Source organism: Vigna radiata, unplaced genomic scaffold (assembly GCF_000741045.1).
Source record: "Vigna radiata var. radiata cultivar VC1973A unplaced genomic scaffold, Vradiata_ver6 scaffold_239, whole genome shotgun sequence".
Lineage (NCBI taxonomy): Eukaryota > Viridiplantae > Streptophyta > Magnoliopsida > Fabales > Fabaceae > Vigna > Vigna radiata.
In genome coordinates, this window is record NW_014542169.1 from 126,802 (window position 1) to 198,890 (window position 72,089).

Consider the following 72,089-nt stretch of genomic DNA (forward strand, 5'->3'; position numbering starts at 1 on the left):
ACATACATGACAGAAATCAAAGAAACCTTTCTTCAATCTTCATTCATCTGGAATTAGATTGATACCAAGAGGAGGGGGATTTACCTTGGGGTTGAGGGAGTTCAGAAATGGGAGTGGCAACAACGTCTCTGTTTGGTCGCGGTGGGAGCAATGGTCTCCCGGGGTCAGGGTTAATGAAGGTAGAGGTTGGACCGCCGTACATGACGCAGCCTCCTCCAACGTGGACAACGACAGCGGCGACGATCGGCCTTATTGTAGCGGCGAAGACGTGACACGAAGGAGCATGGTGTTCCCCTCTCGCGCGAGGAAGAGAAGGAGGGAGAGATCGGAGCGGTCGCCAGTAACGACCTTGACGGCGATTAGCGACGCCAGCGACGCCCTGGCTCTCAGCTTGAGGTTCCGACTTGGCGGAGGCAGAAATGTGCGTGCAGTGGAGGCCAGCCCCTCTATGGGGATCTCGTTCAGAGAAGAGACTTTAAGTCTCGTTTGAGTGAAATGTTAGAATGGGTAGGGGAAATAGAAACCCTAAGTTCTGTTGCTGAGGATCCTTGGGCCATACCTGGTTACTTTCACTTTTTTTTTAAAAGAAAAAAAAATCAATTTCCCTAATTCTTTAAATTTTACGTGCTTTTTCAATTTAAATCCTAAATAAATAATTTAAGTCCACGTCTTAAAGTGGTTATGTGCCACGTGTTTTGAAAATGACACCTTCTCTTGCCAGCAAGCACCATTTTTAACGCCGTTTAGAGAAGTTAACAGAATGGACTTAATTGCTCTAATTTTTCAAAATCAGGGACCAAATTGATCAACTTAAAAATACAGGGACCTACTTGAAGAAAAATAGCAAAAATAGGGACCACCGAATCTATTAAACCTTTTCTTAATGATAATTGGAGAAGTGGAGTTGTCTTAGGACGAGCTTGTTATGTCTCTAATTGAAGCTGGGAAGTGCTTACTACTTTGAAACTTATTGTAGATCCTTCCACCCCCTATTACGAGGACAGATTTTGAGAAGGTACTCGCGAGACAAAGGCCTACAGTAAGTAAATCCGACCTTGATGTTCACGAGAGATTCACAAAGGAGTTTGGAGAGGACTTGTGCATAAAAAATGTTTTATGGAAGGAATACATATAAGAGAGAAGCAATTTCTATTGAATTTTATTGTAGAGAAGATAGGACTATTTATTAGTGTTCTTATGTGTAGCCTTGAAGCATGTTATTGAATTCTATATACTTGAGATTTTATAATAATCACTGTAAGTTTTTTTTATATATGTGTTGCTCCATTGGGGTTGGAAAGTGATGATGATGTTGCAACATGTGTTAAAGGGCAGCGACAGTAATAAGGGCATGTGGGAATATTTATTTGAGAGAAGTGTGATATAACAAGGGTGGGTGGGGATGGAGTGAGAGTGAGATTGAAGAGGGACTTGTTGGTATGAATATATGTGGTGGAAGCGTTGGGAGGAACGTGGGCGGTTGGGGAATCATTAAAATTAAGGTTATTTCCATCCTTGTTAATAGTTGGGTTGTAAGGTTATTTCTCTCTACGTTATAATAAGTAGATCAAATATTATAACATTAACATATTATAACGTACAAAAACTTTTACGTCATAATACCTTTCATCCTATTATAACGTACAAAAACTTCTACGTCATAATACCTTCCACCATATTATAACAGACTTTAAAAACTATGTTATAATATGTTCAAACTTACTATAACGTAAATTTCTATTACGTTATAAAATGTGCAGACTTACTATATTGTCCAGAACTATATCTCCAGTAACTACGTTATAAAAAGTCATTTTTGTACGTTATAAAAAGTCATTTTTCTACTAGTGTGAGTATTTTAACCACTCTCAATATCCCTAATCACTCCAATTAACCATTAGTATTTTAACCGAGTTTCACCTACTCCTGGTTGCACAGTATTCTTCACAACTCCTGGTATCCTTATCCTCAGACATTCCCGGTATCCTCCAGATACACTTGTCTAGTTAAGTTTCACCTACTCTTAGTTTCCACTAGACACATTGTCTAGCTACCGTTTAACTCCACCAAGTTAAACGTCAGAGTTTCACCAATTCCTGGTTTCCACTAGACACACTTGTCTAGCTACCCTTTAATTCCTCAAAGTTAAACATAAAATGTTTTAGTTCTCTTTAGAATTTACAATCAAATAATTGGTTACAAGTCCTTAGACGATAACTCTCGTAGAGAATATATATGTTTAATACAAATCAATCTAATAAACTCACTGAGATTTTTTCTCTCTTTTTCTTCTTACAACAGTCATCTTATATATCGATGAAGAATGAAAGTGTTTCTCCCCCACCATTCCTCTCTATGTGAGTTAAACAATCGGTAGAATAACAAAAGTCCTCATTTTCACACATATGTTATAGCATACACTACTCATCACAACGTATAAAGTTTCTCCTTGAAATTCTCTCAGCAACAATACCACACATAATCATAACAAAAGTCCTAATCTCCACACATATATTATCATACTTAAAATCGTACTAAAAGATTATATAAATCAATACCAAATAGAAAAAAGAATAAACAAAATAAGCATACAAATAGACGCCAAGAGGTGACACTCAGCATAAAACCTTTCACAAAAAGGTGGCGCCCAACAACATTTCTAACGCCCAACGCCAAAACCTTTCACAAAATGTGGTGCTCAAGGGCAGTCTTAGCGCTTAATGGTAGCCTCAATTCTCAATGACAGTCTTGGAGCATAGTGTCATTCTTCTACTGCTTAGTGTCTTGAAACTAAAGTTGCTCCAAACCTGTAGTGCAAGATGGTGCTCAATTGTGCCCATCACTTAGCGCCAAAGCATTCGCAAAATTGGGCGTTCAGCGATGAAAAGGGATGCTCAACAATTTTAAGCAAAGATAATTCCAGACTTGCACAATCAAGCTTATTCTCAATACCAAACTAATATTGTTTAACATTATATCATAGTACAACACACTCATATTTTTTATTTAAGTGAAATGAGACCTGATCAATTGCTCAAATTGGTATTCCTTTTCTAAAGCAACTGTTCAACACAATTTTTATACCTTTAACTTATACCAATTTGTACAATTGCTCACCTTTTCAGTTCTCTCAATCACAATAATCCAAACCACAAGCAAAAACTCAATTAATTAAGTTCTCAAACCATACCATTCAATTCAAACACAAACATCAATCAGATTCAATAACATACCAATAATAATCAAAATTTTCCAATTCACACACACTAAAGCAACTAAAACATTCTTGAATGCATATGTAGCTCAATCTGCTCTTAATAAACAACACAAACACGATCAAGACACAACATTAGGACCACTGATCAACATAGATTAGCAAAAAGAACACAAACACTACATGTGAGCCAAAAAGGGTCACATGTAGAAGAAGAACCAATTAACCAAAAAGGGATAGAAAACTTACCATATTGACAAAAATTGGTCAATTGATTTTGATGAGCACACCACCAAGAGAAATCCTACAATATTTGATCTTTAAAAGGATGAACTAATTGTAAGATATCTTAGAGATAATGAAGAGAATCCTAGAAAAGAGTTTATAGAGAAAGGGTTTATAGAGAGAAGACATGTTTTTACCATATGAAACTAGTTTATAAAAATTCTATTTATACTTTAGAATTTTAGTATTAAAATAATTGAGTCTCATAATTTTAAATATACACTATATCTATTTTTAAACTTAATTTTTTATACTCTTATACATAGTATTTTCCCCATGAAAAATCATATGCATGACATTTTAAAAACACATTTTTTTTGTTAAGAAACTAATTTACCCTCTTTTGATTTTGTTCAAACTCGATTATTCCATTACGTAATTCTAACAAGATAAAAGTTTTTATAAAAATAATTTAATTCTAAAAAAATTCTATTTATAATTATCTTTCTTTAAAAATAAAATATTCAAGTGTTAATTTTATAAAACCTATTTTGTACTCTTAATCAATGTCTAGGCTCTCACACCAAATAAGGGTTAAATATGGTTTTAGTCCTTCAACAATTAAGCGATTTTATTTTTCGTCCCTCTTTCAAACTTTGGTACACTTTGATCCTTGTCCGTAAGAAAACTATAATTTTTTGTCCTCCAAAAATAACTCCGTTAAAATTAGGCTAAGTTAGGTAACAGATTACCACGTCAATTTTTCTTTTTCTGAAACTAAGTCAATCTTTCCCTGCTTCTCTCCCTCCTTGTCCCTTTGTCTCCTTCCTTGCATCTGACGCTGAACATAAGGTGGTTCTTTCCATTCTCGTTCATCCCAAGGAGGTCGTGAGTTAGAAAAGGGAGATACCCTTTCTCCTTCCTCTTTTTCGGTTTGATTTGCTTGCAGGGGAAGCATTGTCCTTCATCTCATTTCTGGTCTTGGCTTGGGGTTTTACAGGAAACTCTCTTCTTCTTTCTAGATTCTTTTTGGTTCTGATTCTCTCGGCAAGGGAAAGCATAATATTTCTCTTTCTTTTTTTGTCTTTGGTTGTGATTTATGCAAGGAGGAGACAGTTTTTGTGTTATATGGCTTGGTGGCGATGAAGCGTTGGACCTGCAGTTTGTTATGCTTTCTTCTCGATAACGAGTGTTCTAATGTCTTCACGGCAAAGTGAAATCACATTTGGTTTGCGACTTTGGGTGTGGTTCCAATTGGATTTTTGTTCTTTCGCAAGTTTTGGACTCATGATGGGGCTAGGGTTGGAAATGGGAATTTTGGGGTTTTGATTCTGTGATTTAAGGTTGTAGTTGATTCATTTGATCTTCTTTACAGATTGATGGTCATGAATTAGGGATTTTGGGTTTCTAATTCTTGTTGTTTGGGCTCTATTTTTGGAAAGTTTCTTGTGTTCTTGATGATGCAATTTAGAAGGTTAGAATTCGAATGAATTTAGGATTTTAGAGTTCGAATGAATTTTGGATTTTTTATCCGTGTTTTGGATCTCTTCTTGTGGTTCGTTCCGGGTTCCTCGTGGTGGTTGCACGAGTTGAGTCAATGGTGGTGTCACTGGTACGTGCTGTCGGAGTGTTGCAGTGGCTGGCCTGGAGTCCCTGGATGTGGGTTAGCTTGGCAGATTGGGGTGGCCTTGTTGGGCTTGTGGTTTGGTTTGACTTAGTGTTAGAAAAAGAAAAACTGGCATGACAATCCGTTAGCCAACTCAGCCTAATTTTAACCGCGTTAGTTTTGTAAGACGAAAAATTATAGTTTCCTTAAAGACAAGGATCAAAGTGTACCAAAGTTTGAAAAAGAAACGAAAAATAAAATCGTTTAATAATTGAATGACTAAAAACATATTTAACGCCACCAAATAATTATATGAATTAAAAACTTTTATTTATATTAACCTCACTCAATTGTCAAACTTCACAATCAATAAACATAGTAAAACATAAAAAAAAAAAAAAAATATATATATATATATATATAATACAAACTTATTTTATGATTACATCTCATATAAACATTTTTAAAACTAACTTAATCAAGTAATGTATTCCATATAAAATAAAAAGGTATTGTTTGAATGATACTTTCTCACTTAAACACTATTTTTCAGTAAAACGCGTCGTATTAATGGTAATCACACTTGCAATCGGAGTCATAATAAGATAACAAAATTGTTTAAGAAAAACAGGAAAATCATCACCATAATTTATTATAAAAAATTACACCTAAATTCTTTAAACAAATAATGTTCTTTAAAATCAAATTTAAGTTGAAGAATTGATAAGTGTAGACAATACATTAACATCATTATAACACAATTATCTCTAATTAAATGTATAAAAGTAATATAATTGTTATTTATTTTATTTCAAAAAAGTAAAACAAAAATATATGTAAAAACTATTTAAAATTACTTACTTTTAGAATCCTAAAAGTATTTACGAAGTTATTTATTTAGGCGCGAAATTATTTATTTAAGTCCAATTGATCTGGATCCTACTTATTCCATGTACCAAATTCAAACATACTTTACCAGCCATGCATATGTCTCTTTATAGCACACATACTTTCAATTTTTTCAAATCTAATTAGCAATTCAAATAAAACATTAGCATGTTAATGCATTCACACAAGATCTCAAACTCAAAATTGTTGATCATTGCACCAACTTGATATAAATTGTCAACACTTGCATTAATTTATATCACACTTAACTAAATAAACTATTTATTTAATTGACATTATTACACTAAAAAATAGAGTTGTTTTGTAGAGGTTTTTATTTTAAGTTATGGGAGTTTTATCCTTTACAAATTATATGAATATTTTAAACCTCTACAGTTATATTCATCACACTTTGTAGAGGTTTTTTTCTAGAGAGTTTTATTTTATTTTTTATTAATGACTATTATTTTGTGAAGGTACCAAATATCCCTAATTTACAACGATTTTATTGCAATGATTTAAAATTGTTGGTGACTATTATTTTGTGATGTGAAACCTTCCTAATTTACAATGATTTTATTACAAGGATTTAAAATATTTATTTTTGTCACTTGTGTTACATGCATCATTTCTAATCTCCTAAATACAATAATTTGTTAGTAATTAAAAACTCATGTTCAAATGGAAATGTATGTTACCATATGAGATACTTATTTTTTTCTGTCAACAATGTTATTTGTAAACTTCTTCAAATCTATACAGAAGCTTAGAAGCTTAGTAAAATGTTTGAAACATTATGTACATATATTAAAAAGTTATAACTAAAAATTCGACAATATCTAAAAGAAACTCAATATTTTAAAAATTAATACATTTTACAAAATTTATAACAATTTCCTAATTTGTAGTCCTAGACTCTACATTTGTTGCCTTTCTTTAAGCTTCCAAGTCTTTTATTCTCCCCTCAAAGTATTCAATTGCATCATCAAGCATCGAAACTTTGTTATCCTAAAAGAATTGTACACTTTCAACAATGAGTGACAATCAAGAAAATATTTTTTATTTGTCCAATTGTTCTACTACTCAACAGGCATAAATCCACGTGCTTAAAATCAATAAAAGATAATGAATCATACAAGCAATAAATATAAAATACAACAATTCTCACATTTTTTTGAAAAAATAACAAGCCAATAAACAACACAAATGGAAGCAAAACATACCTACCTAATCTTTCAATGGCAATTACAACCTCTTCCAACTTGTACCCCATTTTCACCGAAGATTGTAATGATTATATGTCTAATTTCATGTCCTATAGAACTAATAAAAAAATCCAAGTTAATGACACTAAAAGGTAAAAATTAACAAGATGTAAAGTGAATCAAAACAAACAAGCTCTGAAAAATAAATATCAAAACATAAAACATAAAGCAAAGATACTTCATAAAATAAAATAGTAGTATTTGACAAATCATGCCAAGAGCTTCTTGCATTTTGTAAAGAACACGAAGAAAATGAAGATAGAAGCCAAAAAAAATAACAAAATTGACCTATATTGGAAGGACTTACAATCTTAATCTTATTACTCGAGAGCAAGTATCCATCAACGAACCACCTGTGTGACCAAGTTAAAGTTGACTTTTTCAAATTCAAGCAAAGAATCACGTGGTCTAAACTCTAAAGGGTGAAAACACAAATTTGCAAATATGTGTTAATATAAATGACAATTCAAAATCATGTTCATGAAATTGGTCAAAGAAGCTTAAATTTGTCTTTATGGTGATTTCGTCTTGTGTAGAATAATGATGATAATAAAATAACTTATAATTATCGTTTCAGTTTTTAGTTTGAAGTTTAATTTTACATTTCCATCAAAGAAAAAATAGATTTTCAATTTCTACGAAATCATTGATGCACACATTGTAAAATTAAAAGATTATACAAAGCACATAATTCACTTGCCAATATCAAGAACTTTCATCGTGAGCTTGTTATCCTTATTGGAAGAAGTCATGAATTAGAGAATCGAGTAATTCACTTCATGCAAGAGTGAATATAAGCAAAGGATTAGGATTTTTACTAGATTGGGAAAATTTCTTATCGACTTTACTTGTCAACGTCAAATGAGCTTCGACCAGACACTTATTCGTAATCGCCAACGAAAGTCAGTGAGCAAGAGAAGGAAGATGACAAATGGCGCGAGAAAAGAGAAATGCGAGAAGGAAAACTAAAAATGAAATAGAAGTGGGAAAGTGAAATCTTTTAACAACTCTTTTTAACAATTTTTTTACAACAGGACACATGTCACTATTTTATTGGTGTGTTTGAATTTATTCTAAAAAAATACTTGAAACAGATCAATCACAAACTGCCACGTATGCGTTATAAAAAAATTGTCAAAAAAGAATTGTTAAAAAAACTTTTTCCTATGCATTAACTTTTTAAAAAAAAATTAAACTCTCCACTGTTACTGTCACTTTTGGACAACCCACTGTACCATCTTAAATCATGTTAATTTATAGAAGTTTTTTTATAACGTACGCAAAATAACCCTTACTTGTATATTACTTTTAAATAACTAGTTTTATTTACTTCAATTATGGTGTTTAGAATTTAACGAAGACCAGGAAAAAAAACACAACAAACTATTTTTTTATTGCTACGAAAGGTTAAATCTAACCAAGGTAAAGTTAAAAAAACTCAAATTTCTTCCATGGAAATTTTAAATCCCGAGTCATACATACATAAAAAAAAATAAGAAAAAAGGGAGAAAGGAAAGAGAGTAACCAAAGCAAAATATCAATATAATTTCATTTATAATGAAATTTATTTAAAAATGTTACCGTATTTCTATTAATATTACTTATGATAACATTTATTTTATAAAATTTGTCCATAGTAACATTTTCAATAAAATTTTGTGAAACATCTCATAAATATTATCATATATTTACGTTAAGTCAAGACATAATTTATTTTCTTTTGTTGATTTATTCATGTTATCACTAATCTCTTAGAGATTGTCCAAGGTTTTTTTTTTCTTCAAAAAAAAATTCAAAATGAACTTTATATATCCAATATTTTAATATATTTGTCCTAACATCAATAATATATTTTTTAAATCATATCTCACAAATTGTATGGCATAACATTCTATTTTTTTTTATACCTTTAATATTAATTAATAATGAAAGTCTAAACTAGTTGAAGTGGAAAAAAACTTGTGGAAAAGACTTTTAAAATATATATGGGTATTACTTGAAAAAGATTCCCTAAAACCCAAAATAAATATAGGGTTTATTATACCCAATTATATGTTTTTTATTTCTTTCTCTAATACTTTGACAAATGAATAATTACCAATGCAATTTTTATGTCAAGTGAACCTTCTCCCACCATGTTTAAATCCACAAAATAAGATTGATCCATGACTTCTTTAACACCTTAGTCTTTGTTTATGAGAAATCATCTATCTTTTGTTAACTTGAGTAGATATTTCAATCCAATCTCCAATGAGGATATAAGGTAATAGTAGATACTATGCAACATTTAATGTGATTGAGTGGGACTCCATGAAGAATAAAGGGCTTCCATGATCACCATTTGGCTCCATATTTTAAATAATATTAAACAATATTTTTTTTTCTCAACCATATTTGGCCTTTGGTGTCCTAAGAGAAGATAGACACTTTTTTGAGTTCCTTTATAACAAAACTAATAATAAAAAAGAGGTATATATGTTGACCAATCTACAATACATGAAATTCCATCTTTTATTTTCCCTTTTTCTTTCTATGTATGTCATTACAATACATGACTCTCTTCATTGCAAATTTGACAATGGCAATTTATTAAAAACAGTGATCACTTTGTATGCATTCAAAATTTATCATGTTAAAATGTTTGTGAATGTATGATTAGTAATATTTATGTGCAACAGTTTGAAAGCAATATGACATTTTTATAATCGCCATCTACCATAAAAATATTAATATTTGTTTGAATATAGGTGGGCCTTGACGTGTGAGGAGAATATCCTTCCATTGGATAAATGAATTATTTAACACATTTTTCTGTACTCTCACCATTACTGGTGCTTGAAATAGTCTAGGTACTACTGGTAACACTAATTTTTTTTATCCTAAATTAATTATTATGTCATCTTTAATTATTAAATCAACTACATCCTTATTGTTAATAAAATCAAACCTTAAACAATTATTACCTATATTTTATTTCTTTTTTCAATTCTTGCTAATTGACGAGGGATATATTTTTTTCTTGTCATTAACTAATCACCTTACACATTTTTCTAGTGATTATTAACATATGCATTACACACATTTTTCTTGTATATTTCTTTTATCTTATCGGGACTTTGTATTTATTATAAGAACCTAGAAAATATTAGAATAGATGAGTGTATTAAAATAATAAGAAAAATAATTTTTTTTAAAAATAATCTTATAATATAAATAGAACTTTCTAAAGCTCGGTTTATTATCTAAAACACTTTTATCTCTCTAAAACACTATTTCACTATGTTTCTCTACCTTCTTTCGAGAGTTTCTCACAATTGAGCAATTTGTTCGACGATCAGGAAGTGCCTAGGCTATCCTAGCATAGAGGGCTACAATTTCTACCGATCAGTTTCTAGTTTCCAGTCGGTAAGTCGTTTTTCCCTTTTCTTCTGTGCGTTTTTGGACTGTGATCATGCAATGGTTTAGTTTGCATGTGTTTAGTAGTTTCTCTCTTCAAATCTCAACTCAATTTAGGTTCTAAGAGTTGTTTTCTATCACCAATCGGTGAGTTGTAGGTTTCTACCGAGTTTCCTTGCGGTGCAAGTTTCTATCGTGTTTCCTGTGGACTGTGTAAGGTTTGATTAAGGTAAGGAAAGCTGACTTTTCCTTTATAATTATTGAATGTTTTGCTGGAATGTGTGAAGGTTATGTTACTATGAAAGAATTGAGCTGAAACTTGAATGACTATGTTAGAATTCATGTATGTAATGTGGTTCTTTTGAGTGTGCATGTTTGAACTATGTAAGTGAAATAAATTGGATGATGTTTGGACTGTTTTGGATGCATGAAAAGTTTTAAATCTGTGTTGGAAATGAATAGTTATGAATAAACACAATTGGTTTAAGTTTAAAGCTAATTTAGAGGAAGTGAGGTAGTGAAAAATGAGAAATTGGAGTTAAAGGATCAATTGGTTTGTTGGGACAATTTGGGTAAGTTATTTGTGACTTGCTTGAGTCACTCAAATGGTCAAAAACATATTCAATGTGGTAGATTGTGATTTGGGTCCCTAAAAGTTTATGGATTTGGTGTTTTATATTTAGAATTGATCCATAAACACGTTAGATTATGTTAGGAAGGCTTAGAATCACTTGATATATAATACAATATAGGAGTGTTAGAAGTTGGGAAAAATAGTTAATTGGAAATTGGGGTTTGAGTTGCATGGTTTGAGTTGCATAATTCTACAGAATTTCGTTCTACAGATTATGTAGACTCACTGAGCAAATGAATTTGCAGAACGAGTCATCCTGGTGAGATGTTCTCTGCCAGGGCATTTGCACAGCGAACTGGTGTGTTGTGCGAATGATTGTAGAGAGTTACTCTTTGCCTAGGCATTCGCACAACGAGTTGATGCGCTGTGCAAATGGTTGGAGAAGGTTGTTCTCTCTCTGGTGATTCGTTTGGCGAATCTAGGCGTTGTGCGACTGGTGGTGGCCTGGATCATTATCAGTTTAATTCGATTAACAAATAGGTGCGCTTTGCAAGTGTTTGGGGAGTCCGGGCCACTGCTTGGGGCTCTCGCATAGCAATTTGGGGCGTTATGCAAGGAATGAAGGTCTGGAACCTCTGTGAGTTTATTCGCATGGCGAGTTCAGTCGTCGTGCAAATGGTTGCGTGGGGTAGCTCTTTGTTTAAGGATTCACATGACGAGTTGGGTCGCTGTACGAAAATCCTCTAGATTCACTCAGCGAGTGTGTGCGTTGAGCGACTGATCCAACTTTAGTTTATTTTTTTCTTCTTTGTTCTTGAGAGGTTTGAATGATAGTTTAATTCAGTTAATGTTATGAACGAATGTGTTTGGAATTATATGAGTATTAGAGGTATGAATGGTGATTTAAAGTGAGAAATGTATGATTCAATGTGGTGTAAGTGAGTATCAAAGTAGGATCTCTTGGTGAGATACATGTATTGTTTAGAATGAATACAGGGAGCTCAGTCTTGAGGGTTATCCTAATACTATAATGATCTTTCATTCTTATTTTGAGAGGATTGATTCATGTGATGGGAGTAGTAGGTGGTCCTAGTGTAGGCGCTACTTGAAGGCCTATTGCACGGTAATGGATTAACCTTGTGTATGGTAAGGTGAAACCCATTAAAAAGTGACCATTCAGTCAAACCCTCAATAATATTAAATATGATTTTGTTTTTCTAACATAGACCTTATAACACATTGCAAATCTCCTTTTCCACACTTTTCATGTGTTTTTATCTACCTTTGTTAACTTTTTGATTGTTATCATCATGACTAGCAAAAAATTTTCATTGTGTTAGTCATATTTTGGCTATAGATTTTCATCATATTGAGGCATGATTAACCTTTCTTGTAAAAGAGACAAAATGTGAAAGTTAATTAACAGGAAAAACAAAACCCAAGGTTCTCCCTTCCTCATTTTTTTTCTTCTCTTAAGTAAAAAAAACTTTACAATAAAGAAAATACCATGTACTACATAAACAAAAACACAACTCTTATACGTGTTATCGTTTCCAATCTAATCTTTATTATATTTCAACCATTGATGTATCTTATTAATTTAATTACAAGATAAAAATTTCAACCATTTAAGATTATTTTATTCCAAAATCTATCATTTATACAAAGAGATATATCTCTTACAAAGATAAAAATATTATTTTAGAAAAATCTTTCATAGAGTTCATTTTATGATATTTCGTTATTTTTTATTGGATTTTTTTCTATGTTAAGTAAAGAGCACAACTTGATGAGTTAGCTAGACTAAAAAATTATTCTTCCATGTCATAAAATGTTTAAATTTAAATATATAAAATGTCATCAAACACCAACGAAATTAATAGTAGAAATATATAAAAATTAAATAATAATAATAAAGTCAGAGAAAGAAAAAAAAGAAGAGCGAGGTTATAATGACTATTAAAAAAACATACAAGGGGACATTTCTCAATTTTAATTTACTCAGATGTGAGAGTGAAGGGAGAATCCAAATTCGGATTTTTGAAACGGGATCGACGCCCGTTGAACACCTTGACTCCATTTCTATTCTTCTTCACTGAGACACTCATCGTATACACAAACCTCTCCATCGTTGCTCCCCAGCGATTCACGAAACCCTAATTTCGGTGGTTCCTGCTCCGGGGGAGCGAAGAGTTAGGGTTGGATTGAACTGAGGTAGCAGCAGATGCAGCAGCTCCTCCTCTGAGGGAATGGAAGGTGGCAGGAGAATTACTGTGAGCCCTCGACCTTGCTGCGGTCGAAGGATCGTCGCTGCCAAGAAGAGGCCGCGTGCAGCGGATGGCTTCGTCAACAGCGTCAAGAAACTCCAGAGACGCGAAATTAGCTCCAAGCGTGATCGCGCGTTCACCATGAGCGATGCTCAGGAGAGATTCCGGAATATTCGCTTACAGGTCCCATTTCCCTAACCTTTGTTATTTTATTCACTTTTTAAAAGTTAGTGTCCGAATCCTACGACTATGAATGGAATATTTGCTTAGGGTTACGGCGTGTAAAATCTCTTGCTGGATCCGATTTTAAATTCGTGCAACAGTGTTGTATAGTGCCTTTACCATACTTTTTAAGTCACAGTCTTTAAACAATTAAGCAGAATCATGTGCTTTTGTTGGCAATTTGTAAGAATTCAAGTCCTGTACGCTACTGGTGGATTGAAGGTTTGTATGTTGGATACAGAATTACTCGGTTGACTGTGGATAACATAATTTTTGTTTTTGTTTTTTCAGTAACTCTTTTGGTGTGTTTTTGGTGGTTTAACAGATGGTAAGGACTAGACCACTAGTCTTATCCCGCTGCTTGATTGCATTCTCGATACTTTAGCTTGAAACATGAGATAGTTGCAATAGAAAAGTGGTGTGGCGTTTTTGTTTATGTCATTCCCCATGCTCGGGTGTGGTAGGTTTAAATCATTGATGTCGAAGAGTCCTCCGTTCCTCCTGTTTTGATAGTTAGATGTGTAATTTACTTATGTATGCCCATTTTTCCCGCATTCGGTGTGATATATCTGATGGTTTTGTTTACAGGAGGAATATGATACACATGATCCCAAAGGTCCTTCAACCATGGTGTTACCGTTTCTGAGAAAAAGATCCAAGATTATTGAGATTGTAGCAGCACGAGATATTGTTTTTGCTCTTGCACAATCAGGTGTTTGCGCAGCATTTAGCAGAGGTAGTATTAACATCTGTTATATGTTCGTTTTTCAATTGCTTTTGCAACTTTAAAATGGATATATGAATGTGTGACCTGTATCGATTGTTTGATGCAGAGACCAATCAAAGGATATGCTTTTTGAATGTCAGTCCCGATGAAGTTATAAGAAGTCTGTTTTACAACAAAAATAACGATTCACTTATCACAGTTTCTGTATACGCATCAGACGGTTACAGTTCTTTGAAATGCAGAAGCACAAGGATTGAGTACGTATTGTTCGTTGTTTTTGTAGCGTCTCATAGCTGTTGGCCCCAAAAACACTAAAGCAGGATAGATAGAAAGAAACTATTCTGAAATCTTTTAATACAGTTAATAATGTGTAGGTTGTCAATAGTTGTGCTATGGTGCCAAAGTCCCCCTCAGTCACTACAAAAAGACTGTAATGTCTGTGTTTAGTGGTGCAGCCATCACAACTGCTATCCAGAGTGGAATAATGATTACAATCTTGGCGGTGAACTGGGAACAACTCTAAAATTTTAATGAAATCTTTAAAATGTTCTTGTTTTGATATTGTCAATGGGCGTATTTTTGGGGTTGTAGTTGTGCATCATCCTCCAAAGGGGAAAATACCCTCGTTAAGTTATTTTTTGCTTCCAGTTTCCTGTGCCAGCAATCTAGCTTGTTTCTGTCGACCCATTTTGTTACCCGCACCCCTCTCCATTTTCCAGCAATGCATTCTGTTTTCCTCCTTCATCTTCTCTGTACCCTTCTTTTTCTAGGTAGGAATCATCAATCGTGATCTTCTGAATACAAGTCTTTTTCTTTATCATTTTACTGCTATTACACCATGTAGTTTTTTTCTTTTCTTTTCTGGAAATCTAAGTCCCAAAAGTATTTTCCCTAAGCCCTAACTTCTCTGTTCAGAGGGCAATCAGCACATAGTGCTGGTAATCTACGCATATCTGCTATTCAGTATGCTACAACCGCTATAATAATCTGCTCTGCTACAGCAGCCAGGGTGTACTTTTAACTGCTTAAAAGCCTGCTCCCCTCTAGCAAAAGAGAAAGGTAGAGATTAAACCTGCTGAAGTTGCTCATAACTAAAAGAAAATCAGTTACTAGCTCTAGTTGGATGTCCAGGTTTGAATTTTGTTCTATGCTAAGATTTCGTGTCATTCTCAGATACATAAGGAGGGGTAAACCAGATGCTGGCTTTGCTCTTTTCGAATCTGAGTCTCTTAAGTGGCCAGGTTTTGTAGAGTTTGATGATGTAAATGGGAAGGTATTAACGTACTCTGCTCAAGATAGGTAAGTGTTTTGCTGATCTGATACTTCTGTGTAGGTCATGTAATATGTGAAGGCTTTTTAATGGTGATACTTGCCTTTTCAATTCTGTAGCATATACAAGGTATTTGACCTCAAAAACTACACAATGCTGTACTCAATTTCTGATAAAAATGTCCAAGAGATTAAGATCAGGTAATTTTTCTTGAAATGCTTACATTTACTTTTACTTTTGCAAAACATTTCCATAGATTTAGTGCTTTATGACCATGCACAATGAAATACTATAACATTAGCTATTAAACTTGTAAGATGTAATTTTTCTTCATTTTGTAATTTCTTTGGGTGGTCCTGCTTTATTAACTCTCCTTTGGTGTTGTTTGATGATTATTTTTTAGTCCGGGAATCATGTTGTTGATTTTTGCTAAAGCAAGTAGCCATGTCCCACTTAAAATCCTTTCAATAGAAGATGGTACTGTTTTGAAGTCATTCACTCATCTCCTTTATCGTAACAAGAAGGTAGATTTTATTGAACAGTTCAATGAAAAGCTACTTGTCAAGCAGGAAAACGAGAACCTCCAAATTCTTGATGTAAGTAATTTTCTCCTTTACCTGCATTGTGTAAACATTCTACATCCAGCTATGTGACTTTTAAATAATTTTAGGTGCGGACTTTTGAGCTGACAGAGGTTTGCAGAAGTGAATTTATGACACCATCTGCATTTATCTTTTTATACGAGAATCAATTATTCCTGACATTTCGAAATCGAACTGTGGCTGTGTGGAACTTCCGTGGAGAGCTTGTAACTTCGTTTGAGGATCACCTCTTGTGGCACCCTGACTGCAATACAAACAATATATACATAACCAGTGACCAGGATCTTATCATATCCTATTGTAAAGCTGATCCTGATGATTCACTGTCTGAAGGAAATGGTACATCTTTAATTCTTTTTACTGTCCAGTTATCCAATTTCCTTTTGTGATGCACCTTATGAAGGAGGGTACCAAGATGGAGATTTTTATAGGTGTAGCTTGGTCATCAGACCTTCGGGTTGATTGAGCTAAATGATTTTACATTTTTAACTTGATATCTTAAAATGTTACTCGTGATAGCAAATTACGCATTGAACAAATAGTTTGCGATGTCTCTAGGACCAATATGTATATTTAACCAAGGCCTACCTAACTTCAAAGGTACAATAGTGACCGACTGGCATTGTTTCTTTTATGCAGCAGGTTCCATCAACGTCAGCAACATTTTAACTGGCAAGTGTCTTGCCAAAATAAGGGCAAGCAACAGCTTTCCAGTGGATAACAATTGCAGTTGCAGTGGGAATCCTTCAGGAAGTGGTTGTTGTAATTCAAGGAAGCGAAAACATGGCTCCAAGATGAGGAGCACAGTTGCAGAAGCCTTGGAAGACATTACTGCTCTGTTCTACGATGAAGAGCGTAATGAGATATATACAGGCAATAGGCATGGGCTAGTTCATGTTTGGTCTAACTGACGGGCTATTGAATTTACTGTTGCCCTGTGTTTCCTATTGGATTTTCTTAGTGGGTAAATTGGTTGTTCTTATCTGCTATGAGAACTTTCGGGGGATGTAACTATAAGTGGCTTTGAATCATTAATTTTTTATCCTTGTCATTCACGACTTAGGCGAGTTTGTTCTGTAGTTGTAAGAGATGAATGAAAATGCTGGTATCTCACCGGATGTTGCTTCTGCTGTAATCTATAACTTACATTAATGGAGCGGCTTCAATGGAATGTAGTATGTGAATTATGGTAACTCTATTCTCCGCCCGTCCCTTTTTCTTTTTCTCTTTTTGCCCCTTTGCGGCATATAGTGGATTCATAATTCATTTGCACATCACATGGATTGTAAGGGCCGCGATGCCAAACAAGAGGTAAAGGTCCAAAAGCAATCAATAATCAGTAGAGTGGTAGCTTTACGATTTGCCAACCTTTCCTTCTCAAGTTTCTGGTACTCCAATCAATTCACTTTAGTGTTCTATTCTATCCTACTTTTTCCTATGTTTTCTTTTCTGCCAGCTACCAGTACCATCTAGCTAGTACACTACTAGGAAAAGCTGACACACACAAACTTTGCCTTCCACTTTCATTGAATGGACTGTTAGGAATGAAATGGAATCCACATTAGTCATGGCCCGGTTTCGTGCCAAGGAACGACACTTCATAGGAAGTGAAATACGAAGATATTTCGCTTGTTACGAATAGCAGTAATCATCAGAAAATTATGGCTTGTCTAAATTTAGGTCAAGCTATTTTGTAAATCACTAGAGTAAAAATATAATTAGATCCGTAAAATTAATTACTTGCCCAGGTTATAAACTTCTCAGGACACTTTTTTGTACATCTATCATTATTAAATTTGTACCTGTATTCAAGTAGGTATAATTTTGTTTTCTCTTGCTAAAATTAATCAATTTACTTATGTTGTTGTAAGAATAGATGCATTTCTCTCTCTCAAGAAAAGTTTACATGATTCAGATCTTGGATCTGGTCCCTGCGCTTCATGCAGTCTTTTACCATCCAAGTGGATCCTATACTGAACTTTTATTTACTAAATTTTGTGTTACGACAATACATGAGCATACATTAGGTTATCATTTCTTAATTGTAATCGATCTCTTACTTTTATTCTCAATTTAAATAAAAGTGCTATATTTCTTTTTCGGTGGAAAAGTGCGGCTATAGAATAAGATATGAAAGGTTTTGAAAATGATATATCCCCGCTCGTTCTTTGTTTAAACAAGGTAAGAAAAAAAAACGAGTGATTATGTAAATTAATAAATCACAACTTGCTGTCGTATGTCCATGTCGCACACGCAATACAAATTTTGATAAATAAAAGTAAGTCTAAACTTTTATTTGTTTATTTTTTCTATCCTTAACAAACGTAAACTGTATTACGTTTCTAATCTCAAAGAATAATTTAGGAACTTCTACAAAAACTAAATTAAATTAGGTGATCTTCTAAAGAGTGAATTAACCAATTAGGTGTTTACTCCAGATAAAATATGCAAAAAGAGAACTTTCGCTATTTGTCTACTTGATGTTGCGTACCCTTTTTTTTTTTTTCAACTGAGACGGAGAGGGACAGGATATATAGACTATTTATTATTTATCCGCAACTTAAAGAATTATTTTGACTATTTTGTACTAAAATAAGTAGAGGGTTTTATTTAGTTGAATTTTGAGGGGCATGCACGATGTACAAACGTAAATTACCGACAATGGACAAAGTTATCTTATGAGAGTAGATACAAATTTCAAATTTGACGAGGAACGTGTGTATGCGTGGATCTGGAAACCCCAACGCACGCACGCGTGTTCTGCATTTGGTTGCGCTGCGGGTCACAACTGTCGTTTTTTTCACATTTCTCAACCCAATCTTTGTCACCCTTCATTTCTCCACCTACCCTTTCAAAATAACGCACCCCATAACACATTCAAATAAAAGGTAAAAAATTAGTGTTCTACTTACAAATTAAATTAATAAATAATCCCTTCTCATTGTCGTCCATCAATGCAACAACATACTTGACCCGAGTACCCACAACACCTTAATAATAATTAAGTAAAAAGAATTCCAAAATAAAAAAGTAAATCACCAATTTAATTTATTGTTTTTGAAAGAAGAGAGAGAGGAAAAGCCGAGAGAAGGAAAGAGGTAGAGAGCGTGAGCGGCACGCGTGGAAAAGAAGCATATTTGATATAGAGTAGCGTGTTAAGAATTAGTAGTTTTGTTTCCTTCGCGGACCACACTACAATACACCACTTTGTCTTTCTTCTTACATTCTTCGCTTATCACTCATTGCTCATCTCGCAGATTCAAATTCAACGCAACTACGCTTCCCTCAGTCACTCACTCTCCCTCACACTTCATTTTTTTTTCTTTTCCAAATTATATGTCTCCACCTATCTCTCTGTCTCTGATATAAACAGCGAACCGCGTTTTCAGATCTCGAACGGTAGTTAGACGAGGCGAGAGACGATAGGTAAGAGTTCCCAACGCGTTGTTCTCCCTCTGTCTTCTACTGCCATTGGTTTTTCTCGCTTCCTCGCTTTGGTCATTTTTGAAGAATCCAAGATTCGCTCCTGTATCTGCTTTCTCTGCACTTTGCTTTTTCTGAGATTTATCTTATCCTTTTGTGTTGTTTCTGATTGAGATTGTAGGTGGCGTGCTAGATCTGACTCCAATGCACGCATATTTAGCTGTTTCGTTTTCTCGCTCGATCTGGATATTACTTTTTGATTTAACCGCGCGTCGTTTTATTATGTTTCTGAAGCTTTTGCTCTTTTGTTTGTTTCTGTGTGCAGTTTGTTATTCTTTTTTTCGGTTTCAGAAACGATAATCCGTGTTTTGTTTTTTGTTTTTGTATTTTTTTTGCTAGCGGTGATGATGTGAAATAGTAGAGCATCAGAATAATCAGAATGTCATATTTGAAAATAAGACGTTTCATTAGATTTTTAAGCTATTTTCATTTACATTGTGTCTTTATCAACTTTTATTCTGTATTATTTTTAATTGTTGCGTTTTATTTTCGTGTTACTGTTGCGGATGGTGTAAAATTTTACACTTTTAGATAGTGAAGTGTGTGATTTAGTTGTGTGGATATGACGATAGCTGCTTATGGTTTCTCCAACACTGGTTCCATAGTTGCGAGAGTATTGAATAAATTCTGAGTGAACTTGAGCATATATTTTGTCTAATTCGTATTTTCCCTTCAGGTTTGCGGTTTTCTGTTTTTTCATCTCAGATTTTTTAAATGGAGGATACAATAGATGCTACTGCAACCTTGGATTATGCTTCAATTCACATTTTTCCCCACCAAAACAGGTGAACTTTGATGCCTTTTGGAGTTAGAATTGGACTTCTGACAATGTTTTGTTTTTGTAATAACTTCTCACCTGAATTTATTTTAGTATTATTATTTTTTGAAGTTGTTTAAAAGGATTTCCTGTTCTTCTTTTAGGTGTTCTTGTCCTTCTTTCTCATCTCTGTTATAGTTTTTCTCTTATATCCAAGGAGGGAACAACCCTTGTCCATTTAAAGTAGAAACCCTTCTCAGTAATTGACCTTCAATTACACAATGTGACTATAATGAAATAAAAACTTTGATAAATTTATGATCTTTTAATACTGTTAGTCTATGTATGTTTTTCTATTGTTGAATACACAAAAAAGACGAGTAGAAAGCAGGAAAATATTATCAAAGGGCTCTAACAAAAGAAAACAATGTTTCTGATGTCTTTCTTTGGAGAATTAGAAAATGGAACTTAATCTGTCCCAGAATTCCAAATTGAATTCTAACCAGAAAATGAAATAAAATATCATGAGAGTTTTTACCTCTAACAGTACCCCATCACAGAAGGGTGTGTATGTTTCTTTTGTTTTTTTTTTAAACTTAGAGGATATGTACTTTATAAATCTGAATGATGGATGATACCAATGGTTATAATGCATCATTTTGTACTGTTTTTTTTCTTAAATTTTGAATACATTTTTCTCCTATAAAAAGGTTATGAAATCTTATCAATGAATATGATGCTTTTAGGGTTGCCTTGATACTAGTGTAGTTGGTTTCTGACACATGTCCTTACAACTTTCAAGCAGGATTGTTCTAGTCTGTTATGTCATAGACTCACCATTGTATTCATGTAATCTATTGACATTATTATGGCTTCCTTTGATAGGCAGTTCTTCCTTCAGTACATTCAGTTGTGCATTTGAGTAGTTTATATTGAATTTGATCACCTATGAATGTGATACTTTTTTTTACTGGATTCCCTTAATTCTTTATGGTGGTGGGATAGGTACGAGGCATTTGTCTGTATGGGGACGCAATCTGATAAAGTGGCAGCTGGACATTTGGAACACTTGTTGCCTCATTTACCTGCAATAAATGATTTGTATGCTGAAGGATTTGATGCAAAATTCGATCTTGAATTACCAGAAAATCTGCATGGTGCTGAATGGTTTTCAAAAGCAACACTTAAAAGGTTTCTATTAAAGAATGACTTTTTTTTTTTAATTTTTTCTTTTTCTTTTATATTTATTTATAGGAATACCTTACTAGCTCTAATATTACTTTTCTTCTTAGGTTCCTTCATGTTGTTAGTTCACCAGATTTGATAAATGTCATCAGCAGTATCCTGGATGAGATGTCTCAGTTGGAGGATTCAAAGAAATTTCATGTTTCTTTATATGGGAAGGTGGTACCCTGTCTTTAAATTAATTAAATCTGGAATTGGATTTATGTAGTTTCTGATTAATATTTGTCTTCTGAAACCAGGGCCACAAGGATCATCTCGAAATGGAAAGAGGTAATTTTAACTAAATTCTATATGGTTTGGTTCTGCTTCTTGGCTTCTATTACCAAACAATTGAACTTTTCTTTCTCTCTACATTGCAAATGAAGAGGCCTTTCAGAGATTGGCTTCTGGGTAAATTATTGAAACTGTGAGATTGCAATCCCAGTAGTGAGGCCTTGGTTTAAGGTGGTATATATATTTCTATTTGCTTGCTATGACTATCTGTAGCTGTGATGGAATTAAATTTTTGAATTTATTGAATAACACATTAAGGTGGTATATATAATTCTATTTGCTTGCCATGATTATCTGTAGCTGTGATGGAATTAAATTTATGAATTTATTAAATAACACATGCCATATTTTAGTTCTGCAAGGTATTGTGGATATTTGTACACCATTATGGTAGCTGGGTAAAGGCTGCTTTTCCATGATGCTTGGTTTTTTCCTTTTACTGACTTTTTTTCTCTCATTATATAACTTAAAATATCTTTTGTAAGGACTGAATCACAAGCCATTGATAACTGTTATGATCACATTTTTTTTTCAAAAAAATAGAAATATCATCCCAAGCCATTGGAATGCCGTATCAACTGTTTTGATGTCATGCCTAGCAATTTCTAGTTGTATATAGTGGCAGTCCCTTCAATCTCTGATACTTTCTGTACGCACTGATTTGATATGTGCTGCTGGTGAATGCTGGTTTTTGGTCAAGCCAACTGAGGACTTCATTAGATTGCTCATTACATTATCAACTTTATCCCTTCAGTCCTACCAAAAGGCCTGAAGTTGATAAAAATATTATCTCCAAATTTAAGTGGTCAGCCTTAGAATTCTCTATATACATCAAACGACATTTTCCAATTAATGTTTCTGAGTACATTGAAGGGTCGTGGCTAAGTTTTTATCTGGTTTCTGATGTCTCTTTAGATGATAGAGTTTTTTTTGGTCATAAATGGCTATCTTGACTCTTATGTTAGTACCATTCTTCTCTTAAATTCTGTTTCTTTTAATTCTATTTCCCACTTTTGACAGATGGTAATTATAGCTCTTATGGTGAAGCACCAGCTTCCAAAGTAATTCCTTTTTCTCCAATGCTTTAGAGTTGGTTCATTTTGCAAATTCATTCACACTATTTTATACGAATAAAACGACTTTTTTCTATTATCTTGTTCTTCATTATTGCCCATTATAATTCTACTAACAATTTATTGCATATGAACAGCCAGAAGTTAGCATTGTGTCACCCGATGTTTCAAAGTATGTTCTTGTAACTGTTGCATTACATTTAACAGATATAGATTGGCTGCACCCACTATTAAGCTTTCTGAAAATATACTGCCAGGAATGAATTGTTACGAGCAATGGATCTAAGATTAACAGCTTTGACTGACAAATTGGCTGACACTTTTAACAAAGCCACTGGTGCTACATGCTCCCCTGAAGATCTGACCTATTTAGCAAAATTTTCTCAACATTTTGGGGCCACTAACATAGGGTACGTTTTCAGACAGATTTATGTAATTGTTTGTCATAAGCACTCTGAATGTATGATTGCATGTTTTAGATTGAGCTTACATTTCTGTTATACATTGCTGCTAAGCCGTTGAGCACATTTCCTATACATTGTGTTCATCTTGTCAGGCATTCTTTATGCAAGTTTATAGAACTAAACCACAAGAACCAGCATGTTGGGCCCCTGAGCAATGAAACAATCTTGCACTCATGTGATGTGACAAAAGACAATGCAAACAAGATTGTCAAAAGCCTGCAGAGTTCCAAACCATTACATTCTAATACACCAGTTAAGTATGGTGTTTCACCAGCAAAAGCTGCCCAGGTTGAGAGACACGGTTCAACAGAAAGTGAGGAATCTTCTAACTCTAGTGATGAGGATCAAACATCTACTGAGAGAAGCCGTTCTCTTGTAAGATCTGCAACACCCAGAAGATCAGCATCCCCTATGCGAAGGGTCCAAATAGGAAGAACTGGACCCCGCAGAGCTGCCGCATTAACTATCAAGAGTCTCAATTATTTTCCTGGCAGAGAGAGGCCAAATACGTTTAGAGATGCTTCTGAAAATGACTATGAAGGGGAAGTATCTGACCAATCCTATAAGAAATCAGAAATTGATGTAAGAAGGATAACTGTACAAGATGCCATCAGTCTTTTTGAAAGCAAACAACGTGATCAAACTACTGATATTCAGAAGAGAAAGTCATTAGCAGATGTTTCTGTTAGTACAAATAAATCTGTCTTGAGAAGATGGAGTGCCGGTATGGGGGAAACCTCTGTGCAAGACCAGCCAGAACATGTCCCTGAAGATCCCGTTCCAGTGACTTCTAATGATACGGTGCATTGCGAGATTCCAAAAAATTCAGATCTAGAAGTGGTTTCAGATTTTGTTTCCCAAATTGACAGTAGTAACGAGATTACTGATTGTGATAAAAAACCAGAAAGACGGGAAAATGTAGGTTTATACACTGAAGATAATCCAAATGAAACCAACCCAGAGGTAAAAGATGAAACTGTAAATAAGTTAGCAGCATCAGCAGACTGGAATCAACGAAAGCAAGAAGAATTCAATCAAATTCTTAAAAAAATGGTTGAAAGCAAGCCTGTTTTATTTGGGAAGTCCAAGCCCAGCAGAAACCAGAGTATTTCATTTGAGCAGAGAGGAGGGTCTTACAATCATTATAAGGAAAAGCGTGACGAAAAACTTAAAGGAGCAAAGGCTGGAAAAGTAGAAAAAGAAGCACAATTCCGACAAATGCAGCAACTACTTGATAAGAGTAAGGTTGAAATGACCAAAAGTGCGAGTGCAAGTAAAATAGGTTCTTCAAGATTGCCCCAAACTTCTCAAAGAAAATCAACTCAAGCTGCAAATTCTCCAAAGGAAATATCTAAGCCTTCAGCTACAAAAAGGATATCATCTAGAACGTCACCCATGCCTGCTACACGTAAGTCTTGGTCAGCAACACCTTCACCAAGGACAGCTGGTACGTCCCCAGCCAAAGCACGTGGTGGAATTTCATCTGCCAACACCACCCCAACACGGCGGAAGCCTGTGTCCACTACATCTGTTCCCCAACCAAGCCCCCAAAAGGAAAGGTCTCAGCCGCGGAAGAGAAACGACAAAGAAACTCAGACCAGCAATAATTCCAAGAGCCTCAGAAGCATGACTGAGAAGCGGCAGCCAGCTGTCCCAAACAAGAGCAAGGCAGTCAAAGCAAAAGTGACGACAGCTTCTGAAGAAGCCTCTGTTCCTTCAAAGACTATCTTAAGTAATAAGGGAACCAAGAAAAGCAGTGTGGTGCCTTTGGAATCAAAACCATTTTTACGCAAGGGTTCTCGGATGGGGCATGGAACTGCCGATCTTATCAAGAAAAAAGGTCCTCCTAAAAGTGAAAAATCTCAGAAAGAGAGTGCAGATCTTATTGAAGATCGAGAAAGTGAGTTGGTTGTCAATGCTTCTGACTTGGTCAGTCACCATTCAGACGGGGATACGATGACACCTATTCATCAGAATGCTGCTACAGTACCAGACCCTCAGATAAATAACCAATCGCAATGCAGTGAGCCAGAGAAGTTAGACCAAAAGCCTACTGATGGTGATGTCGTAACATACACGGAAGAGTCTTCCTTAAATATAAGGAATGAAGAAGAATTAACCATATCACCTTCTGCCTGGGTGGACACAGAAGAGGATTCGTCCAAGCCATGTGAGGATGACACATTTCAATCAGTATCTCTGGCAAATGCTGTTCCAGTGGGATCATCTAGTCCTCGTGTTCGTCATTCTCTATCACAGATGCTACAGGAAGAAAGTAGTGAACCTGACACTTGTGAGTGGGGAAATGCCGAGAATCCCCCTGCCATGATATACCAAAAAGATGCACCCAAAGGTTTGAAAAGACTGTTGAAATTTGCTCGGAAGAGCAAGGGCGATACAGGTTCCACTGGCTGGTCTAGCCCATCTGTTTTCTCTGAAGGAGAGGATGATGCAGAGGAACTTAAAAATTCTAATAAAAGGAATGCTGACAATCTACTGAGGAAGGCCGCACTCAATGTGAAAAGCTACGGACAACCAAAAAATTCAGTACATGATGGATATGAAAGAAATTTAGGTAGAGTATACTTGTCTAGTGTTGCTCTTCTTTTTTAATTTATTTTCCCAATCTCCTTCAAACCTGATGATGCATTGCAGTAAGTTTGGAACCTGTCAATGTTTTTCACCTTTCTCTTAATACTATATTTTCTCCGAATATATTTTTGACTAAAACTTAAACATTAGACGCTTTCCTTTTGTTCATCTTTATCTGTCATTTGGTGAAACTCGTCTGTATACCCTCACATAGTTGCAATGTACTTGATTAGCTATGCTCCACATATATGGTGCTTAATAATATCTGGAAGTCTCTGGTTCAGTTATATATGGAGCAAATCATGGTCAAACTTCTGAAATGAACTAACCACCCATAGTAAAAAAAGATAATACTATCGTAATTTAATGGTAGTTTCTTCTTGCAGTTGTTTAAATTACTCTTGACTAATAAAAAAATAGTAAGCTGTGCTTTTTCCAATTCCTCATGTTTTTTGCCATGCAGCAGGCAGAGGTGATGGCAAGGATTCTCACAAGATGCAAGACGGTGCTGGTCCAACCACAAGAGGTCGGTCTTCATTCCATGACCAATGCTTGAAAATTTGATTTTAGTGTTCCTTAATACCTTGGAATTGTACATTTTTCTTTTTCACTAATAGTGATCCTTATTAATTCCTTTGTTTTGTTTTTCGTGTACATGATCCAGGGTCAAGATCATTCTTTTCTCTTTCAGCTTTTAGGGGAAGCAAGCCCTGAGTCAAAGTTTCATGGGAAACTGCCATTAACTTTGCCATCATCCCTGGACCAGATCTGTATCAACTAAAGCTAAATCAGAATAATTTCAGCGCGCGATGTTATAAATTATATTGCGAAGTGGGGGGGTTTGGTGAAATGCTGTAAATTCATTAAATTGTGTTCGCCCTATTTCTATACAATTTCCGAAAGTCATATCATATTATCAGGTCTTCCCTAGGAAAATTTTCCCATAGCTGGATTCTTTGTTGTAGTGTCCCAAACGTTCATTTCATCGTATGGTGTTGTTACTTCGGAAATATTCATCACTGTAGATAACTAAATGATTATGTTCTTTTTGTCAGCTCAAACTAATATCTCGCCCGGTTAATCTTTTTTTAAATGAATTTAACCCAAGCGGATAAAAAATGTTTTCTTTTAAAAGGTGTTAAGAAATTAAAATGTTTTTATAGAACTACAAATGCGAAAAATTTCGGCTTATTTAAATCAGTCAGCCAAGCTCATTGATGTATATCCGAGTCGGGTTTAATAATATTAATCTAATTCATAATCTATATAAGCCAAACACTTCGAGCCATCTTTATTATCAAATTCACCTCCTCTGTATATAAAAATAAATCTTTTTTAAGAATGAATCAATGCTTATTTGGTATGATTAAGTTAATGATCTAATTTTAAAACAAAATTTATAACATTCCAAAATATAACATTTAATTATATAATAGATATCACATATTTAATATAATAGATCAATCATAGTCAAAAGTATAAAGTAATATTTACAGTAATCCAAAATAATCATAAAGATTAAACTTTATATACAGCTATATATAGTGACTATTCTAAGAAAACTAAGCATCCATAGCATCACCGTCCAATGCATGTTTCAAAGAGACCTCATATCCCTTTACTCACACCTACTGGATGATCATTGCAAAAAGAGAAAGTAAAGAAAACACATAAACACAATCACAAACAAAAGGGTAAGCTAGGTATCAAAACAATACATTATAAACTTAAAACATTTCATACAAGAGTCATATGTAAGATATATTAACCAAACATCTTAATATGCAAAGACCTATAATGAACTATCCGAACATAGAATGAATGTTGAGTTATGGTAGACTGTGCACTTGAGGTGATTTCTACTCTTTGCAAAACCATTATCAATGGGTTTCACCCTACCACACTCACAAGATTAGTCTGTTTCACGTCTTGGATCATACTAGAAGCACCCGAGACTAAGACCTCCTGCTACTCTCACCACATGTATCAATCCTCTCTATTTGAGAATGAATGACCCTTAGAGTTCATGATACCCCCAAGACTGAGCTCTTTGCATTTAGACTAATGATACTTGAAACTACACCAAGAAGTTCCACTTTGGAACTAACTTTCACCACTTTGAAACCACTTGAAACTTTATATGTATTACTTTACTTTTAAATTACATACTATCATATAACATCACAGATCATATTGCTAAGAACCATAGACAACCCATCAAATCATCAGAAAACACATAAAACACAAGTATATAAACATACAAATTGACGCTCAGGTGCTCAAGACTGGTGCTCAACGCCCCAAAAATAGTGACATAGCCCCCAGGTGCTGGAAAACTGGCGCTTAACGCCAGACCTCAACTCTCAACGCCATGACAAAAGCACAACCATTAAATTTCTAACTTTCGACACTATGCCCCCAACTTCTAAAGATCTCTAGGACCCTCCAAACCCAGAGAAAACTCTAAAAACATTGATGTAACTTAGATTGACCCCTTGAAACCCTAATTCACTCATATAAGCCACCTGAACTCAATTTTACACTTCCTAACCCCCATATCAGTTTACCAACTCAATAACCAAGTCTAAATGCACTAGATAATACACCCTAACATCTCAAACTCACAACCCTTTTGTTTCAAGTTCTTACCCTACAAAACCTCTAATTTCGACTAAAAACACCTAAGAACTCACTCTAAGATGCTCCTAACAGTTCTACACTAGATATTTCTCATTTAAAGGCCTAAACAAGTCCTAATAGGTCTAATAGCAGACCTTTAACTTGTCAAAACAATTTGCACTCATTGCTTCAAAATCTCACTACTCAAAGCCCTCACTTTTACATCAATAACACTTCTAAACTTCAACTATGAACCACCTCTTTACTACATATCAGATTTCACACATAAAACACTTCTAATAAGTCTCAAATTACCTCATGACAACTCCTAGATAATTGCTTCCTCACCCCAGTCTCTCTTTCTCAAACTTACCCATTAAAATCTCCCTTTTTAGTCTTAAAACTCAAGAATTTGACCAACCCTCATTCCAAAACACTTGAATTCTATTTCAAACACCAAAACCACTTTATCACACCCAATCATGATAGTAAATACATCGATAACACAACATACCAAGCATACAAACATCATACAATCACTTATCTTCATTTAATTACAAATAGTATTAATAACAACATAACAATTCTTCTTAAATCATCTATCAATCATAAAATATTCTAAATTCAAACTCCAAATAGATAACTAAGACAATGTCTAGCTTCCCTTAACTCACACTGAACAACCCAACTCTAATGACGCCTCACCGATTGCTTGAAACGTAAGGAATTTCTAGACGAACCTATGATCACACCGAAGGATGACCGAAAAGAATCCTTAGGACCTCAATTTAACTGAGAATTAAGGAAGGAAGATAATTTGATGCATGCAAAACAGTTTCCATGCATGATCATGGACCGAAAATAACAGGGAAAGAGTAGTAGTAGTTGTTGATAAGGGGAACTATGTGAAAGCTAAAACCCAAACCCTTGTGTGTTTTTGATGATGACAACAATAGAAATATTTTAATAGTTTCTTGCACAACAACTGAATTGTTTAGTTGTTTAATATGTTTGTTTGTGCTTGAATTGTTTTGTTTGCATACTTACTGTGGTTAAACATGAGTTTATATTTGTAGTATGCATATTCATAGTTTTGAATAACAAAACTCTTTGCAAAAAAAACATATCTGTATGAAGAAATCGATTATAGTGTTTATGTAATCAATTAGACTCATTAGATATCAAGAAATTCTTAATTGTAGCAAACTACAAGTTAAAACTCATGCCTTTGCTAACACCTTATTGTTGAGTGCAGGGATGAGTTTTCAAACGAAAATGTTTTCAAAATTTCTTAAGTGTAATACTTAACCGATTACACAATTTTCTTAATCAGTTAAACTCTGCGCACACTGAAAACTATTTTCATGATAAGTCTTAACTAACATAAGAGTCATATTTTGAATTGCTTCGATTACATTAATCGCGTAACATGTTAAATCTATTTTAATGTAATTCTGGTATAGAAGTGAAAATTGCTTAACCGATTACATTAATTTTGTAATCGATTAATATGTGTCAGACTTGAGAAAAACTATATATTGACGCATAACGCTCTGCATTAATAACTCTTGAACATTTGATCTTTAATATCTGACAAAGTGAGTTGAGAAAGAAATTGTAGGTGTGCTCATTCTCCAAGAATCAAAGAAACACTAGTTTGGAAGATCTTAAGGATTCTTGAAGGATTTTATGTGTACTTTCATTGGCTGATCATCATCCGCACTCTGAGGTGTTTCTTACCTAATCAGTATTGTTGATTTTGCAATATGAGGATTGAGGTTCCCCTGTTGCTGGTGGCTAGGAAGAGAACGTGAGGTTCTGGATACTTTGAGAGGAGTCTTAAATGGTGTTCTGAAAAAAGAGGATTGTTCTTTTTCTGTATTTGACTATAGTAGATTTGGAGTTAGAGAGAAGGATACATTGAGTGAGTTTCTCTATATTGCTTGCTGTATAACTCAATCTTTATAGTAAAGAGGTTTCCAATCTCAAGTTGATTGAAAGGGAGTGGATGTAAGCATTGAGGCCGAACCAATATAAAAATCTTGGTGTTTGTCTTTCTATCCCTTAACTCCCTTTATTGCATTACAATCTTTATTTGCTTGTGTTTCAAGAAAGTGCAAAAGATTTTCAAAGTTTTTCAAAAGAATATATTTTTTAATAACAACCAATCCACTCCCCCTTCTTGTTTGGGAAACAAGGCCTACACATTTCTACAATTTGCACTAGAGTTGGTTTTTCAAAAGTTACTCGAAAACTAATCGATTGGATTTTTTGTGTAATCGATTATTTTGATCCTGATGGCCTCTGTTTCTCAAACCTTTGGTGAAGGTGCTTCCACAAACAGACCTCCTTTATTTGTAGGAGAAAACTACCCTTTTTAAAATTAGAATGAGAATTTTCTTGGAATTTGTAGATAAAGGTATTTAGGATGCCGTGATAAATGAACCCTATGAGCCTACAAAGGTTGTTGGCGGTAAGAATGTTTTAAAGAATTTTTCTGAGTGGAACCAAGATGAAAGTAAAAGACCACACTATGATGTTAAAGCTAGAAATATTATTTCATCTACATTGACTATTGACAAGTTTTTCAGGATATCTACATCCTAGAGTGAAAAAGAAATGTTGGATGTCCTTGAAGTGACTCGTGAAGGAACGAATGAAGTGAAAAGGGCCAAAAAGAACTCTTTCATTCAAGAATATGAGATGTTTCAGATGAAACTTGGAGAAAACATTTATGATTTCCAAAAGAGGTTCACACATATTGTTAATAATCTCATAGAACTTGGAAAGTCTTTTGAAAAAGGAGGAGACCAATATGAAGATCTTAAAGAGTTTGAATAGAAGCTGGCAACCGAAGGTGACTGCCATCTCTGAATCAAGGGATTTGACATCCACGAACATGGCTACACTGTTTGGTAAACTCAAGGAGCATGTGTTGGAACTTGGAAGAAGAATATGAGCAAAAGCACTCAATAGCCCTCAAGATTTCTAGTAAGAAAGCTTCAAGAAGCAATGATACATATGCAGATTCATATGCTGAAGTACCAGAAAAAGAAGTACTCAACATGATGGTAAAGAAATTTACAAAATTTATGAAATCTAGAAACAATGTATCTGATTTTGCAGGAAATATAAAGGGAAGAAAAACAAAAGGCAAAACTGCTACTTCTATCTACTATGAGTGTGGTAAAGAAGGCCATATTAAACTAGAATGTGCAACCTTAAAGCAAAATCACAAAACTGAGGAAAGGTTCAATCAGGATAGGAGGAAAAGCAAGCAAAGAAAGGCCTACATTGCATGAAAAGATTGTGATTCTGGAGATTCTTCCAGTGATGAAGATAACCAAAGCCTAGAGGAGGAGACAAATCTGTGTCTCATGGCTGGATCAGTTAGCTTAGAAAGCAATGGCAACAACTTCAGTGATGAGCCTATTGAAGATAAATACTATTAGTTGTTGGATGCATTTCAAGAACTTCATGTAGAGGCAATGAAGTTGCGGTACAAGGTTAATTGATTAAATAGTGAGAAAAGAGATCATGAATACAGAATTTATAACCTTGTTGAAGATAATAACAAATTGAAAATTGATCTTAATGCTACTTTACAATCTGTTGAATCTGCTAAATCAAAAGCTAAAGTTGTTGTTGGAGATTGTAAAGATTGCCCTACTCATCTAGAAAAGATTAATTACTTAACAAGCACATTGTCAAAATTTACTCTTTGTAGATCAAACTTAGAAGCTATTCTAGGCTCTCAAAGAAGAGTAATCAATAAGGAAGGAATAGGTTACAGTGCTAAAGTGAAAGAATTAACTCAAAGAAATTTACTGATTTGAGTAAACCTTCTACTGTTACCTATTTCTATTGCAATACTATTGGTCACACTGTTAAATCTTGTTATTATAAGAAAGTTGGTGTTCCAAAGGAAAAGTATCAATGGATTCCCAAGAAACTAACTACTACTACTAACACAAAAGGCTCCAAGTTTATCTGGGTACTTGTTTCCAAACTGTATGATGCTTTTGCAGGAAAATAAACAGAACTGGTGGCTGACTAGGACTCAAGGAAGGATCACAAAGGAAAAAATCATTAACCTCTTGAGTATCACATGTGGTAACTGTAGTTTAATTTTGTAATTCATGCATCATTCATGAACTGAAACATTTTTATTGATGTGTATGAATGATCTGTGCTTGTTTGTGACTATATTGGTTGAAAAACATTTTTACGAATTTTAACCGATTACGTTAGTAATGGAATCGATTAAAACCTTCTCAGTATTTCTCTGTTTTTGAAAGTTTGAGACTGGTTGAAACTTAATGGATTAAAAAACTAATGAAATCAATTAAGATTATGTACTGGGCCTTTTTAGATTTAAATTTTCAAATGGGACTTCTTTGAACTTAATCAATTAGGTCATTTATAAAAATTGTTTATGTGTTCTTGAGCCACACTGCTCTGCTACTTAGCCTCTAAAACCCTATTTGTGCACAAGTGTCTATGTGAAACCTTGATTCTATAATGGCTTCTTCATCTGCTCGACGTGGAAAAAGAGCAACACCTGTTGAAAGACAAGCCAATCCCACTGGATGGATTAGTGATGAGGAAAAGCAAAGCGACTTCATATGCTTTTGGGATTCAAAGAAGTTATTAGGCATAAATTTCTAAGCCTTCTTTTCTTCCGTAATGAAAGATTCATATTTTAGGAGTGGTTGATTTATCAGGGTCTTGCCAAATTTGTTGAAATGGACGGTGACTACTACCCTGACTTGGTGAAGGTATTCTACAAAAATCTATGGGTTGAAGATAGCCGCATTCATTTTCGGGTAAAAGGTGTTGATGTTTGTATTGATGAAGCTGTATGGAAGACTATTGCAAGATTCCGTATTGCCGGGATTAAGTCCCATTTAGGTATGCTAGGTATCAACAAGATGACAATCTACAAAGACTGTCTAAGGTTTCTTGAAGAACCAAGAGATTTCACTCTCTTCAGAGTTGATGGTTTAAAAGGAGATGAGGGTCTTTGTGCATTTGTTATAGCTTGGATTCTACTACCTAGAGGTGGAAATCATGCACAACTCACCATTGAAGATGTATTTCTGTAGCATGCCTTGCAGGCTAATGTTCTCACAAACTAGATTTCTGTGATAAGTGGTCATATGACCAAGATCACTAAGTAGAAGGTACATCACCTTCCATATACTATTTTCATTAGCAGGATATTGAGGCACATTGAGTTGATGTCACAAATGAAGTGACCTTGGGCTGTTCAAAGAAAAACAGGATAAAGAAACTTGCCCTGCACCATATGGGACTGAGGAAGGATGAAAAATGCTGGTCATTAAAGGATGAACATGTACCTGTGATGGAAGAAGTTGAGCCTATAAGCGTTGATAAGTCTAACTACTGTTTCAAGCCTCAATTTGAGTTTGAAAAATTTGTGGTTGAACAATTTAAGAAGCAAGATGTCAAGCTATCCAAGGTGCAAAAATCATTGTCCGATTTGCATAGGAAGTTGGACCGTGCCCTAAAAATCAATGCTTTTGGGGGAACACCTGAAGATGACTCTGTCAATGAAGAAGACAAAACAAATGAAGACTTCATATAGATATCTGACTCAGAATAGGAATTAAAGTTTAAGTCTTAGAGTATGTTTTGGCGTTTTGGTTTATGTTCTTGGAATAAATGTAATATGGCTATAAGGCCATCCATATTTTGAATTATGTAATTTGGTTATTTTCTATAATGAATGAAATTAAATGTTTTCGATCAAATCTTATTCAAACTGATTAAATTGATTACTTGATTGATTAAATGAGTAATGTGATTGATTGGCTGATTGGATAAATCAGATTGGACAACCCTGTTGTATGAGTGCAAACTGCTAATTTACTGTCATACACATCATTACATACTCATGCTTTGTTGATGATTCATTTTGCTTCACAACTATGTTGGATTACTGGACTAACCCTCAACATAGTTGAGAAAGTTGTGATTTGCAAGTTTATTACAAAAGTTGATAGGACTACATGAACATACCACTGGTATGAAATTGTTTATCAAATGGTCCGTAGAAGTTAACCGATTAAACTGTTAGAGAAATCAATTAACAATCAAGAATGTGGTTTGATTCTCATTATTGCTGAATCATTATATTTAATCATTCATTTTGCTAGAAAAAGATTTCATGCATTCTAATACTATTAAACTCATATCTGTTGTACATCAAATTTGAGCATTCTGAATAATTGAACATGATAATACAATGGCTTCAAGCAATATTCTTACTATGATACATGTTAATACATCTACTGCTTGAAATCTATTATGCTATTCCTGATCTATTACATTGATTAGATTATACTGTGTTAATGTTTTTTTTTTGTTGGCTCTGATACTAGAATATATCTAGTGATTGAACTGATTAGAAAGAGCTACTACATCATGATAGGGGGATCATCAATTTCTGCGTAAGAAATTTATATTGATGTATCTCCTTATCCACTTAATTTCCTATTACTTTGTATCATTTTTGCTAATGCCAAAGGGGGAGAAGTAAATGGAAGTAACTGCTGAGATTGTTGACAACACAAACTCTATATCAAACTGGTTTTTGATGATGACAACACACTGCTTAATAACAGTACATATGTTCCAATACTACATGTTCAATTGATATGCTATTCTGTTTTGAACATTGTCTCAATTGAACATGCTTTGTTATTTTGCATGGATGTTCCTATGATTGAATATGTGTTATATATTTGGAACATGTCTGTGTTGAAATGTGTGTTAAAATGTTTTTGATTACTGTTACACATTTCCAAAGAAAAGCTCACAAGTACTTTTATGAACTTATACTTGTTGTAACAAAGGTTCAGTTCAGTCGACTACACTGGTAATGGAGTCGATTAAGCTAAAATCTTTGTACAGATTTTGTACACGTGTACTTGATGAGATTTTGAGATGAAAATAATTTCAAAGTGTTTTTTCATAAGTCAGTGATAGTGTGGATCACTTATTCAATTGTATTACTGTTGCATTTGGAATTCTGTTTTGCCTACTTGCTCCAACGACTATATTTTCAAAAGTTAGTTAGGATTAACTAAATAGGTCAACTGTCATAAATGTGTGTTAATTCTGTTGACTAAGGAGCTTGTGTGTTGACTGTTTGTTATAACTGATTTATTACAGTCGACTCTATTAGTAGGTCATTCAACTGAGGCTGACAGGAAAACTATAAATAGAAACAGAACACGATTTGTTCTGAGACTTTTGTGATCTAACATTTTCATTGTCCTGTTTCGGAGAAAGCTCTCAGTTTCGCTCCAAGAATTCTCCAAGAAGACGGTGGTGATCTTTCTTGAGAGAGATTCATATTGAGGAGTCAATTGCGCTTACTGTTTGATCAACATCTGCACAAAGAAGGTGCTTCTGGTTTGATCTTGAAGGCTTGACATCCTGTGAAGACTGCTACATTTGACTGAAGGTTTGGAAACCTTTGAAGTGTGTTGTGATAGGCTTGACAACCTGTGAAGCATGCTGTGATAGGCTTGGCATCCTATGAAGAGTGCTGGTGACACGTTGAGGATTGTTCAACGTGGGTGCATATTCCAGGAGAGGGGATTCTTGCTGCAATTCTGATTTTTGTGTGCAGCTATATTTGGTTTTGGGTTAGAGAGGAGATTTATATTTTTGCGTGGTGCTTCTATAAATTCCTTGTTGTAAAAACCGCAATCATTATAGTGCATTTGCTTCCAAGGTTGGAAGGACACTGGATGTAGGCATTGTTGGCCGAACCAGTATAAAAATTAATGTTTGATTTTCTCTATCCCTGCACTCTTTTAATTTAGTCGACTATATCTGTTTAGCAGCCAACTACGTTTTTCCGCTGCATTACATTTTTCAATAACTTGCATTTCAAGGAAAGATCAAAAGCTTTGAATTTTCATACCAAGATTGCGAAAGGATTTTAAATTTGAACTAACACCAATTCACCCCCATTCTTGGTGTAAAACGAAGCCAACCTGTTTCCTAACAATTGGCACCAGTGCTGGTTTTCATAAGATATTTGAAAATTCAGTCGACTCTGTTTTTATTTTATTCGACTGTAAAACCTGGGGATGACTTCTTTTTCGCATTCAAGAAATGCTTATGATTTTGAAATTGATTTTGCATCTGCTCCCTGTAATTTGAGGTTAAAATCTGTAATTGATGGTTTCTTTGAAAACTTCAAAACAGCTAGCTTGAAATGCAAGGCAACCCATGAGGAAGAAGGTTGCACACAGACGCAAAAATCGATCTTGCTGAACAGTAAGTTTACAAAATTTCTGAAGAAGACGAATAATCAAGATCATTCTGCGGATGCCAAGAAAGAAAAGAATAGAGGAGAGCTGATCATGATGGCAAAATCCAGAATACTCAAGCCTGATTTGGAACAACAGTCTAAAAGTCCAACCTGGTATCTTGATAGCGGCTGCTCTAGGCACATGACTGGAGATCCTACAAAATTCACTGATATATCATACAAGGGTGCTGGTGATGAATCGACATTTTATTGATTTCGCTTAGTTTATTGTGCTAAAATTAATCAGGGAATTGTGCTTAAATGTCCGGTATTTTCCCATTTTTCCTAATTGTGCTTAATTTGATCAGAAATTCTTATTTTAATTAATTTGAATTATCTGAGACTAATTATTTGCATTATTAATTGTAAGGAAATTATTGGATGAAATTTTGGAACTTAAAGAAAAATGACACATCAATTATATTTTAAGCTAAAGTGAAAAGAGGTGTGGATTTCAATTTTGGGGTGCACATTGAGATGGACTTGACTCCATGCTTCCTGCAGCTCATTGATTCAATTAGCAAAGGAAATGAAGAAGTGGTGTTGGAATTTAGTGAGCAACTGCACACGCACATGGCAATTCTTGTGCTGCTGCCTTCAAGAGATAAAAGGGAAATTATTGTCACATCCGGCTTATGGACAACACGTTGCATCACACATGATATTATTCATTCTTGAATAGCATAGTTTGGACTTTAAAAGGGTGACATCCAACATGGCCCATGGAATAGGCAACAATACTTTGATTTATTTTCTTCTAGCCAGCACATCACGGCCCATGGCAGCCTCTTCCATCCAGTAATTGCATCCCGCTGAAGCCACAATGCCACGTCCACAAGCTGGTCCACCGCCTCACCCATATATATATGCGGAGTTTAATTGGAAGAAGGGTATGGGTCACGACCCACAATTAATTGCTGCAGCACATTGAGAAAAGAAGGTCCAGCTTGAGTAGCTCACGGACTACCATGGCCTAGTAATTAGGCCAGAGGTGTGTCACAACTTGCTCAATCAATTTGGAGGTGCTTGAAAAGGTGTTGATTCTCTTGGGATGATTGAGAGCACCACGAACCAGGTTGTATTCTTTGAGATGAAAGTGTTTTTCAATTGAAAGAGGAGTGACGTCCAGAACACAGCTACAACGCACACAAGGAGCAACTACTTATTCCATTTAAAACTCAATAAAAGAAGTGCAGCAGTCCAGAGCTCACGCCCCTGTAGCAAAGATGCGGTCCACCAAGATCCAACATGTGCACGACCCGACAACTTCAGCAACATGCTTCTTCAATCATGAAGCTCACGGTCCATGCAAATAAAAAGGAACGTCCAACAAGCAACTGCAACAAGGCTGCACTCAAATTCTTCACGGACAACAGCCCATAACACACATGCAACAAACATTTGAAGAGGCTGCCACATCAAGAAATAGAAGCCTTCACGGCCCAAGCTTCACGACATTTGAAGAGGTGCTTCATGATCCACGACCCATGGGAAAGCTGCAGTATTAAAAGGCACAAGGCCAGCTACAAGAGAAAGAGCTTGGTGCACATGGAAATTCCTGCAGCTTTGATAAAGGCATGTAGCGTCCAGCATGGGCAGTGGAGCCCAATCATTGATTGATGAAGAAGTCCAACTACACAGCAGCAGCTTTGGAGCACATGCATGCTTTTCATATTACTGTAGCTCACGGCCCACATGGGAGACACACAACCCTAGACTTATTCCTAGGAGGGCCGTCACTTATTTTGAGGGGGGCATACTATTGTTAGATTGGCTGGAAGGGGATTCTAAGGAGCCGCCACCCTAGAGAAAAGACTTTACTTTTGTTTTTGTATAGCACACAGAGAATTCGAATGGAGGGATACAGATAGCTATTGGGCAACACATTGATTGTTTTTATCTTTTTGGAAAAATGCTGCTTCATTTTGGGAAGAGTGATGCGCACATTTTGAGAGTTCAACAAAGTTTTCTTCTTTTCTTTATTTCTTAATGCTTGGATTAGTCTACAAGTTGAATACGGTTGAATGATGTTAATATTTTAATCTAATTGCAATGATTTTTCAGTTTGGGTTCTTTTAGTTTCAATGTAAATTATTGTCACTTCTAAAGTTAAGTTTATTTTATTATTGTTCATGCATTACTTTTATTTTACTGTGTCCGTGATGAATTTACTTAGTGTTAGGTTAGTCAAAATCTTTTGCATTTAACTTGCGTTGATAGATGCTCACAATATGTCTTATCATGTTTTAATTAGCCGTTGCATTTAGATTAGTTTACACATCTTCCTTTACGGTTTAATTTATTGTTTCCATGATGTCTATTATGTTTGGTTTATTGTTTCCATTCATTGTACTGTCTGTTTCATTTGGTAGTGATAATTTAACTGTGATGTTAGCTTAGGTTAGTTGGTTGGTCGTTAACAAAATTATATCGCTTCCTTGAGATGTCCCGGACTGTCTTTATGTTTATTCTACTCTGTCTGGCACTCTATGAAATCTGATTGTGTTCTTGTGACGGGTATATGCTTAGTTGCGCAGTTGGTGATTGTATCCTCGCTTAGTTGATCGATCTGTATAGAACACATAGGATGGAATAGGTGTATTGTGTTCGCTTAGTTCGCAATTATGATAGCAGGATTAACCTTTGCTTAGTCGATTAACTGTGCTGGATTAGAGGCTAGAGTAGTTTATTCATGAGACTTGTGCACTTTAATTGTCATACTGCTGCTCTGATTCTGCTCAATTTTTAATCTATTGTCTGCTTGCGATTAGGTATACGCTTAGTTGCCTAATCAGTGTCAATTCTTCGCTTAGTTGATTAGACTGTATGGTGGATGACTGATTAAATTTGTGCATTGCATTCGCTTAGTCTGTAATTTTGAAGACCGAATTAGCCTTCGCTTAGTTGGGTGATTCGTGTCGGATTTGGATTAGAGTAACGTGTACTTGTCATTGATTTGTGATTGGGAGCATAGTGATTGAGTTAATGACCAACCGTTTTCATTCTATATTTGTTTCTGTTTTTACATTTATGTTTACATCTGTGTTTACATTTCTGTTTGCATCTGTGTTTTAATTTAGTTTATCCGCATTCACAATCCTTTCGCAACCCCCTCCCCCCCACTTCGTGTTTGACCTGATTCTCGAACCCCATTTGGTCCTTGAGAGACGACCTAGGAGTCACTTCCTAAGCTATACTGCATTTCTCATATGCAATCAAATTTGTATGGGCCGCGACACCCATCAACTGGTCATGTCACATATGGCGACATCAACAAGGGAAGGATAATTGGCATAGGTAAAATAAAAAACTCCTTCTTATGAGATTAAAAATGTTCCACTTGTTGAAGGGTTGAAGCATAATTTGCTTAGCATCAGCCAATTGTGTGATAAAGGTATGAAGATAACTTTTGAACCTAAATACTGTCCAATCAGCAATGGGACGAAAAACAAGCTACTTCTGGTAGGAAAAAGGGTAAACAACATTTACTTAATCGATTTCTCAGATAATACATTCGAATCTGTTGTTTGTTTGATGACTAAGGAAGAAGATGTGTGGCTATGGCACAAAAGACTAGCTCACATTAGCATGAGTCAACTGAACAAGCTTGTCTCCAAGAATCTAGTGAATGGTCTGCCCAAGATTCGATTTAAGATTGATAGGTTATGTGACACATGCCAAAGAGGAAAGCAAACCAAACAGTCATTCAAAAGTAAGAGTGAAATTTTAACCAGGAAGCCTTTGCAACTACTCCACATGGATTTATTTGGACCATCCAGAACCAAGAGTCTTGGAGGTAATTCTTATGGACTAGTTATTGTAGATGATTATTCAAGATATACTTGGACTTATTTCATTGCAACTAAAAGTGATGCACTCAATGTCTTCAAAAGATTTGCCACTGCTGTGCAAAATGAAATGGATATGAAAATCAAGGCTATCCGAAGTGACCATGGAGGAGAATTTCAAAATATGGATTTTGATGAATACTTAGCTGAAATGGGAATCACTCACAACTTTTCTACACTCAGAACACCACAACAAAATGGAGTTGTGGAAAGAAAGAATAAAGCACTTGAAGAGTTGGCAAGGTCAATGTTGAATGATAGAGACATGCCGAAATACTTATGGGCAGGTGCAGTGAGCACAACGTGTTATGTATTGAATAGGACAATCATCAGATCTATACTGAAACTTACACGGTATGAATTGCTCAAAGGAAGGAAGGCAAACATCTCACATCTGAGAATCTTTGGAAGCAAGTGTTTTGTATTAAATAACGACAAAGAGAATCTTGGAAAGTTTGATTCAAAAGCTGATGAAGCAGTTTTCATAGGATATTCTTTAAACAGCAAGGCGTACCGGGTGTACAACAAGAGAACTATGAATGTGGAGGAATCTGTTCATGTTGCATTTGATGAGTTTATCATGGATTCAAGCCATTCTAAACAATTCAGGAACATTGTTGAAGAAGACGAGAACTTAAGTAATGAAGAAGATCATGAAGAAATTACTGAGAAAGAAGTTAAAACAGAGCAAGTCGAATCTCCTGAGGTTGACTCGATTAAGATTTGGAAGGTACCAAAGAATGTATCAACAGAAAACGTTATTGGTGAAATGTCAAGAGGTGTATCGACAAGGAGACAACTGAACCAGTACTGCATGAACGTTGCTTTTGTATCCAAAATTGAGCCAAAGAAAGGTGAAGAAGCATTAAGTGACGAAAAATGGATAGTTGCCATGCAAGAGGAACTTAATCAGTTCACAAGGAATAATGTGTGGGAATTAGTGCCTAGAAAACCTGATTACAAGTTATAGGTACAAAATGGGTTTTCCGGAATAAGATGGATGATTATAGTGAAATCATAAAGAACAAGGCAAGGCTAGTAGCAAAAGGCTACTATCAGGAAGAAGGAATCGACTATGATGAAACATATGCGCCTGTAGCCAGACTAGAAGCTATCAGAATACTTTTAGCTATTGCATCTACAATGAAATTTAAGCTGTATCAAATGGATATTAAGAGCGCCTTTCTAAATGGTTATATCAAGGAAGAGGTATATATTGAGCAGCCACCTGGATTTGAAGATTTTGAATATCCTGATCATGTTTACAAGCTCAAAAAGGCCTTATATGGATTAAAGCAAGCTCCAAGATCATGGTATGAAAGGTTAAGTGAATTTCTTATGAAGAAAGGATACTCAAGGGGAAAGGTTGATTCTACTCTTTTCATAAAAACCTCAAATAATGATAAATTGTATGTACAAATTTACATTGGTGACATTATATTTTGGTTCAACTAATCCTATGTTGTGCAAAGAGTTTTCAAAAGTTATGCAGGAAGAGTTTGAAATGTCTATGATGGGAGAATTGACATATTTACTAGGACTACAAGTGAAGCAAACCACAGATGGGATATTCATCCACCAGTCTAAGTACTGCAATGATCTTTTGAAAAGATTTAAGATGACAGAATGCAAAGATGCTGCTACATTGATGAGTCGATATTTTATTGATTTCACTCAGTTTATTGTGCTAGAATTAATCAGGGAATTGTGCTTAATTGTCCGGTATTTTCCCGTATTTGCTAATTGTGCTTAATTTGACCGGAAATTCTAACTTTAATTAATTTGAATTATTTGAGCTTATTATTTTCATTATTGAGTGCAGGGAAAATTCTGAAAATACAATTTGAGATATTTAGAAGTTAAATGAGCTTAAATGAGAAAGGAGGTGTGAATTTCAATTTTTGGAGGTGCACACGGATGGCTTGTAATGAATTGGGCTTTTGGAGAATGATGAGCTTATTTTATTTAGAAGTGTGCTGCCACACTGCCTAACATATATAAAAATGTATCCATTTGGCACAAAGGGGCCGCTACTAAGATTTGATGGGCTACGCTACTTTCAGTATTCAATTTTGATTGAATTTAATAAGTGCACGGTGACACGCAGCTGCTCTCGGCCCACATTAAATATCACATCCAGTCCAACAATTTTATTTTTTTTGGATTGCAAAGATTTGGATCTTTAATTGGAAAAAACAACATCTACATGCAGCTGTCACGATTGAAAGCAATAGAAAAGCACATAGGTTGCAAGTAAGAAAAATGGGCAGGGCAGCAAGTTAGAAGAAAAAGAAGCTGCTGCAGCCCATTCATTTTCTTCATCCATGCAGCAACCTTCTTCTTGGACAAGAGAAGTCCAGCAGCGGGTCATGCATTTCTTCTTCATCCAACATCATCATGAAGTAGCTTCCAACGGGGCCCACGAGAACATTGACAAGCAGTAACATCACTTGGACAGAATCACGTCCAACAACTTTGCATCCAGCCTTTTTCACGGACCAAGGCAGGGAGAAGCAACCCACATCCTGCACACAATAACATCTCCACGTCCAACAACTTTGGATGCAACACGTACACAGTCCAGCACTTGACATTGCAGAGATCCAGCAAGTTTGGAGAATGTAAGACCCGGATAAAATAAAAAATAACTTTTATTTTTATTTTTAATATTTTATAATAAATATTTATTTATGATATTTTATTGAATAATAATAGTCTTTAAGAGATTTAAAATTTAATTAATAATTGTTTTGATTTTAAAATTTCGAAAATGTCTGTTTATATAGTAATGTTTGTATTATGGTTTCAACAGATTTGAATGGGTTTAGTGGTAATAGTTGTTATTTCATGTGTGTGCTTGACACCTAGGTGCTATGTTTGAATCCTGCTTAGCTTGCATTACATTCATTTATTTATTTTTTTATTTTGTATGAATATGTTGGATGATGGTGGGGTTGTTGGGACTCACCATAGTTTAAGAATGAATACGGTTGCTGTAGAGAAGATATATTCTCTTTCATATTTTTGTTTTCACAAATATTAAATATTAACAGAAAGATTTTAGATATTGAAAGAAGGTTAGACTGGGTAAAGGAAATATTAGGAGATAGAATCTTAACAGAATTATTTTAGGAGAGGAATAGGAACATAAGTTATTTGATATCCCTTATTCCACGAGATAGAGCGTTGATTAGTTAGTTTTTATTTTCTTTTTTCTCCATGTACAGAAGGGGTAAAAGATAGAATGATAACAGAAAGCATTTGGTGATATTTAGAGGATATTTGAGAAGGTTGAGGTCATATCTAGGGTATTTATATTTTATTTAGGATTGAAACTTAAAAGATTTACAACCCATTCGTGAGAATATTAGAAAGAGAACACTAGCACACTATTTCTTAGCAAAACGTTTGGGGAGAGACCAGTTCAGTGAGTATACAGAAGTTTAGGAAGCCTAATCGTGAAGAATTAAAAGCATGAGCAAAGCTTCTGGAATCCAGGTAAGGGGAGTAACTAGATTATCTAACATGCATAGGGTTGAATGTTTACTGTTTTGTTTGAGTTTACATGGAGGGGACTCGGTTAGTTGATCTCTTTGAGGATTACTTTCATGCATTATGGTTGTGATGAGTAAAAGTTTTTGTATATGATGGGATGGGGTGGACAGTGAGTACCGTGTTTTGTTAGCCTAAGTTATACCTTGTTTTGTGTTGGAAATTGGTGGAGTGTTAACTGTTGGTGACACGGTTATGCAAAAGTTGATTTTAGAGTGCATAAACGATAGTCTTAGGGATAAAATGATATCAGCAGATGTTGGTTTCTGTTATATGTATTTATTTTCTTGAAAACTTTTGTAATGCGTCTTGGACTGGTAAAACGTGAATGCTAAATATATAAGGTGTGGTTGTGTTCTTTTATTTTTTGCAATGTTTCGTGTAGGGAACGTNAAGTGGGGAGTGTGTTTAGTTTCTGTGAGAATAGGAAGGCACGAAAATAAAGAAAGAGAGGTTTAGGTCTTGAGAAATAGAGATTTCAGTATATGGAGATTTAACTAGTTAGACTTTGGCTGTTGTAGAAAGAAAGAAAAGTAGATTTAAAATAAAAAGGAGAGTTGCTGGGAGCTACGTAACGTGTGTATATATATATATATATATATATATATATATATTATATTTAGTATATTATATTAATTGTTACGTATATTATATATATAGTAATATATAAGGTGTTGTGTGTATATCTATATCTATATCTATATCTATATATATATATATATATATATATATATATATTATATTTAATAGATTATATTAGGTTTCTATTATACAAGTAGAAAAAGAAAGAAGTCTGAGATAACAGAAATGTGGGTGATACTGGTAGGAACACGTGGTGAATGTTGATGAAAAGAAAAGAGTATGGAAATAAATTATAAAAGTTGAATATTGTTACATGCTGTGGTGATATTTTATCGTAGTAATTTTATATGATTCTGTGATGATTTATTTGATGCAGTGGTATTTTTATAAGATGTTGTGATGTTGTATATGAAGTCATATTTTTATATGGTGTAGTAAAATCCTATGTTTGATGAGTTGTTTATTATTGAAGTTAAGCGTGGAAGGTATTGAGATTGTGTTATAAACTTTATGATTGGTGAGCAATGCATGTTGTTGAGAATGAGTATTGATGTGTGATGTGGACATGAAACTATGTTATTTCCTTGTACTGCTGTTGGTCATGTGTGAACTTTTCATGCTGTGCTACATTAAGATTGTGATGTTGCTGGACTCTCGTTAAGAGATAGTGATTCGAGTGTCACTTCCCTCTGCGCGGGGAGGTGGATGTCTCGCCCAAAAGACTTCGGCTCGTGCTTAGTATAGTGCACTGGTGCGCGTAGTGCCAGTGTTTTTACTTGTTAGTCCTTGAGAAGTCGGGGAGATAGGTCGGAAGTTGCGATGGAAGACGACTCGAATTACCCTGTTGAGGAACAGGTACCTGTTAGTGATAACAGGTCATGACGACACAGTATAAGAAAACGACATTGGTTCATGAATGAATTAAATGTGATGATAATATTGTGATAAATATGTTTATATGATTATATTATTCTTGTGATTAAAAATGAATATGTTTTGTTGTATGTTAAGATATTTCTGGTTGCTCACCCTGAAAGTTGTGGTTGTGGTTTCCACCTACGATGATCGTACTTGTACGGGAGTAGATGGCATTGCAGATAAAAGTGGATTGAAGTAGCTGACGTGAGAGTTGGGATATCTAAGTTCGGGGATTTATTATTTATTTTTAAAAGTTTTCTGATTTGATACTTTTATGTAAAAGTGATATTCTAAGATTTTCAAATGATGGTTATAGTCATGATTTAATTTTGCGTTTAAATTGAATGTATTATAGAAAGGTTTTGAAAAAAAAAATTACACCGTGATATTCCATAAAAAACCGGGATGTTACAGAGAAGCTGAAGGTGTCATGAATAAAAAAAAGAAGAAGTTGCAGCTGTTTAAGCAGCAGGTCACGGCCCAAAGTCAACATAGCAATTTTTATCTTCACTTAAGAACTTGACACCCATGTAGGAAGCTGACAATCAATGGGCTGCAGCACATTAATTTGAATTGGAGTGCACGGTCCTGCAGCTTCATGCGTCTAGATCCAACAGTGGGGTGCACTTGGTGGCAACACTTAGCTCACAGTTCAGGTCTTCACAAAAACGTCCAACAGATTACATCAAAATTAGTAATCTGAGGACCAAATTAAGTAGAAGGGACCTAATAACAACAAAATTAGGAATCTAAGGACCAAATTACATCACTTTTAAAAGCAGGTATCAAACAGAATTTTAGCCCCCAACTTGGGGACTAAAAAGGTAATTAAGCCTTCTTTTTCTATATTTTACTATAGTAGATTTGGAGTTAGAGAGAAGGATACATTGAGAGAGTGTCTCTATATTGCTTTTTGTATAACTCAATCTTTAAAGTGAAGAGACTTTCAATTTCAGGTTGATAAAAGGGACTAGGCATTGAGGCCAAACCAGTATAAAAATCTTGGTGTTTGTCTTTGGATCCATTAACTCCTTTTATTGCATTACAATATTTATTTTCTTGTGTTTCAAGAAAGTGCAACAGATTTTCAAAGTTTTTCAAAAGAACATATTTTTTAATAACAACCAATTCACTCTCCTCCCTCTTGGTTGGAAAACAAGGCCTGCACATTTCTATTTACTTGCTATAAACGGAGAACTGATCCGATAGAAGTGGAGATAACTTAGTTGTTATCTCCTTGGAACTTTCTGATCATCAAACAAATTGTTGAGATTGTTGATAGTGGGAGCATAATATTAGTTGAACCCATAATCTTTGTGATATCTGTTTTTGATGATGACAACACATAGTTTATAGAAACACATGTGTATGTACTGTGTTATATGTGTTATATGCTTATGATTATTGTGATATTTGTAAAAGCATAGTTATGAACATATTGTGTTAATTATTGCATACTAGTGTGTTTGAAATGTGATCATATCTGTGTATGCATAATATGTGTTTTGTAATTTAAAAACCACATGCACCAAGCATATCTGCATGACTTAATTGATTACAAAATTGTGTTAATCAATTAAGGTCATCAGACAACTTAAGCTTTAAATTGTGGCAAAACAACAAGTTTTAAATCGATTATGTTAATGGTTAAGTCGATTAAAACTCGTGTGTTTTCACAAATAATTTTCAAAGTGTGCTGTGATGGATTTTAAGAAGAAAAGTTTTCAAAATATGCTAAGTGTTAAAACTAAATCGATTACATGGATCATGTATTTAATTAAGTCTGTTAAATATTTGAAAATTGTTTCATTGCTTGACATAACTGTCACAACAGTCATATTTTTAAATATGTTAACCAAGCATTTATTGCAAATCGATTACATTAATTGAGCATTTAATTAATGGCTTTGACTGTTGTTGATCTATTATAATTGTGTAATGTAACCGATTAGATTAATAACATAATCGATTAAAATGAGTCTGATTTAACTTACTCTATATATAGACGCATGATTTGAAGTTCTGTAAGACAATTGTGATTAACACTTTCATATCAGTTTCAGATTTAGCTTTGCTCCTTGTCCGTGCCCCCTGCACCATGCCTCTTGCACCGGCGATCACTCCCCGACCTCGTCAGTGCCCGGGTGTCACATGCCCACCAGCTTCTGTCTGGTTCGTCCTCGAACCACACCGTACTAGGAAAGGCTAGGCTCTGATACCATTTGTAACGTCCCGACAACTTACAGGGACTATTGACTGCCCCCACAGATCAACACGAGGCTTTCCAGTGTGGTTTGTCCTCACTCACACACTTTCCGAGAAAACTTCCCGGAAGGTCACCCATCCCATAATTACTCTAGGCTAAGCACACTTCACCATGGAGTTCTTATGAGTTAGGCTACCGAAAAGCAAATGCATTTGTTGATATGAGTAGCCAAATCAATTCCTTTAAGCTATCCTTCAACTGTATAGTCCCATACCTATACAGTCTCTAGATCCCTCTCATTCCGGTGTATGTTCGATTCGTCCATGTACCCCTTCCACTGGAAGCCTGCGAGGAGCCGCTCCTTGTCCGTGCCTCCTGCACCATGCCTCTTGCACCGGCGATCACTCCTCGACCTCGTCAGTGCCCGGGTGTCACACAATAGAGAGGTGCTTATTGCTTGATCAAGAGCTTTTGCAAACGCTTAGGATTGCTGGTTTCCCTGTGGTGTATACAGGAAGAAGAACATGGTTCTTGACTTAATGAAGGGTCTCAAAGGGGTGACTACAGGAGAGGATTGTTCTTGTTTCTAGTTTGTTTGTATTTTCCTATATTAGATTAGTGAGTTAGAAAGGTGATTTACATTTTGACATTGTGGTCGCTGTAAAGCCCTTGTTGTAAAAACTCAGATCTTTATAGTGCATTGGCTTCCAAGCTCGGGTTGAGTGGAAGGACATTGGATATAGGCAGATTGGTCGAACCAATATCAAAATAAAAGTTTTAATTTTCTTCTCCTTATCTCTGTACATTAAATCGATTATACTTTGTCTGCATTCGAATAGGCATATTGTTTGTTACATTGCATACATATTTACTTGCGATTCAAGAAAAGTTTAAAGACTTAGATTTTTGTGAAAACGATTTAAAAAGCGATCATTTTTATACAACACCAATTCACCCCCCCTCTTCGTGTGAGAAAAAAAGCACATCTTTTCTAACACAAATGATTAAGTGATGAGAAATCTTAGAGAGATGTGAGAAGAAACAAAGAGAAAAAGTTTCAGAGAGATGGACTGTGTTTTAAGTAATGAGACAAGTTTAAGAAATTCTATTTATATTATTCAATTATTTTAAAATAAAATAATCAATCTCATTATTTTAAAACACCTACCAACTCTAATAATCTATTTTCTAGGTTCTTACAAAATTACTATAAATAGCTTTTATTTTTTCAGATTCATGATTTATATCTCAAAAAGAAAAAATTTAATGGCTTTTATTTTTGTAGATTCATAAACAATATAAGTAAAATTAGCTTTTATTTTTATATCTATATTGATAACGGTATAAAAACCGTTATTTTCATACTTAAAATTGATATTAAAACACACCCTTTATGACTTAAAATTAGCTTGAAATCATTGATGAGTCAATATTTTCTTGACTTTACTTAGTTTATTGTGCCGAATTTAATCAGGGAATTGTGCTTAAATGTCCGGTATTTTCCCATTTATGCTAATTGTGCTTAATTTGACCAGAAATTCTAATTTTAATTAACTTGAATTTTCTAAGCTAATTATTTGCATTATTATTTTCAGGAAAAATTTTGGAAATACAATTTGGGACATTTAGAGGGCTGTCACATAATTCAAGACTCTCCACAAAAGAAGTGTGCACAAGAAGGAGGATACTATGATAATTTTACTCTCTTTTGGACTTATGAGAAAGAGGTGCTTCAATTAAAAAGGAGAGGTGACATCCAACAAATTAAGAGTGCAAGGCTTGGTGATTTAAATTGATTCTACATGGCTGCCACATTTAAGGCTACAACACATTAAAACCTTTGAAGAGGTGCCACGGTCCATGATTAAACAAGAAGGCACATGATGGAAAGTTTGTCACGGCACTTGGGAAATTAAATATGCAACATCAAAAATTAAAAATAAAGGCAGCCCAACATTTGAAGACACGACAACAAGCATGTGGGCAGCACGTTAAAAGAAAGGGTTGATTCATTCCAGCATTTAAAAAGCACCACGACCCAAGGTGAGAAAAGGTTGTAGCACATCTAATATCACGCATCCAACATCTGGTCCAGCAATAATATCCACGTACAGCAGCATCCAGCTTCACCAAGACCATTCACGGCTCAAAGCAGGAGCTGGCAGCAACATTTGGAGAAGAAACATCTTCACACAGCCTATTCAACATCTGTTTAGCAGTTTTCAAACAAGCAGCAGCCTCGGTCCACAACCTTCTTCAAACTCCACATCCAGCTGCTTCATTTAATTGCACTGCTGGCAGCCTTCTTCATGGCCCATCAACAACAAAACAGCACATGGTTTTTGGCTTTTAAAAATGGTAAGTGGGCTAGATGGTGGTGATAAAAAAATGCTGGCAGCAAGTAAGAAAGCAGCAACTTAAATTGATTTGCATCTTGCCAACCAACACGTCTACAAAGCAGAGGGGCCCATGAGCAATGGTAGCATTAGAAGCCATTTTACGTCTAGATGCAGCACACAACCTTCACTTGGCCCATGCACAATTTATATTGGAAGTCCAGCGTTGAGTTTTGAAGAGGAGTCCATGGCCCAGCTGTTGCACTCACGGGCTTCAATAAACATTCAGCTGCTTGAATAAATCCCCAAGCATCCGGTAAGCCTTGGTCCAGGAGTTCTTCATCAGGCCAGTACATCCATGTGGCAACGGTGCAACTTGGAGAAAGGAATCAACACCTTAAGCAGTTCATCACGGCCTAACATGCATCTAGCAAGCTTGAAGAATGAAAGTGCATCAGCGTTGAGAAATTAATTTGTTGGCAGCAAGCAGCACATCATGGGCTGCACATTAACACATCACCATCAACTTTTGAGAGGTGCACACGGAGAAGCCCATGATCCAACAGAAGAGTCTAGCAACTTTGCATTTAGCAGCATCTCGGCCCAGCAATTTGATGGGAGAGCAGCAGAAATCCAACACGAAAACCTAGGAGTTTTTACTGTTACATTGGTAGAAGGAGAGTAGCCGACACACATTTTTTAATAGCACGTTCTCGGCTGAAACATTTTTTTTTGGAGGGGCTTTGAACATTTTTTTTGGGAGAGCTTTTCTGGAACCATGTATATAGTCTTGGATAATGGATGAATGAGGATGGAGAGCCACGGCCTCAGCTTCAGCACGTTGATTTAGCAGCCAGCCGCCACTTTTCCGTTTTTCACTCACTTAGTTTTTCTTTGGACTTTTTGATGAAAATGGGGAGATAAAGAATGTAGCACACGTTTCGTTCCAGCTACGGTTTCTCCGTGAACTTCATTTGGTTAATGCATTTTCTTTTAAGTTTAGTTCATGCTGGTCACGGCCTGGGAGCAAGCAGCTTCTTTCTTTCATTTTGTGTTTTATTTTGCAAGTTGATTTATTGTTGAGTGGATGCACATGATGATGCTTGATAGCTAGAGAAAATGCTTACACACTGGATTGATTTCTTTTGCTTTTAGACAGTTGCATTTAATTTTTCAATTTAGAAGAGGTGTTGGTTCATTGTGAAAGAGGTACGGATGAATCAACATTTGGGTGATTCAATTGAAGAAAGCAAGGAGTTGCACATCCTGGAGCAAGAAGTAGTTCACGGGAATTCTAGCTTAATAATTTCAATTGTTTATTTTTACGTTTTAGTTTAAATGTTTTTTTTAGTTGCATTATGCCTTTTCTTTAGTAGCGATGCATTTAAATTTTTTCACACCAATTACTTACACATTTTTCTTTTCTTTTAGCACCTCTGCCGTGATGATGAGTATTTTATATTTGTTTTCTTTTACTTTAATCTTGTCTAGTATTCTTGGTAGTAATAATTTAGGTTAGTTGGTTGGTCATTAGCGATATTATAATGTTTCCTCAGATTTCTGGACTGTATGTGTGATTGCCACTCTAACTTGGTTAATATCAAATCTGTATTTGCACTTGCAATTGGGTATACACTTAGTTGCCCAATTGGTGTTGAGTCTTCTCTTAGTTGATGAAACTGTATGGTGTAAATTAGATTTGATGTTAACATTGCGTTCTCTTAGTTCGCTTTTATGAAAACATTATTAACCTTTGCTTAGTTGGTTAACTGTGTTGGATTAGAGGTTATAGTCGTTGCTTAATTTTGTTGATCTGTGATAGGAAGCATTGTAATTAAGTTAATGACCAACCATTTCCATTCTGTCTTTGAAACTGTTTTTAGATCTGTGTTGAATTATCTGTTTGCGTCAGTGTTTTGATTTTATTTTTCCACATTCACAAAAACTTTCACAAACCCCCCACTACGTGTTTGACCTAATTCTCGAACCACATTTGGTCCTTAAGAGATGACCTAGGAGTCATGTCTTAGCTATACTGCATTTCTTTTATGCACATTAAATTTTGCATGGGGTGCGACCTCCATTTATTTTTGTAGATTCATAAACAATATAAGTAAAATTTGAATAGCTTTTATTTTTATATCTATATTGATAACGATCTAAAAACCGTTATTTTCATACTTAAAATTGATATTAAAACACACCCTTTATGACTTAAAATTAGCTTGAAATCATGCAAATTGCTTAAGTTAGAGAAGAAGAGAGTCAAAGAAGGTTTTATGCTTGGTTTCCCTTGTTTTGATAGGATTTATCAGGAGTTTGATGAAGGAAAGGAAGGAAGAGAAGTGTTGGATGCAAAAGAAGGTGGAAGATTGAAGAAAACCAGAACTACAACCATCGTCGGGCGGTGTGACCTTCAATGCATTCACTACCACGCGCTTAAGGGGCATTGCTAAGGGGTGAGATGAGAATCGCACAGACCGCTGGGCGGCGCAACCCACCGCCGGGCGGTGGACTCTTCAATGATTTCTCTAGAGGACGCTCAAGCAGCAACGCTGAGGGGGTGGATCAAGTCGTGCCTACCACCGGGCGGTGCAACCGACCGCCAGGCGGTGTACTATTAGACCTGGGCCAAAATTCTGTTATTTTTCTGTGCTATATATAAACCCATTCGAACCAGAGAAGCTATCTTTTGGCAGAAAAGACGCAGAAACACATTCCACACACCTTGGAGGCGGATTTTGGATGCGAAAGCTCCGATCTATCAATTCTAGTGTTATTCTTCCATATTTTCCATTCAATTCATCTAGTTTCACCATGATTATGGTGAACTAAACTCCTTTGTTGTTGGGGAACAATGTAATCCTATTTGAAACTCTCTTATATTGAAAGTCTTACTTTATTCATATGCTTTGTTTATCAATTGTTTGATTTTTTCCTCCTTTATATTTCATGTTTTGTTTAATACATTATTCAAAAGCATAATCTTTGATTCTTTCTATATGGACACGTATAGTTAGGTCTAGACATGAGGGTATTCTCTTGATAGCAATATTACTTACACATAGGAATAGGAGGATCAATTGCCTAAAGCTTCTATGCAAATGTAATGCATGAATAATTGCTAGGGAGACTAGACATAGTAAACTAGTGATTAGGAGTAGGCTCTTTTCACCAAGACATTGGGATTAGGGAAAATTAGAAAGTGGCATGAACAATTGATAACAAAGTCAAATTTAGTAAGAATAGTAGATATTTGAAAGTGGATTAGGATGAAACCGTAAACCCTAACAACATCATTCATCCATATCGTTCAACTGTCAATTGTTCAAATTTCTGCATGAATGTTTATTTTCCGTTTTGCATTTAAAACTCAAATTATTGTTTATTCAAGTCTTATGATGTCAAATCATCACACAAACATTTCGGCCTAAGAGTCCTTTGGGAGGCGATACTCGGACTTACCATTTTAATATTACTTGATACGATCTAGTACACTTGCCAGAGTGTTAACAAGTTTTTAGTGCCATTGCCGGGGACTCATTGTTTTAACTATTCAAGTAGTGTGATTATTGATTGAATTTGAATTTATTTTTATTTTTGTTTTTGTTTTTGTTTTATTTTTATATAAAAGTTCTTTTTAGGGTTTTGTTTCTTGTGTATTGAGGAGGCAATTCATACTAGGAGCAAGAAAAATCAATAACCTCTTCTTGAAGGATTAAGTGAAAGGAGAGGGATGAAAGTTAGAAGACCATCTAGAGAATTATTCCCTTCTCCTGGGAGACTTTTGCAACCCTCACCGGATGCTACTACTATTGTTGGGTCTCATCACTTTAATAAAATTGCAAGGCCGAGGGTCAATGCTTTGAACATAGAGGTGAAGCCGGCGTTGATACACTTGGTACAAAGCAACCAGTTTAATGCACTGTCACATGAAAGTCCATATAATCATCTTACCACGTTTAATGAGATCTGCAACACGGTGAAGATCAACGGAGTTCTGAATGACATGATCAAACTTAGCTTGTTTCCTTTCTCATTGGGGGGCAATGCTAAACTGTGGCTGAATTCTTTTCCGGAAGAAAGCTTGACAACTTGGGAGGCTATGGTTTCAAATTTTTTGAACAAATATTTTTCGTAGTCTAAAATCAACAAAGGTAAGATGGAGATTTCTTCTTTCAGGCAAGGCATGGAGGAAACCCTAGGTCAGGCGTGGGACAAAATTAAGAGTTTGCTGAGCAAGACACCTGTGAACGGTTTTGATGATAGAGCCGTGGTTCTCACATTCCTTGGAGGTCTTGGTACACAGTCAAAGCTTACGCTAGATGCCTCATTGATAACGATTTAAAACACCGTTATTTGTGATGTGATTTTGATACTAAAAGCACCCTTTTTTCACTTAGAAACTTGCTTGAGCAGTAAGGATAGAATCAAATTCCAAAACTGTAATTGTTAACCCATATAGACGTAGTCGAATGCATTAAATCAGCAGTTGAATGCATTGCTTTGCAGTTGTTGAATTCCAAATGTAAATTTTCAAAGCAATGCCCTTCCTGCAAAACCTTTCAAAAACCTTTTCTAGATCAAAACAAAAGTCAATGTATGTAAATGCATGACAGTTCAAGCACAGTTGACTTCAATCATAACAAAGTCGAATCAATCAAGCAGATTATCAGAATTCATCCAAACAGATTAAGTAAATTGATTGATTCAAATTGTTAATTTTCATTTCCTTGATTGAAAAGATATTACAATGGATAAGGAAAGCAAGGAAATAGAAACAAAACATTAAAGGCAACAAAAGATGGCCTTCTAAGCCATTCTACAAAATGAAGAAACAGATTAATGATAGAACATTAATGTTCATTGTTCATTCCTCTTCTTTATTGACTGTCCTCATGGATATATTCTCTTTTTGGTTCATAACCTTCAGGTATTGTGAGATGAAGTTTATCTTTTCTTCCAGTTTTTCAATCCTATCACCAACCACTTGAGTTAGATTGACAAAATACTTCTCATATGGATTGTTTGAAACCGAATCAGATTTAGTGGACAATAGTGAAAGATTATCTTCAAATTGATTTGTCTGATAATTGTCTTCATTATAGTTCCAACCTTTTTCATTCCAGACAAGTCCAAGTGTTCTAAGAGTGTTAAAGTTTATTGCATTTTTATTCTTGCTTGAGCAGAACCTTTCACCAGAAACATCTACTCCATGAAGTATGAGTATATTGCTAACAAGGATTCCATAAGGTAAGATTCGAGTGCATACTTGAGCAGCATTGATCATATGATCCTTAAGTACTTTAATCCAGTTTGTAGGAATGTTATTCTTAATGGCATGTAGGAGATAAACCTCCACAGTAGACATTTCATCCAACAATAGTCTTCCTGGAAGAATCACTTGAGCTAAAATATGCGCAAGTAACATTTCCTCAATTCTGAGATCTTTTTGGAGTAGCATATTTTCTCTTGCTTCACTAACAGGGACCCTAAGCCAGCTTCTATCCATGTCCTTTTTGTTTAGCCAGCAGTTGACTTGAGAATCAGGTTTATGTGAGAGGAAGCCACTCAATTTGAGGCTAGTTGTTTGTTTCCAAATGTCATTGTTGATGAAGATTTCAACCCCTTTCACCCTTGAAGTAATCATACCATCAATGATCCTTAAATGATGATAGAAAGTTTTGACAAGATCAGGAATCACCTTCCTTTCATTTGAACAAATGTAGTCAGATTTTGTTTCTCAATCCATTATGGAAACAAGAAACATTCCTTCTCAAAGAGTCTTAACTCCAGGTGTTTGGGTGGATGCACTTCTTTAACAAATCCCATACCCATCTTTACTCTAGATATATCACCATCGATTGAACCGTCAACAACTGTTTCCATACATTGTACAACAATTTTTCCTTTTGATCTCCTTGAGGAAGAAACTTTGAAATCCATTTTCCAATTTGATCCAAGTGTCCAAAGTTCAGTCAAAGAGTCATTGGAAATGCACAAGTAAGGTGTGTGCTAGTGTTAGAGAAAGGAAACAGGAGTGACATCATGAGTAAAAATGGCGCGAAGATTTAGTGAAATCTATAGTATGACACAGTCGATTGAATTAAAGATTAAGTCGACTAGGACTTGTAAAAATCATTTCAACCAAATCAGCACGCAATACAAACATTCACTCAGCAACAATCAATCAATATATGCATGATACAGCAAATAGATACAGGATTACCAGTTGTAGACATTCAAGGTGTTTGATATAATCCATGATTAATTCATCCTTGAGAACAATTCTGTATCAGCTGCATAACCTGCAAAACACTTAAGTTTTGGTTGCTGGTACCAATTTAATTTTGGGTCCTTGATTGTTAGTTCTTGTCACATGTTCCTTTGGTATCCATACGTATAATCCTTGAGGAACAACAACATTTCTATAGTAGCAATTTCTAACAGTATGACCAACACAATTACAATAAAAACATGTATTTCTGACAGGTTTTCATAATTCATTAAGCTTCCTAGTATTGGTTCTGTTAGAGTAACCTTTATATCCGATTCCTTGTCTATTTTTACTTCTGCTAGATGAATTCAGTACAACATCTAAATTGTCACTAGCTTGAGCAAACTTAGCTAGCTTGCTAGTCAAGTAATCAATCTTTTCAATATGTGTAGGACAATTTTCACAAACTTTTTCAACAGTAACAATTTTAATCTCAACATTTCTAGCAGATGATAAAGCTTGATTTAGCTCTTTTTCTAATCTTTCATTTTCATCAACAAGGTTATTAATTCTATATTCATAATCTCTGTATTCTAGTCGCATTGCTTCAGCATGTAATTCTCTGTATGTCTAAATCAGTTGCTGATATTTCTTTTCTATAAGCAGCTTCTAAAATTCTTCATCACTGTCACAATCATTCTTTGCAGTTCCATCCATGTGACATATGTTGGATTTCTCCTCTTGGTCAGCATCTTCATCACTTGAGCTTTCAGAATCTGAGTTTTCCCAAGCAATGTAGGCTCCTTTCTTTCTCATGTTTATGCTTTGAGGAAATCTTTTCTTCCCTTTCTGCTTTGGCTGTAACTCAGGGCGTTCAGGCTTGATGTGGCCTTCTTTTCCACATTCATAACACTGGACAATGTTTGTGCTAAAGCTCTTCTTTTTGCTTTGACCTGCATGGTTAATTCATGGTAACATTCCTCAACATTTTTGGGATGATTCTATTCTTGTTGCATGTTATCTCATTAATCGAATGCTCTATTCTATTTTAGATAATAAAACACCTCATTCTATTTTATTTCCTCACGAACCCCTTCACCTTTTACCTCTAAGTTTTTTTGGGTTTACATGTTTTGTTCATAATTTTAACTTTGGTCTTGGTAACTTAGCTCATTGATTACACAAATGTGTTTTTTTAGGCTTTACCAGATGAAAAAAAAAGATACAAGTGTTTTTCTCTTTCTCTTAATCGTTATTTTGTTTCTGTAGAAGTCACCTTCAATGAGGCTTCTTGTTATTTTAATGATCATTCTTCTTCTAATATGTCTCCTTCTAATACTATCAATATTTTTGTTATTTATGCTCCTTAAATTATGCCTAGTTCACGAGGTGTTTCTCAACAATCACTAAGTGACTCAATTCAAGTGTCAACTACTTTGCCTCGGCTTCAACATTATCTCCTCCCTCTTGAAAAGGATTTGTCCTTAAATCCAGAAGGTGTTTCTCATCATCAGATTCACCTGAAAATGGTTTAAGGTCATACACATTAAAAGTAGTATGAACTCCATATTCTTGGGGTAGGTCTAATTGATATGCATTATTGTTGACCTTCCTAAGTATTTGGAAAGGACCATCTCTTCGGGGGCTAAGTTTGGACTTCCTTTGTTTAGGAAATCTTTCTTTTCGTAGATGAAGTCAAATTAAATCCCCTTTCTTTCAAGATGATTTCTTTCTTTCCCTTATTGTTGTAGTTTTCATATCTCAATTTGTTGCTAAGTTTTTGTCTTAACTCTTTCATGAATTTTGGTTCACTATGTACTGTTCTGCATTTCGTTTTATAATGATAGCGTGAATTTTATTGGTTGATGACCAGAGAGATGACAGTTGTGACCTTGAGATAGATGTGTTGTAATTGATTTGCTGTTGTTGTTTGCATTATGTGTAATTTGTTTTGTGCTTGCAATTGGATATACGTTTAGTTGTCTAATTGGTGATTAATTTTAGCTTAGTCGATTAAACTGTGTGGTGCAAAATTGATTAGATATAGACATTGTGTTTGCTTGATTTGCAATCTTTGAAGACAAAATTAACATTTGCTTAGTTGGTTAATTCTTGTTGGATTAGGGGTGAGAGTAACATTTAATTATTGTTAATCTGAGATTGGAAGCATTGCAATTGATCTATATGCCAACCTTTTTTAAATATGTGTTTAATATGTCCTTTAACTAGTTGATTTAGTTTGTAAATCTACTAATATGTCCTTTTTTAAAGCACATTTGGTCCTTAAGAGACGACCTAAGAGTCATCTCCTAGTTTATACTGCACTTTAATTGCATATTAATTTGATTCGGTTATGACCTCAATTAACGAGCCACTTTTGGCAGAATTGCTTAAATAAGCTCCAATCTTCCTCTCCTGCAAAATACCCCCTAAAATGGATAACTATCTGTTTTTATAACCCTTATGTACAAGTTTTGCATTTCTTCATTGAATTTGACGCAAAACACATGAATCAAGACAAAGAAGGGGTTCTAATAAGTGTGAAAACTAAGAAATTATAACACTTATCAGCCACCAACAACACAAGCTTAACACAAGGACTTGGACTATTTTGAATCCAACCCTTATCTATTAACTCTTGGACTTGGGACTCTATCTCCTTTGTTGTGGGTTTATCCTATATACCTCTCCTAAGCCTTACTAATCTCTCGAATTTGTGATTACAAAGGTGTGTTCATTAAAGGAGAGAAGGTCTCTCAAACTCTGCCTCCAAATGAGATTAGATAAAAAGCCTTAAGACAAATAGGTTTTATTCTCCAAGGTAACAATTTCATGCACAAAGAAGATGTTGTCGTTGAAGAAGAGGAGGAAGATGCTTCTATGCCTGATGTTGCTGATATTGTTGGACCATTAAGGACTCCTGAAGACTCTTCTTCATCTATGGAAAAGAATATTGCAACTCTCACTAGAAGGATGGAGGAAATGTACAACCTCCAAGCCATAAGGCATCATGAATTGCTTTATCTTCATGGTGTTCAAGATGACCAAGTGTATGGTCTCATTAGAGATATAGATCATCGGCTAACCAATATTAAGTTTCAATTAGAAGAGCATTATGCTGATGAGCCCAATGATGAATTTAAAATTTGTACTTTTGTTTCAACATCAATAAAACTATGTTTTCTTTCATTCATGGTTGCATTTCTACTAAGTTGAACGCACATGTTTAGGAGGAGTTACTATATTTTTTGCTATTATAAAAAGGGAGAAAGGGAAAGGATAAATGTTAAAAGTATTATAATACATCTCTAATGTTGTTTTTTTGTCTAAGTTATAAATGTGCAAGTATTAACAAAAGCTTTAAATAAGGATTTTAATCATTGTAAAATAGGAAAAGATTGTTAAAAATAAACTAATGTAAAGTTTAAAGAATTTTGACGATGAAATACTCAAAGACTTGAAGCAACCAATACTCCTTCGATTGATTTAAAATAAAGCTTTTGTAATACTTAATTTGAAATAGTTAAGTTAATAAAATAGCTAGATACATCTAAAGATCTAGAAATACATTATATCAGAAAACTCAATCAAATAATCGATTATCATTTGAGATAACCAATTATCTTAAGAAAAAATAGTAAAAAAATAAGCGTAACACACACAAACAATTTTCACCATAATCTATTATGGCTATTATAGAAAAAGTGATGCCTTATATCTCAAGCCAAGAGGGGAGTGAATTGGATTTTACTTAAAAATAGTTCTTTTAAAAAGTTTAGCAAAATCTTTAAGTTTTCTTGAAATCAATAAGGCAAGTATATGAACCAACAATAAAAAAGGAGAGAAAGATTAGCACAAAGATTTATATTGGTTTGGCCAAGCTTACATCGAATCTTTCTTCAACAACCTTAGTTGAAGTGACTATAATGATAGAGTTGTACAAGAAAGAATACAGAGACATTCCCTCTCAATGCACTCTTCTTCCCCAACTCAATATCATTTACAACACAAGATCTGAACACCTCAAAATCTCACAAACCCACAAAGCAATCCCAACTTTCTGTACACCTTGAGAGCAATCCCAACTCTTAATGGAGAACACACAAGTTCTCCTCCTGGCTCATAACAAAAGGAACACAATCTTCTTCATTGCAATGTAGAAATCGATCCTCAAAGAATACACCTAAAGTGCAAAATTGATCAGCAATATATCAGCACAACTATCTTGCAAGAATCTTTATGAATTCATCCAAATGTACGATCTTGATTCTGTAAGAAGTCTTAGGACGCTCCTGCAATCAATACTCAACAAACAAGTCAGTTATGAAAGTGTAAGTTCATGTTATTGTATTGAGACAACACGCAAGACGTCTATATATAGGATTTTCTAATCCTTACACAATTTAATCTATTACGCTTTTAATGTAATCTGTTAAGTTTTTCCTTCTTCTTTAATAGTTTTACATCTGTTTCAGATTTAACAAATTAAACAGCGCATGCAATCAATTAGATAAATCATACAAGCCAATAACAAACAAATATGACTGTTATAGGCAATTATGACTTTTAATGAAAATGATTTTCACATGATAAACAATTTAACCGATTATGAAACTTATGTAATCGATTAAGTTCTATACTTAAGCAAATTTCAAAATCATTTTCCTTTCCAAACACATCAATGTACTCAGCAAACACATGTTGACATAACAACGTGTTTTAATCAATTATAAAACTAATGTAATTGGTTAAAACATAATTGTAATTGAATATAGTGAAAACTCCCTTATGTTGAATATACATATAGGGTTCTCTATTTATAATAGAAGAAATATGGCCTAAGCCCAAAATACCAATAAGAAATATAAACAAACTAACTAAAGATAAGAGATAAATATAAACTAAATATAATATTTCTAACACTCTTCCTCAAGCTGGAACATACAAATTGTATGAACTAAGTTTGGAATAAATAAACTCTATTTGAAATATATGATATGTCTTCAAGAGTGTGCGGCAAACATATATGCAATCACATGTCGACGAACAACTAACAGCAGCTTATGGATAGTGATGGACAACTGCGAAACTTCAACTAATACCATGAAACTTCAAGTAGGATGACTTTGACAAAAGAGGACAATGACAAACTCCAGGGACTGGATTACCATCAAGTAAGGATGGTGCCTGCAGTGGCTGAAAGCGACAAAGGAACTGTCATCACTGACTAATGGGGTAATGGGGCTTGTAGTGGCTGAAAGCGACAAAACTGCTGTGAATGCTATCTCTGACTGGTGGAGCCTGTAATGACTAGAAACATACTCCCCCCTCACGGTGAACGACAGAGATGACGACGCGTCAATGACAAACCGTGAAAGTGGAAGATCATAATGAGCTCTTATTCATCAAAGCACCCAAAAACAAATCTGACAGATTTGACAAAGGGTTGGTGAAATTGTTTCAACCCATAATTTTGGTGTTGAAATTCCTAGGTGTTAACCACCAACTGTCCTTGGAGACCTTTCAGAATAGAAAAGAAGATAGCGGAAATAATAGAGGTAAGATTAGGTGTTGGTGCATCGGTGCCACAAGTGGCGGAGACGACGATCGACGACATTTCCTGATGACAGTGGTCGGCGACGGTGGTCGAAGACGGTGGCCGGAGACAGTGGCCGGAGATGGTGGTCGGAGACGGTGGCCGAAAACGGTGGCCGGAGACGATGGCAGACAACGGCACCGACGAGACAGAAACCAGGGATTGCCCATTGAAGTATAAAGACACAGTCAGCCATGACAATAAAGACAGAGTAGAAAAGGATCAGAAAACCTACTTTGATACCAAGTTGAATATAGTGAAAACTCCCTTATGTTGAATATACACATAGGGTCCTCTATTTATAATAGAAGAAATATGGGCTAAGCCCAAAATACAAATAAGAAATATAAACAAACTAACTAAAGATAAGAGATAAATATAAACTAAATATAATATCTCTAACAGTTATTTTGGCCATATTCCTTGCTTATTTATTACTCTTCTTTGTGATTCTAACACAACCTCAAGATTGGATCTTCCTAGAGTGAATTTAAATAGTGTACTAATCAAGTAATCTATTTTCTCTAGGTGTGTAGGACAATCAGTACAATCTTGAACTACTGTTTTAACTTTAGTTTCAGCCTTTTTAGATTGTAAAACAGTTTCAAGTTCAATTTTGAGATTTTCATTATTATCAACAAGATTATCAATCCTTCTTTCTAAATCTCTTTTCTCAATCTTTAATCGATTAACCTGATATTTCTTTTAATTGGCCTCACCATGTACTTCTTTAAATGCATCAAGAAGTTGATAATACCTTTCCTTTATTGGTTCATTCTTAAAGTTGTCATCATTACTTTCAGAGCATACTGAGCCAGCCATCAAGTAGAGATTTGTTTCCTCTTCTAAGCTTTTATCACCACTTGAAGAGTTGTTAGAATCACTGTCCTCCCAAGCAATATAGACTTTCTTTTCTCTATTCTTTCTCCTATCTCAGTTGGTCTTCTTATCAAATTTTTGTTTCATCTTCAAGACCGGACAGTTAGGTTTGATGTGACCTTCTTTTCCACACTCATAGCATGTAGGAACAACAACTTTGCTTCTCCTTTTGTTTCCTCTAGGATTACCTACAAAATGAGAAACATATTTTCTAGATTTCATGAACTTTGAAAATTTCTTCCGCATGAAACTTATGAATCTGAATCTGGTTCCTCAGCATGAAACTTATGAATCTGGTTCCTCAGCATGCTTTCTTGAAGCAATTTTGCTTGCAGTCTTGAGGGCTATTGAGTCCTTCTGCTAACTTTTTTCCTCTTCCCTCAATCTGCCAAGTTTTAGCTCATCCTCTCTGAGCTTTCCAAACAAAGTAGCCATATTCATTGATGTTAAGTCTCTAGATTATGAGATTGTTGTGACTTTCGGTTACCAACTTTTATTAAGACTTTTCAAAATCTCGATGTTGTTCTCTTCTTTATCGAAAGTCTTTCCAAGTGCAAAAAGGTTGTTGACTATGTGTGTGAACATTTTTCGGACATCATATATTGTTTAACCAACCTTCATCTTGAACATTTCATACTCCTGGATAAGTGAATTCTTTCTGACTCTTTTTACTTCATCAGTTCCTTCGTGAGTCACCTCAAGAGCATCCTACATATCTTTAGTCGTTGTGCATGTGGAGATTCTATAGAACACATCAACTGTAAGTGCAGAGATGATGTTCTTTGTTCTAACATCATAATTGCCCTTCTGTTTTCATCTGTGGTCCACTCTGAAAAATCTTTGGCCTTTAACTTGCCATTCTCCATTTTTGTTGATTTCATGAAAATCTTCATTATGATTTTCCAAAAGGGGTAATTTTCACCCGCAAATAATGGTAGCCTATTTGTCGATGCCCCTTTACCAAAGGTTTAAGATACATTGGCCATCAGGAACATTTTATTCGATTATACATAAAACTTAACCGATTCAAATTTGAGTAAATTTCAAATTCCCAGCTCTGGTGCCAACTGTAGAAAAAGTGATGCATTATATCGAAAACTAAGAGGGGGAAGCTCTGGTGCCAATTGTAGAAAAAGTGATGCATTGTATCGAAAACTAAGAGGGGGAAGGGGGTGAATTGGATTTTGCTTAAAAAATAGTTCTTTTAAAAAGTTTAGCAAAATCTTTTAAGTTTTCTTGAAATCAATAAGACAAGTATATGAATCAACAATAAAAGAGAAGGAGAGAAAAAACAACACAAAGATTCATATTGGTTCGACCAAGCCTACATCTAGTCTTCCTTCAACAACCTTAGTTGAAAGGAACCACTATAAAAATAGAGTTATACAAGCAAGAATACAGAGATATCCCCTCTCAATGCACCCTCCTTCCCCAACTCAATATCACTTATAATACAAGATGTGAACACCTCACAATTTCACAAACCCAGAAAGCAATCCCAACTTTCTGTACACCTTGAGAGCAACCCTAACTCTCAATGCAGAACACACAGGTTCTCTTCCTGACTCATAGCAACAGGAACACAATCCTCTTAATTGCAATGTAGAAACTGATCCTCCTGAAGTTCAGAATTGATCAACAATATATCATTACAGCTATCTTGCAAGAATCTTTATGAATTCACCTAAATGTATGATTTTGATTCTCCAAGAAGTCTTTGGACGTTCCTGCAATCAAGTCACTTGTGAAAGTGTAAGTGCATGTTATTCTATTGAAACAACGCGCAAGACGTCTATATATAGGATTTTCTAATCTTGACGCAATTTAATCGATTATGCTTTTAATGTAATCTGTTAAGTTTGTCTTTTTTTTAACAGTTTTACATCTGTTTCAGATTTAACAGATTAAACAACGCATTCAATCGATTCGATAAATCATACAAGCCAACAATAAACAAATATGTAGGGTGTAATGATAGGATGTAAGGTAATAGGATATAATACGTTTAGGATAGAAGGATGAGGAAATGAGAGGATAGTTAGGAGGGAAGAGTTGTTTGACAGTTGGTTAGTTAGTGATAAGGGGAAGGGAGACTTTATAAATAGTGTGTTCTGTACAGAGGAATTATTCATTTTTGTATTCATTTGGGTATAGACTGGATATTTGTTCCAGTGAGGGAGAAAGGCTTCCTTGGTATGATTTTTTGTACATTGTTTCATTCATACATCAATAATATCCACACTGTTTTGTGTCTTTTCGTATGTGCTTGAGAGGAGGAGAGTGTTGATCAACTTCTTGACAAAAAAGCCTATCATATTTTCTCTAATTAGAAACATTCTATAGATATTTTTTCTGATTAAGAAGATTTTCCTCTAATTACAATACATAGTATATAAAGGAGAAATGGTTTTAGAATGAAAAAATCAAAGACTTTGTTTTGTGAAATTGTTCACTTCATTTAGGAAACCATATGTCGCTTAAGCGAGGAGCACTATTGCTCAAGCTATAGATATTATTAGTTCAAGCTGCACAATCTGTCAAGTAACCATTCCTACATCTTTTCATACCTATAGCTTTGCACCATATGCTCTTACTTGAAGAACTTGAATGAGATAAAACAGTTACACTGTTACAATTATACTACTGTATTTATAAAATACAAAGGAGCAGACTACAAAAGGTCAAGGTACTTCCTTAAACCCTAACCTAATAGTAGAGCTCCCATACATAAATAATAATAATAATAATAAATAATAAATAATAAATAATAATAATAATAATAATAATAATAATAATAATAATAATAAAAATAAAGAAACATTAGATTTCAACATTGCTAGACTGCACAATCTGTCAAGTAAACATTCCTACAGCTTTTCATACCTATACCTTTGCACCATATGCTCTTAAATTCAGCACATAGAATATAATCATCAAATAAATTCGTTGATTTAGTAATAGCAGGTATAATATAACTTACTGCAAAAAACAATTTTGTTTGGGAACTAAAACCATAACATGGAAAGTTATTGTTGATACCCTTGTAACTAATTGAGTTTCATCAACTGAGATCTCAAGACAATCTTTAAAATATATCTCCATCCTCTTTAAATTTGAATGAATCTATATCAATAAAGCACAAGTTCAGAAAGAGAGTAGTTAGAGAGCACAGACTGACCTTAGTTCAAAGTCTCGGTCTTATTTATGCACAGTATGCCTAGACTATCAAACAGCTTGGATGAGCTTTGAGCAATCTTTCTTGAGGTCTTGACTATTGTATATCTTTCATATTATATGACCAATCATTTAACCTGTGATTGACAATTATACCTCAAAATCTGTAGGTCATTTTGTCGTAAAAGCATTTTATTGGATGCCCTTCACTGAAAATTTCTCAATTTCTCCCCTAAGATATTGAAGATAAGGGAACACCAAGTCTGCATGACGTCCATAATAACGTGAGAAGATATCATCTATTCGATTTATGCTTTCCATAGCAGTAGAATCATCCAAGGAAAGTTGGATAGAAGAAAGCTTCACAAGTTCGTAAGCAATAACAATATCATCAGTATCGTATAGCTTTTCCAGAATCTGTAACACAAAAAGGAACATGTTTTAGACCTATTACGTAGAAAAACTTATAAATTTTATAAGACCATATTGGAAATGCATTCATTAACAAGTACTGGAAGTTATATTGCAAGTTATGGAAGAAGTCGATCTCCTTTGCAAGAAGGAAATGACATTTCAATGCCCTTGAAAGGTGAGAAGTAACCAATATGCCTTATCTATAAGTCCTGTGAATTGTTAAGGTACTCAAGTCAGATAGAAGTGTGGGTAGTCACTTGGTATTCAAATGTCTCTTTGTGAGCGTTCTTTACCATTCTTTTGTAAATCTTAAATGGGATACATGAGTTTGTAGGAAGATACACATCTAGGTGAGTATATTTCATGTTTCCACAAAACTCGTAACCTTTATTGATGATCTAAGTGAACAACTTGTTTAAGTGTTTCCACGGATGTAGGAAAAAGGTTTCATCACAAATTCTATCTTGTGCTATTTTGTTTATGATGCTATGTCTGATTACAGACTTGGCTATCATGAGGTGCCTAAAGCTTCACCGAGTAGAATGAAGTGTTTGGTAGATTAGTTAAGTATTTGGTTCTTCTTTCTTAACAACTACTCCATCCGTCTCTAAATATATTGTTAACAAGTTCATAATTATTAAAACAGTTAGTTAATGTAATTAGAAAATTTATTTTTTTGTAGTTGTAATATTTTTTTAAAATTCTCTAAACAAATTAATTTATGGAGACAGAATAATAGTAATGAAGTCTTAATTTATAAAACTAAACTCTTAAATTCTCCAATCTTTATAATGGAGAAAAAAAGACAATTCATAACATTTATATTTAGGTTTAATAGCCAACTTTATCCCCAGTTTAGTAAGCAAATCTCAATTTAGTCCCTCTTTAGAAAAGTGTTCGAAATTGGTTCTTACTTTTAAATTTTTGAGTCAAAATAGTCCCTTCTGTTAAGTATAACCAAACGGAGTTAATGGGTTAATGATGTGGCACTACTTATTGATTAGGTGTAAAAATATACTTTTGTGTGTCCTTATGTGGCACTAATTTTTGAGTCAAAATATCTCCACGCATAACCCCAATCTTCATCCTCTTCTCCCCTCTACGCCACCCATGTGAACATAGAACCAAATCGTCGCAAGCAACCCAATTCATCACCATCAACGTGCAACCAACTGCTCCAGAAACCCTAGCACCGCTAGTCGCAAGCCGCCACCGTGAAAGGTCGCCATCATCATTGTGCCACTACCACGGTTTCGCATCTTGACCACCATCGCGCAACCATCTTCATCTTCTCTAGGAGAACCTTCTAACGCGAATAGCAAGGCCGTCCCGGGTTCGATTTCTCTACCAGTTCGCGTTCATTATCAAACCGGAAACAACAGAAGAAATACCCAAATTAGCGAACCCTAATAGTGCAAGCATGATCGAAACTCAGGAGCGTGATTTTTTTTCGTTCTCCTCGCGAGACCACCTGCAAATCTAACATTCCAGAACAACAACACCTTCATACATGAAATCCATTTGCTTCTGCGTCGCACTTGTAAAGAGGAAAACTCAAAAAAAAAACTAGAAACAGAGGAACACCAAATCAATTTCATCAGTTCGTCTTTTCTCGCATTTTCCTCTCGCGCCTCCACATCAAAATCCAAAAACCTGCAAGAATCGAACCAAGAACCAGGATGAGTTCAATTCGCCTGAAACACCATCAGGTTGCCAGAAGTCGCTGAAGACGAGATGGTCGAAACCTAATTCTTCCTTTAGCGTTGGTGCAATGCGGAGCAATTCCCCACAATCTGCTGCAGCCCTAATTTTTGGGGGGAAAAGGGGGTGTACACATGCGAGAAGAGACTCCTCTTGCGAGCGAAAAGGGGGGAACGAAGGTTTCGAGCTACTGCGTCCAGCGTAGGTGGCGTCGTCAGTGATGCTCTTGGTCGACAGAAAAGAGGTGCGACGCAGAGTGGGGGAGAAAATGGTTGCTCAATTAAAAAACCCAATTTCTGAATAAAATCCTTTCTTATAAAATCCTTTCTTCTCTAACAAACCAACACATAAGCACATATACAAAAGTATTTTTTGACAAGTAACCAATAAGTAGTGCCACGTCATTAACCCATTAATTCCGTTTGGTTATATTTAACGGAAAGGACTATTTTGACTCAAACTCATTTAAACACTTTTCTAAAGAGGGACTAAATAGAGATTTGTCAACCAAACTAGGAACAAAGTTGGCTATTAAACCTTATATTTATAAACCAAAATAATTGTGTATTTTTGGTCAAAAACAATTAATGCAAGTTCAATAGAAGAAAAAAATCAATAGAAAGGGCAAAAATATCAGGCAAAAAATATTAGAAAAATATTTTACGATTAGAGACAATGGGATGGCTTTTAAGGGCAGGTTTTTCTCCAAAACAATAGATAAGAACCCTCCTTAAACGTTAGTTGTTAAGAAAAAGAAGCAAACTGATAGGTTTTCAATAGGAAAACCTAACCCAGAACACTCCACTCACAAGTAACAGAGAAAACACAGAAGAAGAAAGAGTAGAATATCGTGTTATTCACAANGAATTCAATAGGCAACAATGTAACAGAGGCTTAACCCTCTTCCATAGGTCTCAAAAAGTGTCTTAAAGCACCAAACAACTACTATTTATACAATTATTACCCCAATCCACTTAACTGTATGACAGTTAAGTGCATGCTCCTCCAACTAACCCATCTAACTAACTCTCCTATTCCTCCTCTCATATACAATCCACCCTTGCTTATCTTTAGACCTATCAATACCCGCCTCCTGAAGACCAACCTTGTCCCCAAGGTTAAAGTCGGGAAATTGTTCCCTCATAGTAACCTCATCTTCCCACGTAGCCCCATCCGGTCCTCCTATTTGCCACTCGATTAGTAATTGTGGCACCACCACTTCTCCTTGTTGTCTTTGTCGTTGTCCCAACACCTTCACTGGCCAAAATGATGGACCCTCCCCTTGTAGCTCCTACGACAACTCCTTTTCTACCACTTGGGTTCCCACCGCTTTCTTTAATTGTGAAATGTGGAAGACGGGATGTATCCTTGCAGTGTCTGGAAGCTGTAACTTGTAAGTTGTCTCCCCCACCTTCTGACTTATTTGAAAAGGGCCAAAATACCTGGCAGCGAGTTTGGAATGAAGTCGAGTTGGCATTGTCGACTGCCTATGGGGTCTTATTTTCAGAAAAACCCAATCTCCCACCTCAAAATTCATTGGTTTACGCTTTTTGTTGGCTTGCCTTACCATCACATCTTGGGCCCTCTCCAAATGAAACCTTAGTTGCTTCAATGCCTCATCACGACTTTGCAGTTCCTGACGTACTGCCTCTACCAAAGTTTCTCCCGAAATAAACCTCTGCAGGGAAGGAGGCGGCCTCCCATACACAGCTTCAAACGGAGTACACCTTATAGCCCCTTGAAAACTGGTATTATACCAGTACTCCGCCCACAGCAAAATTGCTCTCCACCCTTTTGGTTGCTCAGAACAAAAACACCTAAGATACCCCTGCAATACCCTATTCACCACTTCTGTCTGCCCATCGGTCTCCGGATGATACGCTGTACTCATCTTTAATTGAGTCCCCTGTCCCTTAAACAACTCTTTCCAAAAACTACTCAAAAACAATGGATCCCGGTCGCTCACTATGGATTGAGGGATGCCATGCAGCCTCACTATCTCCTGCACAAACACCTCTGCCACGGTTCTAGCTGAATATGGATGTTTGAGTGGAATAAAGTGAGCATATTTGCTCAATCGATCCACCACTACCAAAATAGCATCGAAACCCTGTGACTTCGGTAACCTCACAATAAAATCCATGCTCAATTCCTCCCACACAGCATTCGGAATTGGTAAGGGTTGTAACAGACCTTGAGGAGAAGAAGAAAGGTATTTATGTTGTTGACAGACAACGCACCTGGCCACAAATTTTGTCACGTCCTTCTTCATCCCATTCCAATAGAGTGACTGCGCAACACGCCTGTAAGTACGATACACTCCCGGATGGCCTCCTGTTTGGGTCACATGGAACTCAGCTATCAACTTGGGAATCCACTTTGATTGGGACGACAACACTAGCCTGCCCTTATGGTGTAGCTTCTCGTGTTCTAACGTATACGAAGGATGGGTATTTGGATCCTTCTTAATATCTTCCATCACCCTCTGTAAGGATTCGTCAACATCTACTTCCCGCATCACTTCCTCAAATTCCTGCCAGAAAGGTCTGGCCAGCATACCCAACTCCATTCCTTCATCCTCTTCACCTTCGTATCTCCTGGACAAGGCGTCGACAGCTTTATTCGCAGACCCAGCTTTGTACACTATGTCGAAGTCATAACCCAATAACTTCGCAAGCCAATCTTGTTGATTTTGCGTAGTAATACGCTGTTCTAGCAAGTGCCTAAGACTTTTCTGATTTGTGTGTACAATAAATTTTTGCCCGACGAGGTAAGGCCTCCAATGTTGTATGGCCAGGACGAGGGCCATCAACTCTTTTTCATAGATTGACTTGCTCAACCTCCCTTCCGATAACGCCTTACTAAAATAAGCGATGGGTCTTCGTTCTTGCATCAAAACCGCCCCTACTCCTCTACCGGAAGCGTCACACTCGATGTGGAAAGGCTGTTTGAAATCGGGCAGTGACAATACAGGAGTTGTCGTCATAGTTGTCTTCAACGTTTTCCAAGCCTCCTCTGCATTCGCGTTCCATGAAAACCCACCCTTCTTCAACAGCTCCGTCAATGGTCTGGTGATTTTTCCGTAGTTCCTGACGAATCGCTGATAATATCCAGTCAGTCCCAAAAATCCCCTCAAGCTCCTCACGGTCTTCGGCCTCTCCCAGCCCACTATGGCTTTTATCTTATCGTCATCCATTTCCACCCCTTTGCTCGAAATAATGTGTCCCAGATATTTTACCTGTGTTTGCCCAAATTCACTCTTCCTCCGATTGGCCACCCATCGTTCTCGCTCCAACGTCGACAACACCACCTTCACATGTTCGAGATGTTCTTCCCAGTTACGACTGTATATGAGTATATCGTCGAAGAACACCAAAACGTACTTTTGCAACTGGGCTCGGAAGAGACTATTCATGGCACTCTGAAATGTCGCCAGAGCGTTGGTAAGTCCGAACGGCATCACTACGAATTCGTAGTGCCCCTGATGTGTGCGAAAAGTTGTCTTCTCAATGTCCTCTTTCATACGTATTTGATGGTAGCCGACCTTCAAATCT

The 72,089-nt window shown here is 35.3% G+C and overlaps 3 protein-coding genes and 1 pseudogene across 9 annotated transcripts in view; 3 read left to right on the top strand and 1 right to left on the bottom strand.

Moving 5' to 3' along the window:
* Positions 1-1,135, top strand: part of LOC106779079 — a 4,199-nt pseudogene extending 3,064 nt beyond the window's left edge.
* Positions 1,136-13,137: 12,002 nt separating this feature from the next.
* On the top strand, positions 13,138-17,449 carry LOC106779089. Of its 2 annotated transcripts, none has more exons than XM_014667130.2 (8): positions 13,138-13,618; positions 14,246-14,393; positions 14,491-14,641; positions 15,558-15,683; positions 15,774-15,854; positions 16,058-16,250; positions 16,325-16,595; positions 16,899-17,449. In XM_014667130.2, the coding sequence occupies exons 1-8, from the start codon at positions 13,418-13,420 to the stop codon at positions 17,165-17,167; spliced, it is 1,440 nt and encodes a 479-aa protein (XP_014522616.1). In that variant the 5' UTR covers positions 13,138-13,417; the 3' UTR covers positions 17,168-17,449. The 2 variants fall into 2 exon arrangements, with proteins under 2 accessions (XP_014522616.1, XP_014522615.1); XM_014667129.2 differs by having other exon boundaries at positions 13,140-13,618; positions 16,896-17,449.
* A 1,883-nt stretch (positions 17,450-19,332) lies between these two features.
* LOC106779088 (nucleolar and coiled-body phosphoprotein 1) lies at positions 19,333-27,204 on the top strand. 4 transcript variants are annotated; one of them, XM_014667127.2, is made up of 11 exons: positions 19,333-19,682; positions 20,445-20,524; positions 21,502-21,687; positions 21,789-21,900; positions 21,981-22,011; positions 23,035-23,075; positions 23,225-23,259; positions 23,345-23,497; positions 23,644-26,126; positions 26,607-26,669; positions 26,808-27,204. In XM_014667127.2, exons 2-11 carry the CDS (start codon positions 20,454-20,456, stop codon positions 26,855-26,857), a joined length of 3,225 nt encoding a protein of 1,074 aa, XP_014522613.1. In that variant the 5' UTR covers positions 19,333-19,682; positions 20,445-20,453; the 3' UTR covers positions 26,858-27,204. The 4 variants fall into 4 exon arrangements, with proteins under 4 accessions (XP_014522613.1, XP_014522612.1, XP_014522614.1 ...); XM_014667126.2 differs by having other exon boundaries at positions 19,334-19,682; positions 20,416-20,524; XM_014667128.2 differs by having other exon boundaries at positions 19,334-19,682; positions 20,416-20,524; positions 26,610-26,669.
* A 33,298-nt stretch (positions 27,205-60,502) lies between these two features.
* LOC106779092 (SET and MYND domain-containing protein 4) overlaps positions 60,503-72,089 on the bottom strand; it is a 30,242-nt gene continuing 18,655 nt past the window's right edge. The window contains exons 15-16 of one of the 3 annotated variants that reach the window (XR_001377129.2): positions 66,425-66,837; positions 60,503-61,063 (exon numbers count right to left, since the gene is read on the bottom strand). Coding sequence is in view for 1 of the 3 variants with exons in the window: in XM_014667133.2 (XP_014522619.1) it covers positions 66,613-66,837 (225 nt within the window). In the remaining 2 variants the exon portion in view is untranslated. Of the gene's footprint in view, positions 61,064-64,531; positions 64,974-66,077; positions 66,838-72,089 lie in introns of those variants that run through there. The other 2 variants (XR_001377128.2, XM_014667133.2) reach the window with 2 other exon arrangements.

What these genes read in the sequence shown, in the direction of transcription:
- LOC106779088 (XM_014667127.2), top strand. Translation starts at nt 20,454, where the DNA reads ATGGAGGATACAATAGATGCTACTGCAACCTTGGATTATGCTTCAATT. An exon ending in TCATCTCGAAATGGAAAGAG is followed by an intron (nt 22,012 to 23,034) that starts GTAATTTTAACT and finishes CACTTTTGACAG; the next exon opens with ATGGTAATTATAGCTCTTAT. An exon ending in GTGAAGCACCAGCTTCCAAA is followed by an intron (nt 23,076 to 23,224) that starts GTAATTCCTTTT and finishes GCATATGAACAG; the next exon opens with CCAGAAGTTAGCATTGTGTC.
- LOC106779089 (XM_014667129.2), top strand. Translation starts at nt 13,418, where the DNA reads ATGGAAGGTGGCAGGAGAATTACTGTGAGCCCTCGACCTTGCTGCGGT. An exon ending in TCCGGAATATTCGCTTACAG is followed by an intron (nt 13,619 to 14,245) that starts GTCCCATTTCCC and finishes TTTTGTTTACAG; the next exon opens with GAGGAATATGATACACATGA. An exon ending in ACGTACTCTGCTCAAGATAG is followed by an intron (nt 15,684 to 15,773) that starts GTAAGTGTTTTG and finishes TCAATTCTGTAG; the next exon opens with CATATACAAGGTATTTGACC.